This window comes from Opisthocomus hoazin, chromosome 4 (genome assembly GCF_030867145.1).
Source record: "Opisthocomus hoazin isolate bOpiHoa1 chromosome 4, bOpiHoa1.hap1, whole genome shotgun sequence".
Taxonomy (NCBI): Eukaryota; Metazoa; Chordata; class Aves; order Opisthocomiformes; family Opisthocomidae; genus Opisthocomus; species Opisthocomus hoazin.
Genome location: NC_134417.1, coordinates 89609720 through 89680426, shown reverse-complemented (window position 1 = coordinate 89680426; position 70707 = coordinate 89609720). Strand labels below are relative to the sequence as shown.

Below are 70707 nucleotides of genomic sequence, written 5' to 3'. Positions count from 1 at the left end.
CTGTGACCTGGCCAGGCTTGAAATCAGTGCCAGGCCCATTTGTGCTTAAACCAGTTTTTCACTTCAAGCTCTGATCAGATGAGCAAGGTGGATATGGAAGCAGCTACAGACACCGCAATTATTTTCATGGCAGCAGGACAGGAAACCAGGGGCTTGGGCTGCACAATGAAGCTGCAGAAGTGGGCCGAAAAAAGAAAAGCTTTCCTTCCTAATCAGATGCTTAAAAGTAATTAAAGAGAAGCAGGGGGGTGGAATAGCGTGGAAAATTACTTGTCGTTTAAACTATTTATTCTCCTTTATCACGTTTGCCTTACTGTGAGAGCTGTTTCCCAAATTAATAAAGAAAAGTCTATAGTGTAGCAAGGCAGCCAGGGGCTCTCTCAGCCTCAGCTGGTACGTATCGTGTTTGCGAATCTCGGGAACAGTCACGGATTCACCCGAACAAATAACTGGGCTTCCTGCTCCCGTATCTCTCCGTGATGCATTGTCCAGCTCTCCTGCATTGTGTGTACCCAGCACAACAAGCCACCTCACGCCCTCAAGCCTCCTGATGTGATTAACTGTGGCATCTTTAATAAAACCTGCTGCAATATTTCCTTCTAAAGCAGGGTGGAGATTTCATTTACCTCTCCTCCTTTATTTTTCCAAATTCCATTTTTATTTCATTGTATAAGTAATCAGGCACTGGGGTGTATGATATCTCAGCTTAAATTTAGTTCTCACTTCTCCTATGCAGCCTTGTCAGATACAATTGGCGAGTCAAACACAGAGTTGGATTTGCCTGAAAAAGCAACACAGAAGTAGTCAATCTGGATCAGACCTTTACTCCATCAAGTGTAACATCTTGTCTCCAATGACAACCAGCATCAGGCACTTCAGTGAGCGAGAGGTGCACCAGGTGCTGGAGGAGGACCCTACACCAAAACACGAGTTACCCAAAGGGGAAGAAGTTCCTAACCCTGGTGGTCCTCTGACCTGAGAGGGTGGCTGTGCCCAGCACATGAAGGTCATGCACACAGACACACACAGACACAGATATACACACACACATCCCTCCTGCAGCCGGCATAGCTGCTGAGCTTTGTGTTCACTCTGAGTCCCGGTGGGATAGTCCAATCTACTTGGACCTTGACCAACCAGGTGAAAAAAAGGTGTGTGCAGAGCCTGGAGGCTGCTCAAAGGCTTAGACCTTCCGAAAACGTCAGCAGGTAACATGGGACAGATTATCTTCTGCAAAGTGCAGATCTCCACGCACCAAAAGATAAAATGTGAGATCATTTCAGTCCTATGCTGACCCCTGCACCAGGGAAGTGCGGCTTAGAGCTTGCTGGTGTGCAGGACTGCAAGCTTTCTTTATTTTTTACCCTTTCCCCAAATAGGGATTCTTTCCTAGTACTGCAGTGTCTACAAGTTTCATTCATTTCACTTTACCCCTAAACACCAAACATATGCAATCCGGTTATCAGTACTACCGCACTAACTCACTTCTGCTCTGTGATCCCCTCCCCGGCTCCGTGCAGGTCTGTTCCTCCAGGTTATTAATACCATAGCTGAAGAAGATGAACCTGTGTCTTTCCTCTTGGTCACCTGATACGAGGAATCATGTCCCAGAGCAGGACAGGGCTTGGACATGCCATGCCAGCACCTGTGTGTTTCTTGGACCCGCTGCCCATGTCAGGACGTTGGGTCATGATGCAGTGGCTGGAGGATTTGGCAGGGGAAGGGTCTGGGGAGTTGGGGTGTTTGGTAGGAAGGAGGATGAGGAAACAAACTTGGGGGTGAGATCCTGGTTTGGGGACACACTGGGAAGAAGTTTTCATCTAAATAATGGCAAACAAAGGCAAATATGTGTACTTAAATATATATATTTGAGAAACACAAAGAAACAGAGATGAAGAGAGACCGAGAGGAGGTATACAAAATACATTCATACATATATTTATATATACTACTCAAAAGCAAGGAGGCCTTATTAGATCAAAAGTGACAGATTACGTCTTAAAAAAAAACAATAAAACAAATCAAACTGCCAAAACTGTGATATTTTGTAAGTGGGAGCAGGCCAGGAAGAGCTTTCACTGGCATCTAGTGGTACATTGTGGAGGCAGAGTCGCTGCAGCTGATGGCACAGCTTCACTTCCAAAGTGGGTTTCCCCGAGAAAGCAGAGACTCTGTTCAGACTGGGAGGTCACCACTTCCAAACTGGGCTTAGGAAGAGGCATTTTTGGACATAGCCTAACCCTGCCCTGGCAGCTTTGTCTATGAAGCTCTTTTGGGGATGAGCATGACGCACTCTGAGTCTATTTTTGACCACATGTGCAAAACTTTGGGGTCATATCAAGGCAGACTTGATCTCTGCTTTTGTTGGACTTCGTGGCTTTATGTTAGCCCAAGAGGACAGCAGGCAGGTTTGGTCCGCTTGAAGGAGAGAGTGAGCTGTGGGGGGACTCCCCTGGGAAAATGCAGATGTCAATGGAGAGAAACAGGAGCTGTGAGGACAGAAGTCATCTGCCCTACTAGAGGTGTTTCAGAATAAGGTGAATTTTGCTTCAGTGGATGACTGGACCCTGACACAGCTGAAACGTCGTGATCCTGGCCCCTTCCTCCAGATCTGTCCAGCAGCAAAGGAGTCACACAGATGGTCCCTCCAGCTGCTCCAGGTGACCCCCTCATCCTTGTCCCATCTCAACCCCTCTCTCTCCATGGTGCCACACACCAAGATGGGGCCGGTCAATGGAGCTGATGACTGGCACCATCCCAAGTCTTGGTAGGCAGAATTTGTGGGAAGGTATTATGGAAATAGAAAGGATGGAAAAGGGGTGGCATGTTGCCTAAAGAGTACCGCATATGAGGAATTTCACTTCAGCATACCTGGGGTCTACTGTGGCCTAACACCGTGGTCTCCCTTGTCTGCGCAGGACTTGCTGTGGCACTTTCATGCATCAAAGCAGAAGACTTTCAGTAGGGCAAACTGAATGAGGCTTGTGTATCTGCTGCTGTGCATGCACTGGTATAAAGATGTCAGATTTGTATGACTTTTTCCTCCACTGGACTGAGATACAAGCTGGAATGGAGGTACACCTTCATACTGGTGCTGCTGCCTCATACTGCTGGTTTGTTCTGGGGTAGAAAATACATCAGCAGACTTTATCCAAGGCACATACAGTGTCTAGACCAGATCTGAATTCAGGGACCCTGTAACCTTGAACTTCCCTGTGTGACCTGAGCCAGGCACCTCACTACCCCCTGCCTCAGTTTCCCTGAATCAAAGAGGAGGAGAATAGGATGTTTGCAGCCTTGTATAGTATTTAGGACAGGATTGGGGGTGCTGGTTTATGCAGGACTGAGTGTTATTTTCCAACCTCAGAGACATGTGACAAGCCCTAATCACTGCCCCAGGGAAGAGTCATGCCAAAGCAGCTTTTCATCATGCACACGCTCCGAAAACTCTCCCAGAGAAGCATCCTGGGCTAGAGCTTCCTGCTGAGTCTCTAAGCTTCTTTGTGCGGGGCAGATCCAGGAAGGTCCGGGCGCTGCCTGTGAGGTCCTGCTGAGGCTCAGCCTCTCCCTGGTGGTGCTCGTCATACTGCTAAATCAGGTCCATACGCCTCAATGTCCACCCGTGCCAAATATGCACATTCCCTTTATGCTTTCACTAAGCATTAAAAGGGATTTTTTGCTGGAAACTACGCACCAGCCTCCATTGCTGCCTCCCCACAGGGGGATTGCAGGCTGCTACAGACACGGAAATACTCCCTGAAATGCATCTTTCCTCTTCTGACCCTTCCTGGAGCATGTCCCAGACAATCAGCCTGGGAGGGAAAAAGGATGCTCGCAGCACTACAGGATGTTATCCCTCCCACAACAAAAAATAGCGAACACTGAGCTGGGGCAAGAGAGAAATGACCTGATCCTGACCCACCAGCTGCCTGGGCAGCGAGGGCAGGATGGGGGACCAGAGCTGCTGGGGAGAACTACAATTCCCAGAAGGCAGAGCAAGCCGGGGACCCTTCCAGCTTCCCACCAATATAGCGGTGCAGAAGAAAAGCATATCAGGGAGAAATTCCCCTCCTCTCCCTCCCTGAGCTCCAGCGAACGCCTTGGCGGTGGCGTGAAAATCCGTCCGGGTGGCACGAGCGGAGAGCATCGCCCCTGTCCTCCCCCTCCTCCTTCAACCTTTGCTCTTTGTCTTGGTTTCGCTTCACCCTTCCTCCGGTAGCTCTCACCGCACTGGCCACAGACTTCCTTTAGGTCAAACCAGCTGCGGCTGCAACACAACTTGCAGCCAAGTCGCAGACACCATTGTGCCACTGAGACTGCCCCAGAGGAGAGAAATGCCGGCCAGAGGGTGATGGCCCGCTCAGGTAAGGTGCTTTCAGCCAACCGCCCTTCGTTTGTCCGGGTAGCCCGAATAAAAGATGAAGCAGCTCCCTGGGATCTGGTTCTGCCCCTGATTCAAACCCTGAGCCCGAGGGGTCGCAGCGCTGGAAGTAAAGGCAGGATTTGGATCAGTAGGATCTGGATACTGGGGGGGAAAAAATAAAAAGGGAGAAAGTAGGCAGGAATTTCTTCATTTACTCTGATTTGAATTCAGGGATTTGTTGCTTTTTGCAAAAACCCAGAGGCGACTGGAACACTGCTGCCAGTGATTTGTTTCCCCTAAGGGACCGGCGGCGAGCATCCATGGTGATGAGAGAGGCCATGGGCACGGCAGCGAGCATGGCGCCCGCTCCACCAGTGACTACGGCCAAGCACGTCCCTGCAGCATCATCCAGACCCGTCAGGGGGTCACAGAATCACAGAATCACAGAATAGTAGGGGTTGGAAGGGACCTCTGTGGGTCATCTAGTCCAACCCGCCTGCCGAAGCAGGGTCACCTACAGCAGGCTCCACAGGACCTTGTCCAGGCGGGTCTTGAATATCTGCAGACAAGGAGACTCCACAACCTCCCTGGGCAGCCTGTTCCAGTGCTCCGTCACCCTCAGAGGGAAGAAGTTCTTCCTCATGTTCAGACAGAACTTCCTGTGCCTCAGTTTGTGTCCTTGGTGATGGGAGGCTAAACCGGCTACGCACTCAGGGGGTTAGTGACCTTCCTCAGTAAAAATACACTACTGGGCTTTGCTGAGTCCTCTTTCCAGCCTGGCTGCTGCTGAGGCTTTGTCTGCTGAGTTAAAACCTGTTGTAGGTGTCACATAGGGCTTCTGCACCTAGGGAGGGGGCCTGGCCCCCCTCGGAGTCTCCTCTCCACTAGCAAACACTAAACCCAGTATGTGCTCCAAGTGGGTATGTTTTCTCTCCTGGCTCAGTATAACTTTGCAGGTAGTTGTTATGGGTTTTATTTTTCTTGTTGTTTTTGTTTTCCTGTGGTTACTCTGTACAAGCATGGAGAATTCAGCTTGGCCAGAAGCACCGTTGGGCTTCGGTGGTAGCTCTTACCAGCATCGGTGGGGATCCAGATGGGTTAGCTGAAGGGGAATCATGAGTGGCACAACTAAATCTGAAGCAACTTTCCCCTTTATAACTCTCCCCTGAAATCTGAAATGGCTGCCCACTTTATTTGCCACTCTGGCCTCTCTCCTCTGAGGAGCGTGTGCTGCAAAATCCCCACCGCAGTTGTGCTTGGTTGTTTGTACTCCACATCTCCTATTGCTTGTCCCCTGATCCACGGTGTTCTCCCACTCCCCGGTCCCCTACACCTCAGTGACAGCCTCCCCAGGGACTCATCTTCTCAGCCACAGCCTTCCCAGCGACCCGGACCTCCAGGGACAGATTTCACCGACAGCCCGCGTCCTTGCTGGTTGCCTGCCCAGGTACTGCTGATTTTGGCAGCAGCACCTTCAGCCATCAGTACCATCAGCAAAAGCCTGCCCAGCCACTCATACTCTTGTTGACAGTCATCTCCAGCACCGCTGCCTTCCTCCCCTCGATCTTTCTGGCCGTTTTGCCTGCTGCAATTCACAGTCCTGACAGGAGACGTTGCTCACATCTCTGTTGGCCCTGATTATTTTTTCTTTCTGATGGACACACATAGGACCCTGCTGTCAGTTGAACCCTCTTGAGGAAGACGAAGTCACTTTAGGTTTCCATGTCTCACCTCTTCGGCTGCACACTGAGGACACCACTGATGTGTCTTCCCCCCGGCATGGCGGTCTGCCAGTCCGAAGTAGCACATTCCCGGTTTGCAGATGCTGCCCAGTTTGTTTTAATTCTAGGTTTGTGGGATTTTGATTGCTGCACAGTCAGTCCTCAAAAATGGGACTAATTACAACAACTACTTCAAAGTGCATTAATTAATTAACAGAATTACTTAGAAATCTTCTTGGTCAAAGGACAGAGGACTATGCTGAGAGTAGATCACTGGTGCTGTAGCAGTAGAGCTGAAACCTCAGTGTCATTGCAGCAGCGAGTGCGTCACGGATGCCCCGTCGCCAGGGGAAATTAGCCTGTTCCTGCTCTCTCTGCTGGAGTCCAGCTGAGCCTGTGGCTTCAAAGCTCTCAGGTTCAGTCTCCCATGGAGCAGCCAAGGTGCCACCCGTTGTGTTTACATAGCGAACACAGGAGGTGGAGAAGAAATAATGATTTAATAATTTTCCCTTTACTTTTTCAGGCCGGCAACCTGAATCTCCAGGAATGACAGGGAAGCCTCTCTAGGAGACCAAAGGAGGCAGGAGATGGAGTTACAGACATGGCATCTGCAAGCTGAGGTGGAAGAAGGCTGAGAAATGAGGAAGACCACACACTCCTTGTTGGCCTGGCGTACAGCAAGAGCACCCTTTCCCTCAGGAGGAATAAAGTACTTCCATTAAAGTACACTTTGATGTGTGTATCCCAATGGTTTCTGTATCCTTCTCGTAGCACCCTGGCTTTTTCGTACCTGCTGGCTGCTTGGCAGCCCCACCACGCACCGCTGGGCGCAGAGCACTGCTGCCATGAAGGACTTGATGAAGCACGTGGTGCTAAAGACCCACCCGTGCCAGGAGTGCGGCAAATCCTTCAGCAAGAACGGAACCCTGAGGAGACATCAGCGGATACACATGGCGGAGAAGCTCTTCACTTGCGGGGAGTGCAGGAGGTGCTTCACCACCCGGGGCCACCTCGCGACCCACCAGAGCATCCACACAGGAGAGAGGCCCTTCTGCTGTGGGGAGTGCGGGCGCTGCTTCCGCCTGGAGATGTGCCTGGCCTCCCACCAGAAGACACACGCCAAGGGTGGTCCCTACCTCTGCACCCGCTGCGGCAAGAGCCTGAGCACAAAGATCTACTTCAATATCCACATGCGGACACACACGGAGAAGAGGCCGTTTGCCTGCACCGAGTGTGGGAAGAGCTTTGTGAAGAAGGGGACCCTCACTGCCCACAGGGAGATCCACAAGCGGGAGAAGCCCTTCAAATGTCCCCACTGCAGCAGGTGCTTTGCGCAAAGTGTCACACTGCTGGCCCACCAGAAGATACATCTCCGCGGAGGGCCTTTCATTTGTTCAGAGTGTGGGAAGAGCTTGAGCACCAAGCGGTATTTCAATGTCCACCAGAGGAACCATGCTAAGCAAAAGCCACTTGACGGACACATCAATGATGTGTCTCTCCAGGTCATCCAGATTAAAGAGGAGCCTGATTTTGCTTTCAGATCAGAGGATAAGATGTTGGAGAGTATGTCCCGTGAAGGAGATGTAGCCCAGGGGTGTAGCATACCTAGAAAACCATCTAATCCAAAAAGCCCTCCTTTGAAAATCCAGATGAAGGAGGAACCAGAACCATCCACTGTCGACAAAGCAAATGTTACTGCAACAGCCTGCCAGAAACTTCACATCAAGGAAGAGCCACCAGAAAACCCAGACTATGGAAAGCTCTTTGATCCAAACATCCCACTGATGGTTTTACAGGGGAGACGGCTTAAAAAGGAAGAAGATGCTGGTGGGCAGCATGAATGGGAAGTCCCTATAGCCAGTAATAGGGTGCTCCATGTGAAGGAAGAACCACAGGAAAGCACTGAATTTTGGATGCATTATGGACAGAAGCGAAACCTCAGTGCTATCCAGAGGAGCCAAATTAAAGAGGAACCTGGTGGGGAGGCCAACCACCAGGAGAGCCAGAGCCCAAACAGGAAGCAGAAGAACTGCTATCAGCCCACCAAAGAGGGGATGCTGGAGAACCAGGAAAGATCCATGTCCAAGAAAGATCCCTCAGCAAAAGGAACTCCCAAGGGTGAACGGATATTTCCCTGTCCCGAGTGCGGGAAGAGTTTCAATCAGAAATCAAACCTGACCAGACACAGGAAGATCCACACAAGTGAGGGTCCATACAAGTGCAGTGAGTGCGGGGAGAGCTTCCGCATGAATCGCAAGCTGATCCGCCACCAGCGAGTCCACATGAGCGAGCCCTTCAAATGCACCGAGTGCGGGAAGAGCTTCACCCAGCGGTCGAATCTGGTTCGGCACCAGAGGATCCACACCAAGGAGGAGCCCTACCAGTGCCCTGAGTGTGAGAAGACCTTCAACCAGAAGGCCAACCTCTTCCGGCACCAAACAATCCACCTCCGCATGGGGCCTTGCAAGTGCACCAAGTGTGGAAAATGCTTCCCTCAGAAGCGCCATCTTATTAAACACCAGTTGCTCCATTCCCGAGGTGGGGCCTATAAGTGTGGGGTCTGTGGGAAGAGATATCGGCTGAAGAAGTACCTGAGGAGGCACCAGAAAATCCATTCACGGGAAGGAACTTCTTCCAGCGCAAAATGAGGGGAGGCCACAAGGGCCCGCGCTGGACACCACCACACTGAGCAGACACTCTGGCCCCCATGAAGCATGAAGAGGAGAGCTGAGCATGTCTGGTGCCCGTTCTTGGGGAAAAGTCCTTTGGGAAAGGGGTGGGATGGAGACAAACTCTGCCAGCCTTATGTGTGCAAAGTCCTGGGGTGGGGAGGTCAACCTGAGGGGACCGTGAGGTTGAGAGGGCCGAGCACTGCTGGAAACCAGTCCTCTCCTGCTATTTTAGCATCGAATTATACATCTCTGATGAGCAGGTGGCTTGACCACCACAAGTCTCAGAGGCATCAGTGACTTCACCAGCTTCAGCCGATGCCGGTGCTAGTTCTCAGTCACCTGCTTCCCTACCAGTTACTGTGAAGCTCTTGGTAGGATATTAACTTTATTGGGCATGATTTAGGGAATTCGAACCAAGGGGCAGGAATAGTTGAAACAATCTTTAGACTTCACAGACCAGAGAACTGGAAACTATTTCCCTGTTGGGATGTTTTCCCTTCCTCTCCCTGGTGTAAAGGAGATTGTGCAGCTATTCAGAAGTATGGGCAGTTCAGCAGTCTTTATTGCTCACTGCTGATGATTTTGTTTGAATGTTCCCTAGTCTGATGGATCTTTGTGTCTTGAAAGTCCCTGGTGAAGTGGAGATGTGGAGGGAGTACACAATCCCCAGAGCCACTCCTGAAGATTTCTCTGCAGCACTGCTACGTGACCACCTGGGCACTGCAGAGCAAAGGTTCATTGTGTTGCTGTAATATGTAGAGTCCAAGAGGCAAGTGGAAAAACATTCCATGTTGACATTATAGCTCTACCTCTCTGGTTTTGTGTAGGAAAAGGTACCCTTCCCAACCCACAAGGAACAAACTTCCTTCTCCCAGGATGCGGGTAGCATCCTCTCTGAGGCATCTGAAAGTCATGCGGCATGACTTTGGGCAACTACCTGCTATGATGCTCCAAATCCAGGCTGCTGGTTGTCTGCACTGCCTGCTCTGGAGCAGCTGCTCTCCAGACAGGGAAACTGAGGCATGGTGGGAAGGCAGAGAACAGGGAAAATTGTACTTCAGCTTTGCCTTCATTGGCTACTTGGACACCATTGGGTTGAGGTGTTTTGTTGTGATGACTCAAGCCCAACACTGAGTACAACTGCCAAACCCCAAAAGCACAGAGTGATTTTGGATTTCAGACTCCCTCAGCGTTTGGTATAGCCAGGCCCAGGATGTGATTTCAGACAACAGAGCAAGCTCTGACAGCATCTGAAGGATCCTGTCTCTGTCCCCATATATCCACACCCTCATGTATAACCCATCGACAAATGAGTTGATATGAAGCTTTCTCTCAAATCCCTCTGACCTCATGGAGAAGAAAAGGCAGATATATAGGGGAAAACCACAAGTTTCACATGTTCTGGGGAAGTCTAAGGGACAACCCTTTTAGAAAATTGAGTCTGGGCCATATGGTGGGTAGATGGTTCACTGTAGGACTGGGAAACTGTTCCTTGGGAAGAATATGGCTGAGTCAAACTAGCGAAACAGTCTCTGTTAGGCTTGCTGAGGGGCAGAGGTAGCGCAGAGCCCTTCAGCGGGGGGAAAGTAATCACCAGACGGCTGGCATTCATTTCCTTTTCTTTAGCCTAGCGTAGGGCTAGAGATTTTTACCTGGAAGAGGAACTGGTGTGAGGGGTTTGCCAACTGTATCACTGTGCACGTCGAGAGGGCAGTGAGTCAATGTCTGTAGCTTTCCTGGGTCTTCCACTGTTGACCATGGCCAGCACAGGTGGCCCAGCTTCTGGGGAAAATCGGGGCTGATAGTTTGTAATATCTCCTCAATAAAGTAACTATTTAAAGAAAAAAGGAAATAAAGTGAGCCTCTTTTCTGGTTGTTTTCTTTTTCATAAGCTATCAATGAGAGAACCACTCTGCATTCTACCCACAGTGCAGCAAGTGAACAATGCCAGAGCAAGATGCATACCAGTGGTAACCAAATACATGTTCTTGGTGAAGAGCCCTCCAGGCTCTGCTGACTGTGTTGACCAGCTCTCCACCAGCTATGCTGAGAGCTCAGACCTCCACATGTTGACCCCAGGGCTCCAGTCAGTGACCCATGCACAGGTCCCTTGGGAAGTATCCTAAGGTGTCTGCATAGGGTGAGAAGGACACAGGCCTTATGGGAGGCCTTGACCTTTCTGGATGAGCAACTGGAGGCCAGGAAGAGCATCTCAAATTTCACCAGACACCATGGTGTGAGAAACTGAAAAGATGCACTAAGTACGGGTGTTTTCATCTATGAGTTAAACTCCACCCTGAGTGTCCCACCTGTAGCTGTCCAAGTGTAAAGGGAGTCTTCTAAGTGCTTGGGTACCAATAAGATCTGCCTGGGACATTGCACTACAAGTTTTTCCAGGACACCTCCAAAAGATGCCTTACAGATAATTTGGGCTGCCAGCTCTGGTGTCTTCTGCGGACAGTTGTGCTGGGTTTGGATAAGCACCATGGAATAATCCCAGCTCCATGAGAAAAAAACAGATTTATCTGGGAATTGAACAAAGTCAAATCCTCACCCCCCCAGTAGCAAAACAGCCTTCATCTTTTTCTCCCTAAACCCATTACAAGGGCTCCCTGGTAATAATACAATGCTTAAAATCCAAATCGTTTCCCCACTCTGCACTACACAGATTTTATGCAGAAAACCACAGCTGTAAGCGTTCGCTGAGCAGTTTCAGTCACCAAATGAAAAGGATGCCCACAAGGTCTGATTTTGCCTGCAGGTCTATTCAGTAAATTCAGCATGGTCAAGCTGAAACCAATGGAGTTAGATCAAAGTAAAATTTATGTTAACGAAGTGAGATCCAAGCTCTGATGATATCTGCTGGTCCTGCACAGTGGGTCAGGTAGGGCTTGTCTTGGGACCACTGCTGTGCTGTCTGTAGCTATGCACATTGTTTCTGTGGTTTTCAGGAGGAATTTGGCTGTGGGATCATTTTTTTGATCACCTCGTTGACTCGTTGACTGTCTGTGTGTATCATCTCAGCATCTGTTCTGCCTCCAGCATTCAGCACAGCCTGCCTGGATGGGAGATGGAGACAGGCTGTGTTGCGTGACAGTGTATATTTCATGCTTCGATGGGACGTGTGGAGCTGATTGGTGCTCAGCAAGTTCTGGTATGGTGGGAACCAGAGGCTCTTCGAGGCCAGAGCAAATATCTGCTCGGACATAAGTGCCCTGGGATGTTTACTTACCATTTGGGAACATGATGGTTCCCATGAGAACTTCTTTGAGAATCCCAGGCTGCATGGAGCACGGTGTCACCACAGATGGGGAGTGAGGAGAGGAAAAAGACCAGGGTGAAAACTGGGTGAGCAACAGAACACTCTGTATTACATACTTCTACGCACACTTTATCTGTTCATTTTCGACTAAGAGCCTTCATGGGGAATGAGTATTTACTTACCACCACCTTAGCTACCTCTCATCCCATCCAGGGCCAAAGTGACACAGCTAGGTAGCACCACATGGGACCAGGCTATCAAGCTGAACCACCTGTAGCCAAGGAACCCTTGGAGCCACTGCCGCCACCTCCTGACCCAAAGCACAATCCCTCCCTTGAAAATGATTTCTTGTGCTGGAATAAAGCAAAGGTGAGAGATCTCCATCAAAGGATTGAAGTTTCTGACTAGTCCCCACCTGAAGATTTTCTGAATAACGTCATAGAAACATCTGTGCTCTCCTTTTCTAGTGTCAGTGTTAGCCTGCAAACAAGAGCAGCCCCTGGGATGGGGTGGGTGAGGTGGGCAGTGCTGGGCTGTGGCTCTCTGCTAATTGCACAGGAGGTGATTACAGCCCATTGCTATCCTTTGTAATAGGACTGATGCCCCACGGGGGACATTGCAGAGCCCCACTGCTCACTCTTTTTTTCCATCCCAAGCTGATTTCTGTCTCTTCTGCTGCTGTCTGGCCTCTTCCCTGAGGAGCTGCAGTTTCAAAGACACCAACCTCCTCCAAGTGCAGGCACAAGTAGGAAGCAGACACCTGGAGATCCTTCCCTACCAAGTCACAAGATTTTCTTCTTTTTCATCATCTGAAAAATAGGATAATGTGCTTTGCAAGTGGAATAGGTTACAGACTGTTCTCATTTTTCCATGTGTGTTGGCCTCTGAGGAACAAAACAGGCTGAACAGTGAGGGTCTGAATGTAGAGGACAGCTTCTACTAGGAGAGTAATGGGGTTTTGAAGTCGTGCGAGAGTAAGCCATCACTGTACCTGTGCTGAAGTTCGCTTGCCCTTAGACACGTCTGCAGAGCAGAAAGCCAGTCGCTGCGGGAGAGCTGCAAACAGCACTGATGGGAGCTCACTCTGGGGAGAAAGGACTCAAGAGAGGAAACTCATGACCTTGCAAACTACAGGCTAAGCTGCCCAGATGACCTGCAGTGCATCATGTGTAGTCAAGGGCACACGCTCATTCAGCCAGTATGGCAGGGCCCAAAACGTCCCCGTCAGAGTGGACAGGCAAAGAAGCAGAAAAAACCTTGTGACAAAGAACGCGTTGCTTCAGTTGAATTCACTTGCAATAACTTTAACAAGTCTGGGGCAGGCTGAAGAGCAGGGAGAGGAGGGGGGAATGTGAAGTATGGAAGAGGTGATGGTGAAGCCTCTGAGCAGATGGCAAAAATGAGTTGTGCATCAGATCTAACAACATGGAGAGACAGAGCCTGGGAAACGCCATGAAAACCTGGTGGGGAGGTGTTAGAGCCAGATCAAATTCTCCTTACAGCTGTGCCTGTTGGTATTAATTTATTATAAGTGACTTCAGGCTATATTAAAGCCCCTCGTAGGGTGTTACAGCTGATGACTCCATTTGATGCTCATAGCAGGGTGAGGGAGGAATGAGCTTGTGGGTGTTCCTGTGCCTTCCTGGGTTCTGGTTCCTCTCTTCAAAGCATCGCCTGCTATTGTTTTCCCAGGCTGAACATCAGGGTCCTGAGGGCACCAACAAGCCTTAATTATAGAATCACAGAACAGTTTGTGTTGAAAGGGACCTTAAAGATTATCTGGTTCCAATCCCCCTGCCATGGGCAGGGACACCTTCCACCAGACCAGGTTGCTCAAAGCCTCGTCCAACCTGGCCTTGAACACTGCCAGGGAGGGGGCAGCCACAGCTTCTCTGGGCAACCTGGGCCAGGGCCTCACCACCCTCATGGTAAAGAATTTCTTCCTTATATCTAATCTAAACTTCCTCTCTTTCAGCTTGAAGCCATTACCCCTTGTCCTATCACTCCATGCCCTTAAAAGTGTAATGGCCCCAACCAGTGCTGAATGGAGGTTCTGCCTGCTCTGCCCAGCCCCTGAGAGCCTGCACCCCACAAGCCCTGCCTGCACTAGGGTCCCCATGGCTCCCCACCCCTTGGGGAGCAGCCAGCCCTCACCACTCCCAGAGGCAGAGATAGGGTGTGTGGGGTTGTTAGGAGGGGCTGCAGGAGGGAGAGCAGCTGTGTGGGCATGCAGATACCAGGGTGTCCCCAGAAGCACCTGCAAGCCTCTCTGCCTTCTTCCGTCAGCAAGACCTGAAGTGCGTGAAGGAGCGATAAACCAGGAGAGCTCGTGTCCTGAGCATGAGCCCACGTGCGGTCGTTGCTACAAGCTGATCTCTAATTGCAAAACCCTCTGACCAGCTCCCTGCATGCCTGCCTCTGTCCCCAGCTAAGGGTTCAGGTGTGATCAGCAGCTAAGGAGCTTGTGATGAGTTTCCTTGGATGGACCACCCAAAATCAGGTAGCTCACACACACACAGACCCCAGCTCTGTAGATGTAATGGGAAAGATGGGGAAATGAGTCACAAATCAGCAGCCCTTTGCTCACTCTGCAGGGAGCAGCATCTCAGAGGCACAAGTGGGGCACAGCTGATCTTGCTGAGACGTTCCTCTTGTCTATAAAGTGATGTATGGTAGAAACCACCCCAGACCCTACAGGTGTTCCTTATTGTTTGTCTCTATTAAAGCCCAGGACGACAGAGCATGGGGAGCTTCTCTTCTGAGCAAGATCCGTAGAGGTTCATCCTGTGCTTTCCCAGCCCTGTCTTACAGTCCTGGGGAAGAGGGATGCTCTAAGGGACGACAGTCACACCTAGCCCAGATGGTCTGGGAGCCTGATTCCTGCAGCACTCTCTGCCTCTTTTTGAGTGCCTTTCTCTCCTCTTTTTCTGGGTAGTTTTTGCAAACCTTTGACACAGGCTTCCTGTGGCTCAGCACTTCAGTCCCATGGAGCATGGATAAAGTTGGGGAAGAAGCAGTCCTGGATGTCTGCTCTTCTGGAGAAGATGGACCTGGATTGCTTTCACTAAGAAGACTTTGTCTGCCTGAGAAACTCTCAACCAGCTAAACCTTAGTGAAGTTAAGGTAAATGGGGCTGGAGGGGGCTGTCCCCACAGCTGGGACATTCACTGTCTTGCTGTCCTCTGCTACACTGACACTGGGAGTCAGCAGCGAGGGAGAAAGGGGAGGGAGAGATTCTCTGATGCCTGGAAATATTTCTCATCTATAGGAGAACATATTTGCAGTAATATTTCCATGAGGGATTTCCTATCCTTACTGAATACTCCTTCAGTGTATTTGCTTTGCTTTTTATGCTAAGCACCACTCTGTTTCCTAGGGCTGAATTAACAAGGACACCCTGTGATTAGATGTCTGTCAGAATGAGAATTCTTTCACCACCTGAAAACATTCTTGTTAAATATAGGACAAAGTCTGTAGCAAAGAAAATAACAGTGTACTTTTCTTTTTAACATTTCCATCCAAATAATATGCGCAATCCAAATTTAGCTCAACATAAGGGGGCCCCTTTCTGCTCACCAAATTGCTTGCAGATGCCGGGGGCTCACAGCAGCTCAGCTGCTAATGCAAAGCTGAACATTGCTGAACTCCACTCCGCTTGTTTTTCACACACTGGTCGCCAAGACCCCATCACGGAAAGCGGCACAGAGCTGTGAAGGTCTGCGCTAGTATCGCATCCCAGCATGGTCAGCTGGATGCTGAGCTTGAGGACAGCAGGCATCCTGCTGCTCTCAGTAAGACAATTCACAGGGTTTAGCCCCAGTCTGCAGGGTAATTTTGGACAGCAGGCACGTAATTGTAGCATTAGACATCTGTGCAGTCCGAATACGCCCTCTACATCCACATACTTCAGTGTGTAGCTCTGCCAGTATGAATCGCTCACCCAGCAGTATAAAAGTATTTAATTCTGGTAAACATGCACCACCACAAAGAGTGGGTCAGGCTCCACCAGAGACACCATGCACGGCAGTACGGCGAAGGACCACCATCGAGCTCCGGCTGCGTAGGAGCATCATGGGCAGCCCAGCCCTGTGTGTCTTCCTGGCAACGGCTCCAGCTCCTCGGCAGTGTAAAGGCTTAGGCCATGGCGGGTTAAACTGGGGTTAAACCACTGGTCCCTCTGCTATGGTCTCCTCTATCCATCAGTATAATTTGGAGGCAGTTGAATTTAGGTGTTTAATTTAAGCATCTCAGCTCTGAGCTCAAAGGCCTGAATTCGCCCTGGTAGTCTCTTTGACCATAAGCTGGAAAGGCATCAGGAAGCATTTTAATGTAAAGGAGGAAAGGAATTTTCTGGTTCTCTGGAAGATTTTTCACTTTACTGCGAATTCGTGAATTCTCCAAGCTGACAGAAAAGCGGAAAATTAGGACAACTAATTGTAAAACCAGCAAAAACTTTTGAAAAATTTTCAATCTTATTACTTCAAAAATAAACGCAAGCTTTAAGTTTTGGTAGGTTGGAGGTGGTTTTCTTTCCCTTAGGAGGAGTCAATGTTTCATTATGGGCAGAAAGTAAAAGATATTCGAAGGATTGTTTACATTTGTGTTTGTTTTCTAGGAAAAAAGGTTGAAAAATAGTTTTTAACTTTATCTGGAACAAACTCTTGCCCTGACAGCAGGTCACATACTACCACATATTCATCCAAGTCTGCTTTAAATAAAGAGCTCTTGAGACTTCCTAAGTGCTTAAATTCAAATTGGTGAATGAATAAGGAGTATAAGTGCTTCTGATGGAAATAAGAACATGTGTGTGTCTAAGAGTGCAACAGCGAGAAAGGGTAGCGGCTGTGACCAAGGCTGTTGTATTCCCATGGTTGGCTACAACCACAGTAGTGGTCAGGAACGAAAGAGGGAGTAAAACAAGCACTCTTCCTTCCAGATAAAGTAAATATATAGGTAAAACTTGGAAATTAACTGAAGCAGAGGCAGGGGCAGAGGACATAACTCAATGTCAGGGCTCAGAGCTCAACACAGGAGTCCCAATATCAACCTCTGTTTGGCATTTTCTGCATCAAGCCCCAGTTTCTGCTCTTTGCTGTAGCTAGGGCAATTCAAGCACTTAGTTCATAAATGACAACTCTACATGTGCTTTTTCTCCATCTTTGACACTGAGGTGCAGTTTTTATTTCATGTCTTGCCCTGCAGATTTACAGTGCGGTGGTTTGAAGAAAGTAGAAGCATCATGAAAGGGGTGCTAAAAATAGGAACCAGAGCAGGAATCAAAATGAGCAAAGCAAAGTGAGAGCTTCTGCCCCCAAAAAATCTCAACTAAGTTGAATAAAGACAAGAATCACCATATGCTGGCTGGAAATACAGCAGATGTAAACATTCATTCCTTATCAGCAAAGCAGGTGGCTCTGCACATCAGCTCTTTCTTTTGGGGAAAGCTGGGAACCAAGAACATAGGCATGTAACCTCCAGCCCCTTCAGACACCTGCCCAGGTCTGTACACTCCACGTGGCAAAAACAAAGGCAAGGGTGCATGAAGGGCACTCCACCAGCAAAGCCAGTGGCGGCAAAACAAGGAGGAGAAAAAAATCCAAGTGTTGTGAAGAGGTGCCCTGTACCAAGCCCTGAAGACACACAAGTGTATCAGTCTGGTACATGTGGGAAGTGCTGCTTGAAGAAGTCCCATAGCCCACTGGAGGAAGGTCAAAATATGGTTGGACTTGGTGATCTTAGAGGTCTTTTCCAACCTATGATTCTATGAAAGTTGTCTACAGGGTTGGAAGGAGATGGACCAGGACCAAGCAGCATCCTTGCAAGGAGCAAAACAAGCAAGGCCAGGGATAAGCCTTATGAGACCTTAGCTGTGGTGTACCAGGTGGTGCAGGTCCCCAGATAAGTGTGGAGATATAGTGGGCTAGAATACCCACCATGAAAGGTGGCCTAGGCTGCTTGTCTCTGCAAGAGGCTGTGCTTTCTCTTCCTCACAGTCATGGTGTCTGGATGACCAGAGCAGGTTTGGGATGGCCAGGGTGAACTCAAATGTAAATGTCATGCAGGATCCCTGTTCATAGCCACTCTCCTGGGGTGATGGAAATCAGTGACGCTGATGAGACTTTGCTCCCCTTCAGACCTTGAACATGCATCCAGATTTCTTCATGTCTTCCACCTCCACCACATGTCAAAATAGGGAGAAAAGCTCTTTGAGAGGTGATTCAGGATATCTGACTAAGGTTTTTGTTCCTGAATCACCTTCCTGAGAAACTTGTCCCTCTCCATGGACCAGAAGGATCCAAAGCTCTCAGCCTGTGCTCCACAGCTTGGGTTGTCATCACCTCTGGTCTCTCCTACTCTATGGATGAGAGTAACAAAAAAATCCCGCACTTGTCCAGGACCCAGCACAACTGGAATCAATCCTATCTGTATTCTTACATTATATTTTGTTTTTCTTGTACTATAAACTAAGAGGACCTTGATCCATACCTTACTTTTGGTGATCATGGTTGCAAAGTCTGGAATGAAACTGTTCAGAGATCAATGGCGGCTGCAGTGTCCCCAGCCCTTGCGCCGTGTGTCTGTCTCCCCAGCTAGTTAGCTGTGTCCTTGCTGCCCAGTTTTGTGGCAGGTAGCCTTCAAATCACCCATTGCTCTTCCACCCCATTCCATGAGGTCTTTGCCTGGCCTAGATCCATGATATTTGCAAAAGAAATTAGAGAAGACCTGAAGAATTTGAGGTGGGAGAGATGGAAAAGAAGACTTAGCTGCCTGGAGCAATGGAAAACTTTTAAAGGCTATTTTCTTTTCTTTTTTTTTGTTGTGGTTTTTTTTTTTTTCAGGGCATTTTCCCAAGTCACCTAACTAAATTGACTCATCATGAACCTACAGTCCCAAGAGACCATGGGCACAGATGGCAGCAAGGAGCAGGACCCTGACTTTCAAAAGCTCCTTGCTGCTAATTGAGCATAACAGCAGCACAAAGGTGCTACTCCCTATCTACCTGCATTAGGGCAGAAGATGGCATGATCTTCACCAGCACAATTTGTCGACCAAGTCACCACATATCACCCCCACTGTGGACAAGAAAGGTATCTGGTGCAACAGCATAAGGTTGCATATATCAGAGGACTTCACTTCTCCTTTGCCTGGGGCTTGCCATCAACTAGCCAAGTATTTTAATCTGCCCGTGTCACCTCACTTCCTTAACGTACAAAAAAAAAAAACCCAAAGAAAACAAAAAAAGAACATTAAAACATCGACTTTTTTCTGGTTTTTGTCCCTCTTTTCTATTTCATAAGTGGGAAAAGAAAACCTAAGAGAATGTCAGTGTCACTCCTTTGTGTCATCACTTGTGAGCCAGGAGTGTGACATGGGGTGATTCCTACCCAAAAGGTCAAAGAAAACTGTTGCTTTTTTTTTTTCCAAGGTTTCAAGGATGGGACATAATAGATTTTTTTCCTGAGGATACTAAATTCCTGTAAAAGACAAAAATAATATTTACAGTATTTCAGCCCATTTTTAGAGATGGGGAAACTGAGGCAAAGCTTTGGATCTACACAAAATCCCACAAGGAACCTGCATCGGATGCACACCCTCATCCTTCTCCGGTTCTCCCATGTCATGCTTTGAAACAGTTGTGGACTCATTTTATCTGAATAACCATGTCAGGAGGCATTGGTTTGGCTTCTAAATGACACCAGGGACAACATATATGAAATCAGAAAACACAGGGAGCACAAAATATGCAATGACCAACACAGGCTGAACTTCTTTTTTACAGTACAATTATTTTCATTTTTTAAAAATTGCTATTTATTTTAAAAGTCCTAATTCTGAGAGTGTGTCTCCCCATCACTTCAATCTGTACTACCCAAGCTGCTGTCTGCAAGGTGCTGGGGATAAATAGCTAGGCAATGTGGTTGTGTCTGTATGATTAATTCAGCTCAGCCAAGGACACTTCTCCAGCACTGAGGACACCAAGCTGGCTTGCATCCATACAGCTAAACTCCGTACGGGATGGCATCATCCAGCTCTGCTCTGGGACTCATCCCTGGCTCTGACTCAGGCTAAAAGTTTCAGGTAAAGACAAGAGAGTTGAGAACATTGTACTCCGGTGCCCAGGAAAGTCACCATTTGTTTCAGAGACATGGTTTGGGTTTTCCGTGCCCCCAAATTAGCACATGTCCAGCAGCCACCAAACGCTCCAGGACCTGCTACTTGGCCCAGACTGGCAGCACCATGGATTTACTGTGGGTTTTTGCGGGTGTCAGTGCTGCTGGTTACAGCCACAGCCCAATCCAGGCAGCCTGCTAACTGCTACAGAGCACCCAAGAACAGGCAGTCCAGCTTTTCTGGGAGCTGGAGGCTCACAGATACATGGAAAAAACAATTTTCTTGGACTCGCTGAGTGGAGACCCCCTCCACTGCACTTAGCAGAGGATGCAGTCCTGGGCTCTGCCACAGTCTCACCAAACGTCCCCTTTCAAGTCACCTCACTGCATTTCCTATTTGCAAAGGGTTTTGAGATCCACCAACAAAAAGGTCATGGAAGAGGAGAGTAGGATTTCTTCCCTTGCTTGCACAACTCTAAGGGGACTCAGCCACACGAATAGACAGTGGAAGCATCCATGGTGAGGTCTCAGAGGTATGTAATGGGGACTTCTAATGCAAAGCAGTGCAGTTTAGCTGCCTAAAAGTAGCAATTAAAAAAGAGAACTAATAGAAATCAGAAGCTATTTCCAGCCTGCTGCAGCGTGGGCATTGCGTTTCCCTAAAACAGCCCGCAGCCACCCAGCGAAGGCATCCTCCGAAGCGAACGGGCGAGCAGCATCCCCGCTGAGGACCACAGCTCCCATAGCTGCAGCCCAGGCAGCGCCTGCGCGGGGACCAGGCGCGGGAAGCCAGGCAGGGGTACCAGCAGGGATCCTCCCACCCTCGCCCAAGAGGTTTTAGGGCTGCTGTTTCCTACCCTTGAGCCCCTTCCCTCCCTGACCCAGCTTCTCTGCCTCCGTCTCTCCTCCCCTGGTAGTTTTCACATCACTGACCCAGACTTCCTGTGAGTCAGCACCAGCAGACGTGAACGAAGTAGCTGGAAAATGGAGAAGAGCTCAAAGTGGGTAGAAATAAGAAAATTTGGCCAACAACGCTTGGATACTTCAAGACCTGCGTGCTGCTGAGGGAGATGGGAGACAGGTCAGTAAACGGCTGAGCTGGATGTCTGGGGTGAGGACAAGATGCTCAGGGCTGAACCCCTCCGTGGTGTCTGCATGTGTCCCGCAGCATCCTGGGGCAGCAGCAGGACATCTCTGGAAGTTGGGGTCACCGCTACAAAGCCAGAGTGTTTGTCACGGTTGGCTGTGGTGGAGCAAACTGCCCTGGCTGGGATAAATCACCTTGCTTGTCTTTCTCGGGCTGAATCCTGTCTGAGAGTTCTGGCTTACTCCTCTGGCTGGAGGTGACCGATGGGCTCAGAGGTGCAGCTGGTCCTGCTCGGTGTGGGACCAGGTGGCTTGGCCAACTGCAGCTAGCAGGAACAGCAGCCCACCATGAGAAGGGGTGTCCTTCCTTCAAAACCTGCCTAAAAACCATGCTTCTGGGGCATCTGGGTGACAAGCGCTTTCCGGAGCAATGGAGGCATGGGTGGGAATGAGTTAACAGGTCCAGCTGCTGCCTTGCAAGGAGGAGCTGTGCCTGGCCTATGTGTGCTGAGGTGGGGGGCTGTTCCCAGTGCAAGGAGCACAGCAACAGCTAAGGAGCTGCTCACCTTCATGCATTTCACAAGCAAAATTCAGGCAGCTGTGCTGACATGCAGCCATCTCTGGGAAAAACAGCCCAGTGCATGAATGAATCGGAGAGAAAAGTTTGCTGGGAGTCATCTCTGGGTTGGGAAAAGTTGGTTGCTACAGAGAGTAAAAGCAACCTCCATTTCTCTGCCCAATTGAAAGGTTCCCAGAGAACATCTCGTCCAGCACCCATCTTTCCTCTTGGTGAGAAAGGAGCAGAGGTGCTCCACACACCCTGGGTGCCTGCCGGGATGGCTGGATCAGGGCTCCCTTTGCCCAGCTGAGGGGTTGAGCAGGGGCTTCTCAGGATGCCTCAACACTTTGGGGCACTTGGGAGTCAAGGAGCAAAGGAGGAGAGTGTTTTGGCCGGCTGGACCACCACCAGGGACCGCTCCCCAGGAGCTGCTCCAGATAAGTTCCCAGGGCAGTTTGATGCCGGTTCTCCCAGGAAGAAAGTCTATGGAAAATGTGTTTCTTCTTCAGCCTGGACTTTTCATGCAGTTAGGTCAATAATAGTGGTGGTGTTGTGGCTGCACCCTTCATGGGTCAGGCGTGACAACCTGTAGATTGAAGATGTCACCAAGGCAAAGTGGGACCTTCAGTAGTCCAATCACAGGGCAAGGGGACAGGGGAAGGAACTGAGTCCCTGCTGTCCTCCCGGACACCAGGAGGACCTCTCTGTCCATTCAGACCTCTTCCTGACCACCAGCCCCAGCAGCCTTGCACAGGCTCTTGTGTCTGCCCTGGTGCTGCACAGGAAACTGAGGACATTGGTGTCAGTTTCACTTCTACCTCCAGCCTGTCTGGCTGCAGCTGTCACCCAGATGTCCCTGTCCCCTCACCGAGTTGGATGTGACACCAAACCTCTAGAGAAATAAATGGGGACCTGCCAAGGGAGTCCCACAGGGCTCACAGAGCCAGATGAGCCTCAGACAACTCTCGGGCAGTTCTGTTTCTCAGCTGTGAGCTTTGGGTGCTGTGTGGAGGCTGGGGAATGCAACGTGTGTCATCCTCAACATTTCCCCTTGCTGTCCCAGAAGACCCCTCTCTGCCAGTGCACCAAAGGAGATGCAGCTGATCTCAGTGACCGCTCTTCACATGGGACGTGTCTAGCCCTGGCCCCTGGTCTGGTCATGCTGGCTCAGAGCAGCGATCTCACCACCCCAGGGTAGTGGGCCCCTCCAGAAATGGGTGGGCCCTTCACCAAGGAGGATTTACTTCTGGAGGTGCTGATGACTGTGAGCTGGTCCCTGATGGTTATGACCACTGGCCTTTACTGCCCCTCTGAAGGAAAAGCAATGTTGGTTCCTGCTCAGAGATCAGCACAGCAGGAGCCCCCCAAATCATCCATTTCTTGTCATGAGTACCTGGAGATGTGGAGAAACTCCAGCCTGTGCCAGGCGGTTCCAGTAGCCCCCTTCAATCCCTTCCTAGATTTTACAGTCTCTTGGCCTTTGGTTTTACTAGAATTAACTAAGCTTGGCTGGGCTTTTATTTATGATTTTCTTTTCCACATGACACCTCACCACACTAAAAGTAGTTTTTTCCCTGTTGGCCTTGACAATAACACCTACGTTGATTTCTTCTCACGTTCAGCCCTTATGAAGGAAAACACAGGCTTTCATTTAAAGGAGAGTAATTCAAAGCAGAACTGGTGCTTTCCCATAGTCACCACCTCCCAGCAGCCCTGGCAGGCAGGCAAAGCTGGTGGTAATGGCCAAGAGGACTCCTAGCAACACCTTTGCTAGTGCGCAACACCCAGGCTCCCATCTCTGAAGAACTAGGTGATGGAACGGCCAGCCATGATACCACTGGACTTCTAGGTGGTAGAGAATTTTCTCAACTATGCTCAGGAGAAGTCATACACTTGCATGACTTGTGGGGACAGTTTTAAGAACAAGGGTGTCCTGGCGGCCCACCAGAAATCCGACAAGGAGAAGATGATACAGGCTGAAGGCTGTGAGGAGAAGGACGATGCTGAAGGCTGGAGAGCTGCAAGACCAAGAAGCCATCAGAGCAGGAGAGGAGGCCAGTGGGGAAGGCCATAGCAAGCACAGCACACAGAGGGATCCCAAGAGGAGGGAGAAGACCCATGCCTGCACTGAGTGCAGGAAGAGCTTCAGGATAAAGGTGGACCTCACCAAGCACCTCCGGACTCACACAGGTGAGAGACCGTTCACCTGCACCAACTGTGACAAGAGGTTCATCAACCAAATCACAACTCAAGGAGCACCATAAGATCCACACGGGTGAGCGGCCATAACAGTGCCTGGACTGCGGAAAGAACTTCACTCAGAAGTCGCAGCTCATCGTGTACGACTGGATCCACATGGGTGAGAAGCCCTACTAGTGTGGTAACTGCTTCATGGACAAGTCACAGCTAGTGGCCCACCACCAGATCCACACAGGTGACCATCTCTTCAAGTGCGGGGTGTGCGGCCATGGCTTCTGCCAGAAGATCACCCTTACCAAGCACCAACGGGTCCACAGTGCCAAGGGGGCCCAGCAGAATGCCTCCAGGGCCATCATGGGCGAATCCACTCTGGCAGGGGAGATCTTCCGCTGTGGCACCTGCAGGAAAGAGTTCAAGGAGAAGTCAGTGTTAGTGACCCACCACAGGATTCACATCAGGGAGGATCCCTACCCCTGCCCCATGTGTGGGCAGTGCTTCTGGCAGAAGATCCACCTCACTCGGCACCAGCAGACCCATGAGCGGACCAGTGTCCACATCTGCAGAGCCTGTGGGGACCACTTTGGCAGCAAGAGGGAGATGTTGCAGCATCACCGGGGTCACCATCCCTGGAAGGCCCCCCACACCTGCACTACCTGTGGAAAGCGCTTCAGCCAGAAGGTCAGCCTCATGACCCACTGTCGTATCAATGCATGGGAAAAGGAGACCTCCAGTGCTGCAGGAGGTGGGCAGCCCCCTACCACCCTTCATGGTAGCCATGCCTGTGGGTAGTATGGGAAGACATTCAGCAAGAAGGGAAACCTGGCCAACCACCAGTGCGCTCATGCCGAGGGTCAAGTTCACCACTGCAGGTCTTGTGGGAAGGGCTTTGCCAGGCTGGGGGAGCTGACCAAACACGAGCGGACCCACAGCAGGGAGAAGCCCTATGGGTTTGGGCAGTGCGGCACGTGCTTTGCCCAGCGCACCCAACTGGTCACCCACCAGTGCATCCACACTGGTGAGCAGCCCTACCCCTGTGGTGACTGTGGCAAGTGCTTTGGTGACAAGTCACACCTCACCATCCATCAGCACACCCACACCGGTGACCGGCCTTTCCCCTGCCTCACCTGTGGCACAGACTTCCGCCAGACGATTGCCTTGATCAAGCACCACCGCATCCATGAGTGTGGCAGGAATAAGGGAAGCAGCGAAGACATCAGTGTTGACATCAACGCCGATGTTGACATCAATGCCAATGGCAATAATGCCAACACCAACAGCAGTGCCAATGTCAAGACCAACGTCAATGCTGAGGTGTCTGGCAAAGATGAGGAGAGACCGGCTGTCCCCTGTTGGTGGGTCCCTGCTGGCAGGTGGCCCTTCTCCTGCAGTGAGCGTGGGAAGGGCTTTGCCCAGAAGGCCCAGCTGGCGGTCCACCACACTGGGGAACGCCCCTTCCCCTGCACCAACTGCTCCACAGCCTTCATCAACAAGTCCCGCATCATCGTCCACCGCTGCACCCACATCAGTGAACACCCCTTCCCCTGTGCTGCCTGTGGTCAAGCCTTCACCCAGAAGGTCACCCTCACCAACCACCAGCGGGTCCACATGTGGGAGCACCAGCCACTGCCAGCCCCAGTTCCCCTCGGGTACTCGGGTGAGGAGTGACCCTTCACCTGTGCCATCTGCGGGAGAGGTTTCCACAAGGAGATCGCCCTCACGACCCACCGCCGGGTCCACAACAGGTATGAGCCCAACCGCTGCAACAAGTGTGGGCAGGTCTTCCCTGACAGGGCCCAGCTCTGGCTCCACCAGCCCTCCCATGCCGAGGACTGGCCGTTCAAGTGTGCCACGTGTGGGAAGGACTTCAAGAGGAAAGAGATATTGATTACCCACCAGTGGGTCCACACAGGAGAGGCACCATTCCAGTTCCCTCAGTGCAGTAAAAGCTTCTCACAGAAGCCAACCTCATGAAGCACCAGCTCACATCTGCTGGGGCCCATTTATCTGCTCCGATTGCGGGCAAAGCTACCCCACCACTGGGCATTTCAAGAGGCATCAGAGGAACCACCTCAAGAAGTAAAGTCCTCCTGGCGAGGGAAAGGAGCCCCATCAGGACCCAATGACTGGCCATGTGGCACCGGAGCCAGTGAGTGGCCACAGCAGCCCCATCGTTGTGGTGAAGGCAGAGGCCGATGCTGATGACTATGAGGTCCTACAGGTCCTGTGATGGCAAGGATCAAGCACTCAGGGAAGGAAGGGCTGATGCCTGCTCTCTTGGGGATAGAGATGCTGTGTCTGCCACCAAGGTCCACGGTCCCGTGGGAGCTGCTTCCCTGGGAATATCTCACAGTATTTGGTGGGAGCTAGGAGTGGAAAACATGGGGAGATACGGACTTCAGGACACAGCAATCCCTCAATCAAACCTCAGACAAAATTGGCTGACACAATATGAGATCTGGGGGCAAGGGAGGGATACAAACACATATTTTGGCTTCCTTTTTATATCTTATATAAGAAACCTCATTTCAATAGGGCTTAGGGGTATTTTTTGCTAACAGGTAGGTGGACAAGCTTGTTTTTTTAAAGCAAGCAAATGAAGTCTGTGATTTCAGATATATTCACACCACTTCAAGAGCTGGAACTTTAAAAAAAAAGGGACCAAAAATCTCACCAAACGTTCTGAGGCTTGCCGTGACTGACTTCCCATCAGGAGTCAGAGCAGAGCACCGTTGGTCCATAGCTTTCCAGCAGGTGACACCGGCACTGGCAGTCCTGCAGACCCGTGGAGCAGCACAGGATCTGCTGCTGCTGAATCATTGCAGCCAGAGATAACAGAGGATGTCATGGCCAAAGGACTTGGGGATGGTGACCACGCTGGCACCTGGGGAAGGGCCACTGAGGGCAGCTACGCTCCTCGTGGAGAGCAAATACCCACCCACCCAGCCAGCCTGGTTTGCAGAACCAGAGTAAGAGCCCTGCCTGGGAACTAATGCAGGTTATATATGAAGACATCGTTTTTCCTAGTTTAAAATAACCTCATGCATGGGTTGATTATGCAGGATGATCCCTGGGCATATTTATTATGGATTTAAGGGCATTTGTTGCACAGCTGCAGTTTCAGAGCAGCTTCTGGGAGGTTGCCTACCTTCTTCTTGCACCATGTGCTCAGTTGCAATGCCGAGATGTGGCTCCTAAACCTGAAGACGGATGGTCTGTGCCATGTACAGCTGTGCTGAAGTAGGGAGAAACCCTCTACCACCGTCCTCTGTGTCACACATTTGCAGTCACGACCACAGTGTGGCACCAGCAAAAGGTGTGTTTAACTGTCCTGCCAAGAAAAGGAGGTGTTAGGTTGCTCCTGGAGACCCACCAGCCTAGGTGGAGTTGGGGCTTCCCACCATGGGTGTGGATGAGCCTCCCACATCTGGTATGGATGCTCTGGCCCTATGGGCTGCATGATCCCATAGGACCCCTCTGACCCAGCTCAGTGACACGGAGGCCACCTCCAAGCTGCACCTCCAAGGCCACCTAGCCAAGCCAAATCGCTGTTCAGAGTGCTTTTTGGGGAGAAGAAGGGTGGGCTTTGCTGGGCAGTCACTTCAAGCACCACTTCAGACTTGCCGAGGGGGGGCTGGCTGCTTCAGCATCCTGGACTTTACTGCCAGAGCTCGCTTCAGCAACAGCAAGAAGGGGGTTCACCGCCCCGTCCCCAGTGCTGGATGCTCCCCACGCCCAGCATAGCACCCTCTACCCTCCTGCTCCCTCTGTAGCCTCCGGGTTTTGCCTTTGAGGCTGCATGAAGATGGTGAGACACACCACCAAATCCATACAAAGCTGTCTTTCAGTACCTGCACGTTCCTTTGGAGCTCAAGCAGTAAAATGAGCCAGTGTGAGATGATCCCCTTCCCTCCGTGCCTCAAGCAGCGCTCATCGTCGCTGGATTCGGCGTGTGCCCTGTGCTCCATCCGCCAGTGCTGGTCTCCCTTCTGTCCATTAAATTATTATCCTGCCATTAACTACGGCAGAGAGCTCCGATGCCACGAAGCGGTGGCAGGAGCCGAAGGAAGGCTCCATACGCCACTCTTCTCTTGCCAAAACTGGGCCAGCCTGTCCTCAAACCCCGCGTGGTCACCAGACGAGCCAAATGGATAGTTATACAAAACTAAGGACCTTTTTCATTTTCTTCTTTTTTTCCTCCAGTAGATCTGTTTGATTTTGAGGATTTCCTTCAGCATTTCTGTTGTAACCAGCTTTTTTATTCCTGCCTTTGTTTCGCTGGCAGTAAATTCATCAGCCCTAATCAGTAGACTGGTAACAGACCATGATAACCGTGCACGAAACTACTACACGGAAAGCAGGGAATTAAATCATTCACTGGAAAACAGGCCATGGTGGAAGACTGCTGTTTCCTGAAAGCTTTGTAGCCTTTCAAGCTTGCTTTTTTTTTGTTTTTTTTTGTGCAAGATATTCTTGCTCCAGTAATCTTCGCGCAGCTCTGCCCTATTTCTGTAAGCTGAAGAGACAGCGGGCTGGCGTGTGGGCTGAGCCCTCGCTGACCACTTTGCCTTGTCCCTTGTTTGGGGATGTTTTCTCAGGAATTAAATGACAGCAAGGAATAAATTATCCAGCTCCCTTTTTCTAACTGATCCCGATTTCTGTAACTCACGTTATGTCTTGCTAATAATCCCCCTGCACATAAACAGACTCGAGCTGGGGATGACCGGAAAGCGGCTACGGACGTCGCATGGCAAAACTTCTGCCCTGATTAGGTGACCGCTTTTCCACCCAAGGGGATTACGAGTGATGAGCAGTCACAGACAATGTTACTGGAGCACGGACAGAAAAAGAAAAGGCTTTGCCTAAGCGTCTTTCAAATAAGACCCAGGAGGACAAATTGTAGAGCATGAGCACAGCCTTGTTGGACCCTCCTTTGGCAGGAGCAGCTTCGTGTTTATGAGCTGTGGTTGGGCAGTTTTCCACTGGGTTTCTAGAAAAGCTGGACCGCTGTGGGGTGAATGAGGATGAGTTCTTACTCTAGCAAAGTCTCTCACCTGCAAATCTTCCCAATGTCAAGTAAGAAAATATAACACATTGGGAATATCTCTATTTTTCCCTGTCTCACAGAATCACAGAATGTTTGGGGTTGGAAGGGACCTCCGTGGATCATCTAGTCCAACCCCTCCTGCCGAAGCAGGGTCACCTACAGCAGGCTGCACAGGACCTTGTCCAGGCGGGTCTTGAATATCTCCAGAGAAGGAGACTCCACAACCTCCCTGGGCAGCCTGGGCCAGTGCTCCGTCACCCTCAGAGGGAAGAAGTTCTTCCTCATGTTCAGACGGAACTTCCTGTGCTTCAGTTTGTCCCCATTGCCCCTTGTCCTGTCACTGGGCACCACTGAAAAGAGCCTGGCCCCATCCTCCTGACCCCCACCCTGCAGATATTTATTTACCAACTCGCTGGTGATGCCGCGCGGTGCTGCTGGAGCCCTGCCTGCAAACGGTCCCCGCTGCGCGCAGCTTCCCAAGAGAGCGAGCTGGCACAGACAGGGGTGTGGAAAGGCTGGTGTAATCCACACAGAGGGAAATTATTATTTCCCAGCTATATTTTTTATGACTTTGTTTTTATTTATCAGCAGGCAGAAGGGAGCCAGGCAGGAGACGGAGGAACTAGAAGGGGCTGTGGACACCCACTGAAATATTTACATATGATCCAAGGTTATTTGCTGTTCTTCTCTACATTGTTTTTTACACTGAAAAATAAATTACATTTTGCAATTGTCCTTCTTTTTAATATCACATACCAGCATACTTTTGCTGCATAGGCGATTCACCTCTTTCCCCTAGATTTTTTTCTGTTTCCTCTGATTTGTAGATGGTTTGCCTCTATTTTTCCAATAAAAAGCTGAACTAAAAAAAAAAGCTGTGTTTCACTGCTGTCAGATTCATGTCATCCCAAATGGGATGGAAGTGGGGAAGGTGAGAGATTGGGATGGAAGAATCCACCTGGGACCAGCATCTTCATCTCAATTCAACTCTTCATCCCATGGCGGGTCCAAATGGGGGATGGTGTGAGGCTGAGATTTCACTGTAGGAATCGTTGAGAAGGGATCTAACTTCCCAAGGCTCTCCATAAACATTTGGAAAAGCACATGCAAGATCCTGACTCATCTTGATGTAAATCAGCCAGCAAAAACCAGCCATAAACAGAGGCAAAATACAGGTGAAATCTGTGCCTGAGGAGAGATCTTGTCTCCAAGCGCCTGGTGCGCCCTGGTTGTCTCCTGCTCCGGGCGTTGCTGTTTGCTGGGGATCACGGTTTTGCTCACCGGAGCTCATCAGTGGGGAAGGAGCAGCAGGGCAGGGAACAAGAGCGGGGCCTTTCTTGTCCGTGTTCACACCTTGCATCACGAGCATCCTAAAACCGCTCTTCTCCACGCCAGCCCAGTGCCGTGCTTCCTGCGACACGAGAAGACTCTTTTTTAAGGAGCGGGAAGCAGACGTGGTGGAAGAGACACAAACCACTGCTGTTTGACAAATCCCCTGCTTTGTGCACTCAGCTAAGACGCTGCTCCCCAGGCCCTCCTGCTCCCTTCCCAGGGTTTTCCCCACACCTTCAGTTTGCTTTGTGGTTTGTGATGGCACCTGGGCTGCACATCTGGGGACCTCCCTGAGCCAGACGTGTGACACAGGCCTGTCGGTGACACAACAGGGTATTGCTTTCCAGGGTCCCTTCGCTATTTTCCGAGCAGCTCTCACTGACCAGGTGAATTGCCAGATCCTCCAGCCTCCATCAACCCCCATTTCTGTTTGCACCAAACAGCCGGTCCAGACCGCAGACTCGGCCCTTCCCTCCTATAGAGGGACATTGGTTGTTCAGGACAAAATATAATGTTGCTGTGTTATTTAATCAAGTCAAAATTCATAAGCAGCATCTGTACAGAAGATAAAATGTTTCGGGACAGTTTAGTCCTTTTCTTATCTGAGTGATTACGGTTATGTAAAGACTTTTCTTTCAAACACGGAGATGGAGTTTCATAAGCAGGGGACCAAAATAGTGCCAAGTAGCCAGCCCTCTCCCCTTGATCACACTGGATTGGTACAATTAATCTGTGGGTATTAGCGACCCACAGGGTTTTGCCTGGAGGATATAATATATATTTATTATTTCATATCTGATTTCCTCCAAGAGGCAGAAAAATCAATCGTGGGCTTTTCTTTTCATCGTTGTATTTTTTGCAAATGGGGTTGCAGGATTTGGAAAATTACCAAGGGGTTCCTGATCAGAAGGGACAGAGTTAGCAAAGGGGAGGGGACGAGACCTATGCTCATTTTTTATGTCTTTTGAGAGTGATGCAACTGGGAATTGCCTGCTGGATGAGTGCAAACTGGTGTGGGACCTCAGCAGGACCTGCTGGGGGTAGTGGGAGGGCAGCAAATAACCAGTATAACCAGCCCGAAAGGCACTTTCCAGACACTCCTGTTATTGCTGCTTGACACTGGAGGAAGCTAAAGCTCAGAAATATGGACTTATTTATCTGGGGCAATACCAGGAATCCTTATTCTTGGGCTCCTGCTTGGTTGCTGTAACAACACCTCTCATGCAAATCACAGAATGTTTGGGGTTGGAAGGGACCTCTGTGGGTCATGCAGTCCAACCCCCCTGCCGTAGCAGGGTCACCTACAGCAGGCTGCACAGGACCTTGTCCAGGCGGGTTTTGAGTATCCCCAGAGAAGGAGACTCCACAACCTCCCTGGGCAGCCTGTTCCAGTGCTCCGTCACCCTCAGAGCGAAGAAGTTCTTCCTCATGTTCAGACGGAACTTCCTGTGCTTCAGTTTGTGCCCGTTGCCCCTAGACAGTGATCTTTCCTCTGAGTAGCTATTTCCAAGCTGTCACGTGCTAATTTTATTGATTATTCACCACTCCTTGTATTAGAGGAGAAGATGAATCTTTATTTTCTACTCCTCTTCTTCATACGGTTCCTAAAAGTGGGGATGACCCTGAACACTGTCTGACTCCACAGCCTGAGTCCCGGCAGTGCAAGCTGAGCCATTACTTAGGAAAAACCAGCAGGCTTTGCCGGTGCTTTTCATTTTTCATAGCTTTATGAAATGAATGAGCGATGTTCTCCCACCCCCTTGCAGGGGAGAGAGATCGCCGCAGATTACAGCAGAAAGCGGAGTGTTACATGATCAGCTCGGATGGGAACATGGAAATGAGCGCGGCAGAGAGATGCGGAGTTAGATGGAGGTTCAGTAGCCCCCGCTTATAAATACTAAACCCTGCCTATCTGGTGCAGAAGGTGAACTGCAGGTCACAGTAAAGATAGGAAGCAACAAGGTTTAAGCTGAATTTCCAAAGGACGTCTGTCGGAGCTGTCTTTGCTAGGACGAGCCCGTCACCTGCAGCTGGTTGATTCTTAAGGGGGTTTTGCAGCGCGCAGGCAGGGCATGGCTCACGCCGCTGCCTTCAGGCGTTGGCCACGCTCCCCTCCCCAGCATCCCCCTCCTCCAGCCGAGCAAAACCGGTGGTTCTGTGGTGCCTGTTCACAAAGCCCACTGAAGACTTGAGATTTAAGTGCCCCAGACTCTGCTGATCATGGAGGCTGCCCCAGGCGCTCCAACCATCCACACCATAAATAATTGCATTTAATTAGATGGATCCCCCAAACTCCATCAGCTTATGGCAGGGGGGGATTCGAACTTCACTCTTGCACCCCAGCTGTGTGGTCCCCTGAAGTTGAACTACTATCGTCTACGTTTCTAAGACTTCTTTAGGTTTGTCGTCTCGCATTAAAATCCGGGCATCCACAGCATTTTCAGCCACTGAATTCACAAAAAGCTTTGGAGCAACGCAGCACTGCAGCAGAACTCTTGTTAAAAATAAAATACGCTGTTTCAGTGTCTAAACACCTTCCCTGTGCTTGCTATTTTCTGCCTGACAGCACCCTCTCCTGGGAAGCGGGTGCTGCTCGCTGAAGGGTGCACCCAGCCCAGCCCCTCAGCGCCCGAGCACCAGCCAGCGAAGGGCAGAGCCCTCCGGGTGGATGGAAGCAGGGTGCCATCAGACCGTCTCTCCTGAGCTATCCTTTGCAGTTCCCTTTGAAGGAGTTTGAAGCTGGCTGCACGATCGAGTGCTGGGCATAGGCACAGCACCCGGTTATTTGGTACCCGCTAGCTGACGGGTGCAGCTCCCAGCCGTCAGGAAGCAGCACAGACACCAGTAAAGCCTGGCAAATTGATGTGTGTGAGGACTGCCTTAAAAATTTTAATTATGTCCTCGGCCATGTCGCAGCTTTTTCATTTTGCTTGGTTGAAACAGGTGCACAAAGCAGTTTTTGCAAATGATGTGCGTAGGAGTCAGGACTAGAACACGCGTGTTCAGCTGGGTACATCTCACAGCAACACTGGCTGCAAGCTCAGAAGGCCACGAGCAGCTCGGGGACGCGGGGCAGGGCCGGGGCAGCCACCGTCAGCATCCATCTGGCTGGGCTCCAGATTGCACCTCCTCCAAAATCCACCTCATCCCTTGCCCTCCGCAGAATCACAGAATCACAGAATCCCAGAATGGTAGGGGTTGGAAGGGACCTCTGTGGGTCATCTAGTCCAACCCCCCTGCCAAAGCAGGGTCACCTACAGCAGGCTGCAGAGGACCTTGTCCAGGCGGGTCTTGAATATCTCCAGAGAAGGAGACTCCACAACCTCCCTGGGCAGCCTGTTCCAGTGCTCCGTCACCCTCAGAGGGAAGAAGTTCTTCCTCGTGTTCAGACAGAACTTCCTCTGCTTCAGTTTGTGCCCGTTGCCCCTTGTCCTGTCGCTGGGCACCACTGAAAAGAGTCTGGCCCCATCCTCCTGACACCCACCCTGCAGATATTTACAAGCATTTATAAGGTCCCCTCGCAGCCTTCTCTTCTCCAGGCTGAACAAGCCCAGCTCCCTCAGCCTTTCCTCGCAGGAGAGATGCTCCAGTCCCCTCATCATCCTTTTACCTCTCTGCTGGACTCTCTCCAGTAGTTCCTCATCTTTCTTGAACTGGGGAGCCCAGCACTGGACACAGTACTCCAGATGAGGCCTCACCAGGGCAGAGTAGAGGGGAAGGAGAACCTCCCTCGACCTGCTGGCCACACTCCTCTTAATGCACCCCAGGATCCCATTGGCCTTCTTGGCAGCCAGGGCACACTGCTGGCTCATGGTCAATCTGTTGTCCACCAGCACACCCAGGTCCCTCTCCACAGAGCTGCTCTCCAGCAGGTCCACCTCGAGCCTGTACTGGTGCATGGGGTTGGTCCTCCCCAGGTGCAGGACCCTGCATTTGCCTTTGTTGAACCTCATCAGGTTCCTCTCTGCCCAACTTTCCAGCCTGTCCAGGTCTCGCTGAATGGCAGCACAGCCATCTGGTGTATCCACCACTCCTCACAGTTTGGTGTCATCAGCAAACTTGCTGAGGGTACATTCTAACTCTTCATCCAGGTCATTGATGAAGAAGTTGAACAAGGCTGAGCCCAGTACGGACCACTGGGGAACACCACTAGTTACCAGCCTCCAACTGGACTCAGCGCTGCTGGTGACAACCCTCTGAGTTCTGCCATTCAGCCAGTTCTCAATCCATCTCACTGAGCGCTCATCCAGCCCATACTTCCTGAGCTTCCCTAGGAGGATGTTATAGGAGCAGCGGCAGGAGCGCCTGGCTGGCAGCTGGCGTTGGTCAGGTCTCCACTTGGATGGATTTAAGCCAGTTCCAAGGCTTGTTTGTCTTTTAAAAAGCAAGGTTTTTAACTACAAACCTCATGCAGGGTTTTTCTGCGTCCTGGGCTAACACTCCCGTTGGAAGGCCAAGCAGAGCCACAATTTGCTGATCAGTTCCGTGGTGATGGTCTCCCGCGCACAGCTGCAAACTTTTATCTGTTCTTACGTTAAAGAAATAGGGGGGTTGGACTAGATGACCCACAGAGGTCCCTTCCAACCCCTAACATTCTGTGATTCTGTGATTCTGTACTGCTGCATTTGCTGCCAGTGTGGAGGTGCTTAATTACCTTTTTCGAGCACGGAGAGCAGCAGGGAGATGGACAAAGAGGAGCTGACCTGAGTTTCCAGACGCTGCTCAACAGACAACGAGGGGCAGCAGGAGCGGCTGGGAGTGCCCGGGTCCGATGCCTGCTCGGAGGCAGAAGGTCCTTCGATCCAGCTCGAAACCCAGCTCACTGCAGGGTCCGCTCAGATCCTCCGAAGCGGGCACACCCCAAAGCACTGAGCGCTTTGGAAAGCCCTGCCTGCCCTGCCGTGCTCCTCTCCCTGCCCGCGGGCTGCCGGCTGGGTTCGTACAGCACCAGGCACGCAGGCACCTTGGCTCATCTAGTTCGCGTTACCCTCAAATTAATCACTGGGCTTCATTTATTACATTAGCTTTGTGCGTCTTGGAGCGTTTGCCGGAGATGACGACGCTCGCCTGCCCCTGTGTAACACACAGCTGCAGTCTGAGGAGGAACAGGGCGACCGAAAGCGGTGAGCGCATGCCTGCTCTCCCCACCAGGATGGATTCATGCACCCAAGCCCAGCAAAACCCAGTGAAACCAGCAGCACGGCGATCCACGGCCGCAGCGAAACCGCCATCCTCCCCACCTGCGCCTGCCCCTCCCTCTCCAACGCCCGCCGTCCACTCGCTTCTGCAGCCGTTTAGATGAAACTAAAGAAAAATACTGGGAAACGCTCACTAATTACTGTTTTCCTGCCGACCTGGCGCAGGTATCAGCCGCCAGCGCAGAGAAAGCAGATTCCAGTCACGCAAACCACGCGGCGTTTCCAAGCACCCTCTTCTGCTTTCCTTTTCTTAAAGCCTTCGCCTGCTGAGTACCAGTCCTGCTTATGCAAGGCTCTAACGCAGCTACAGCTTCTTACGAGGGGCTTACACCCCCACAGCTGATTTATTTCATATCTAATACTCTGTGATTCTGAAGAATTTATTATTATTTTGGCTAAAATCCCCTGGTCATCATTTGATTTCCCAGAGCAGTGTTGTCTGCAGTCACAATTTAAAAAGCTCTTGCCAATGTGCGAAAGACTCAGCCAGGACGGCGCTTTCCAGCTCGCCGGGACGCGGCGGTGGCCGAAACAGAAACCGAGCCCTGCAGGAGCCACTCCTGGGAGCCAGGCGCAGGGAGAGGTCGCAGCCGAGAGCCATGCCTGCCCCAGGGCTCCTCAAAGCTGCACCAGGCTGCCTCCACCAGCCCAGGGCATCATCTCTCTCCAGTCAGCCACGTCCAGCTTGGTGCTGGAGTTCACGTTTTCTAACCTGTCTTTAACTGAGTGTTTTAAACCCAAGGAAAAGCTCGGAGGAGGATGCTTCCCCACCCTCTGAAGCAGAGATTTCTAGCCCAGGGATGGAAATCCCTTCGATGGCAGTAGCAGAGCCCTCTCCAAGGCCTGAGGACATCTGAGCAGGCTGAGATGGAATGACGTGGAAGGAGACAAGATCTTGCCTCCCTGCTTTTCAGGGGGATGAGAGCTTGAAACGCAAGTAGTCATCTCTTGGAAGGTGTCTCCACCCAGGACAGGGGGGTTGGAACGAGATGATCTAGAAGGTCCCTTCCAACCCAACCCATTCTAAGCAGGCGTGAGGCCTCGTCACTGATCTGGGTCGGGCAGGGCGTAGCGCTCCCCGACACCGAGGTGCCATCCCCACCTCTGGCTGCAGCAGGACACTGTCAGCACGTGGCTTTGAGTTTCTCCTGTGCCCGGGGAAGTCAGCAGGCACCTGGCTCTTCCCCCTGCTTAGTGCAGCCTCTGATTTCAGTCCTTGCTGCCAGAAGACCTTTAATGAAAAAGCGACCCTGCCAGCACTCCTACTCGCCACGCTGCTCCTTCCCTCAGCCAAGCAAACCAACCGTGCCAAGCACGAGGAAGAACTGGAACAGGATTTTTCCACTCCCTCTCTGTTCTCCTGCATGCAAACGCTCCCACTTCTGCAGAAACAGGTATTAAACACCTGCAGCCAAAAGCACGGAAGCATCTCTGCAGGCAGCAGCTTGAAGCACTGCGCGATGGTGAAAGCAGGACCGACACCTCGGTCAGCCCTTGGTAACCACCAGGCCAAGCAACCAGTGCCCTCTTGCACAAGAGTCCAAGGTGATCTGAGCCCCGATTGAAGCGTGTAGGGTCCCTGCCTTCTCGAGGGGCTGCAGTAAACCTGGAACACGCACGGCCATAAGCAGGAGGGGAGAAAAAAAAAAAAAAAAAAAAGACATTTCTGAAGAAAGCACAAGGCTGCACGACCAGAGAGAAGCAGGCATATATAACGGCGTTTTTATTCGTAACACCTTTAACTTGGACTGCAATTATTTCAGTTATTAAAGTTAAATTTGGGCAGTAATTGAGGAAAAAACCAAATAGTCCCTGTGTGCACAAACAATGCGGCTTTGAATAATACATGATAAGTTTATTTCATATTAACATCGACAGTAAAAAGTGGACATTTGACAGGATTTTACTTCAGGTCCTTTATTCCTCTATTGTGTCCCTTTTGCCAGTCTCTTGTCCCTCAAATTGTGGATACTTGGCCTCAAGGTCAGCCCAAGTTAGGTAACCGTTCGCCAGGTCACGGACGATGGCAGGAAGTTCAGAGATCTGCAGGCAAAGCCACAAAGACATGTGAAACACAAAGTCACCAGAATCCAGTTGCTCTGTCGGATACTTGGGGAACATCAGTAATTTTTACATCAGCAACAGAGCAGATGCAAGACAACTTCCTGCAGGATCATTTTTGGGGGAGGAAAACCAATTAACTAGGACATCTTAAATCCCAGCCTGGCATCTCAGCAAAGACTGCTCAGTTATTCAGGGTGAGCCATGAAGGAAATGTAGCTGTCACCATGGTGGCCCGCAGCATCCCTGGTAGTGTTATGTTTCAGTTTTGGAAAGGAAATAAAATAATACACACATCCAAAAGACGCTGTAAGCCCAGATTTAGCCAGGCCCTACTTACTGCAGGACCAGCACAAAAGAAGCTGCCAGTTGCCTTTTCCCTACTCCTCACAGCACACTGTCACGCTGGAAAGGACTGGCTAGAGCAACTAGAAAATTTGCAGAAAGCGAGGGATAACAATGTCTCATCTCTGCTACTCGGCAGCGAGAGGTCAGCCGGGCAATAGTCGGGTGCCTGGCAGAGCTGGCAGTGCCTGCTCCACGGCAGCAGCACAGAGCGGAGCTACAACAACTCAGCCTCGCAGGCCGGCACCAGCTCCTGCTCCTACAGGAGCCGGACTGTGGTGAGGGCCAGGGAGGGGAGGGCACGACAGAGACGCCGAGACTGCACATGCACGGCCCCGAGCTGTTTTTGCTCGCAGGCGGCGAGACCACCACGGGGAGGTTGGCTATTCCAGTCTCTCCGTTACGGCCGTACCAGCAGAGCGTGCTTAGGACAGGCACGGCTTTGGGGCGACGGTTCACCGGCTTCTCCGGTGCTGCGCAGGCAACGCCGGCGAGAAGCACGCTTTGAGGAGCTGTGTCTGCGCCGTGCTCTGCCAGCCAGCCTGTGTAGCAGGCAAAAATCTCCTGCCTTTTGGTGCCTGAGGATTCAGAGGAGCCCTACCTTTGAAAGCCAGACACAACCCAGCAAATCCATTTCCTCAGCAGCCTTCACTTGGAGAGAGAGGCACTCTGCAGGGCAGTGCAATCAGCACAAGGCACGGCTTTCAAAGAAGATCAACACCTCTGCATCCCAGGAAAACAAAAACCTCTCCTCCCTTCAGCAGCAGGGCCAGCGTCTTCTGTTCGACCGGTATCTCTTCCCTGGGTATTTCTAAGCATAGCTACATTGCCTCTGAGAGCTGGAGGCAGCTCCCGCACAGACCAGAGTCACTGCTGGGTGAAACAGCAGCAAATGCTCTCCCCGAGCCCGTAAGGAACGGCCGTGGCTCTGTCAGCAGCCAAACCCCTCTGCCTGCCCTTTACCTCGGCTCGGATCTGGCGCATTGAGTCGCGGTCCCTCAGGGTGGCGGTGTGAGGCGTCCGGTTAACGGTGTCGAAGTCGATGGTGATGCCGAAGGCCACGCCAATCTCGTCAGTCCTGGCGTAGCGCCGGCCGATGGATCCAGAGGAATCATCCACCTTGTGAGAGATGCCGTTCCTGGTGAGTGCTTCAGCTGCAAGAAGCGGCGAAGACGGGGTCACCAGGACTCGCGACACACTCAGCAGGCAACAAGATGCTAGCAGTGACCTCCCACACCCTCATGGCACTGCCTGAAGGGAGGCACCACGAGTCCTGGTTTCCAGCAGCACCACACATCCTCACTTTTATTTTGACAGAAGATCCAAGGTTCCAGTCCCTGCCAAGACTACAAGCTCAAACCCACCCCAGAGGTGCACCACTGCTCACGTTGCATCACTCGACTCTCACCCAAAGAGTGAAGCACCTGACTCCTTCAACCTGTCGCCACAGCCCCACAGCTCTGCTTTAACACAAACCCACGCCGGCCTTCTATCTGTGCAGGGGCGTCTCCAGCACGGGGAGGCGAGGTCCTGAGCAGAACTGCTGCCGACAGCAAGAGGCACCATCTTACACTTAGCCTATGCTCCTGTCCTTTCAGTACTCCCTTTTAGATGGTACCAGCGGGCTTTCTGACAGAATGCTTGGAGGCTCAGCAGCTCTGGGACCGACTCAATAAATCAGCTGGCCAACAAGAGCAAAGAAAAGAAAAAAAAAAACAACCCACCGCTCCTGACCGCTTCTCCTAAGCAGTGGGAAACACTTCTTTTTGACACAGAAGGAAATGTCTTTTACACTGCAAATCAGCACAGGGAGGGGCAGGGAGCTGGATTTTTTGAGGCTAAACTGGAGAGTTTGATAGATACCCAAAGCTGATCGATGCCAACCAACTCAGCTGTTTTAGTTTGATGGCTCTCCCTTCGCACGTGCAAGAGCCACATGATCCCAATGCTATCTTCTCCCTGTAGCACTGAGGAAGAAACCTCTCTTCCCCATGCACACCCCCAGTGGACCCAGAGCGCTTAATACACTTACATAATTCCTTGACAAAAGGCATGAATTCCTGATTCTGGCTCAGAGGAAGAACGGAGCACTTGAACGGTGCTACAACAGCTGGGAAGCTGAAGAACTACAGGGAAAAAGAAAAAGCACAGATAAATACAAGTTTAATAGATTCTTCAGAGGTGAGAACAAGCTCTGACTGAGGTTGGAGGCAGGATGAGTGTTCCAGGGGAGTAGCTGGCCTTCTGTAAGACATAAGCAATCAGGGCTCCAGCAGTAACACCTCACACCCCTGGAGCAAGGCTGATTTTCTCCAGCTGTCCTCCACTCCCACTTCCCTCCCGACAGCCAAACATTACCTCCCACCAAAAGAGGTCTACCAGAGCCCTCCCTGAAGAAAGGAACCTCGTTCGAACTACAGAAAAATGAAGGGTAGAGGGTTCTTTGCCGGAGATTTAGCCTTATGTGCAGTCTAAAGGGAAGAGTTCTCAGAATCATCTCACGCTCTGTCTGATTCTGACATGGAGTATATGCATGTTTTCAGAATCTGCCACAGACATCCTCAGAAAAGAAAAATGTGCCCAAAGGGGAAGGGAGGGGGGGGATCTTTCCTGGCAACCAGCAAGGCCTGTAAGGGTACAGAAGCAATGCAATTGAGGCATAACACAATACAGAGCAGCCCAGGCAACACAGAAAGTAAATGGGCACTAGAAGGATGGTAAGTCCAGTATTTCCGTCTTCATGAGCAGTTTGTGATTGGAAGTCAGCTGTGTCCTGACTCTGGGCTCCTGAATCCTGTTCCCCCCACTCATAACTGTACCATATCCCGTGGCAACCAGAGACACTAAGGAGCGCTGTTATTTTTCTTTTCTATAAACACAGTCTAGCAACCAGAAACAACAAACAGGAACCAGCATCAAGTTGACAGCCAGCTTCCCATAGGCCACCAGCAAAGCTGCAGAGCATCACAGCTTGGGCACTGGCTGGAACAGGCTGGTGGTCTGTAGGTAACACACACTTCCCTCCTGCCCCCTGCTACAGCTAAGTTTCGGGCCAAGATTTTAGGGATGCCCATAATCAGAGAAGGTTAAATTTCATGGGGACTGAGAAAACAGTTAATCTATTGTCCGTCTTGCCGCGCAGGACTATGATTCCAGGAAAAGCAGCAAAGAGACAGGAAATAAAACACTGAGAGATGCCTTTCTCTGAGTGATGGGACATTGCCAAGTGTGAATCCAGGAGAAGGAAATTCTCACCCTCTTGCCAGGAATACAGCGAGAGCCTCATGCACACAGAGCCCCAGAATGCTCTCAGTGCGCATGTGTAAGTGACATTTACGCTGGCAAAACCAGCAATCCAGCAGCGCACCTGGGTTTTCCTATCTCTGCTGTGTATTGTGCAGTCTTATTTTAGCCCTTCCCCTGGGCGTCAGGAAAAGGCAGATGCTTGCAGCTTGGTTTAAGCTGAGGCCCGGCCACAGGAAAGCTCACCGTTCTCTGCTCGTCTCCTTGCCGGATGTGGAACGTGTGTTCAAACACTGTGTACATAATCCTCCCAATACCAAATGAGGGTTCAATTACATTGGGGATGATTTCTTCCACTGGAACACAAAAGAACTCACGTCATCATTAAAAAAGAATTTATACACAAAAAGAGATGTGTTTACTGAAGCTGCCTTTCTGCCCAAAAATGTTCACTACATGTAGCTGAGCACATGGAAATAAAAGGTTAAACATTTCTGGCAAATACAAATACCTGAAGTAGAGAATTGGACTCAGTCAATGTACAGAATGGATACAGGCTGTAAATAAGGAATCAGGGCCCCTCCTCTGGCTCTGAGAGCAAACAGCACAGCACAACTTGCACCCACGCAAATAAACCCTCTTCCACTTCACAACAGCGAAGCCTCATCCAAACTGCTTGCTGGAAACACTGCCTGCTCCACACCAAGCCACAAACTATGAACAGGCATTGTCTGGGAGAGTGCTGTTTGGCACAGACCAAAACTCTTCCAGGGAATACACTAACAATTAAACAGCCTGGATGATGGCAGGGTAATGCTCAATCCCCGCCCACCTCGATTCAAAGTACAGACACAGCCTCAGTATCCACCGGTCTGAGCAGAGAAGCGCAGAGCTTCAGATCAAACTCCAATTCCAGCAAAGGCTCCCTCTGTATTTTTGAGTCGTTCAGCTGCCTGCTTCCATGCTGCCGCCCTCCCTATTCTCCATCCCCCCGCAATGTATCACAAAAATGAGAAAAAACAAGGATCAACTAGTTAGTGTTTGCAAAAATTCTCAGATGTGATGTGCTATGTTACTGTAGACTCATCATTCTCTCCAATCCTTGCCACACATCTGTTAAAGAGGCTTCTTCCTCCTCCTCCCCTCCGTGCACGGAAGCTCCTCAGTGGACAGCTGCCCTGCTCAGACAGTGCAGCTTGTCAGAAAAAGCCCAAAGAGCAACTGGAGAAGAAACAACAATTACAGGCATCAGCTGCTTTTGAAAAATCCCACTGCTGTGTGAAAGCCTTCCAATTCTTGTAAATTGTCAAATTTCAAGAAAATAAGATTTGGCATTTTTCCTATGCCATGATACAACACTAACAGGAGAACGCAACTGGTAAAGTTCACATTCAGAGTGTATCCTGATCTGCCTCTTATTTTTGATGACCAAATAACAAAGATAAAGATTTACCATGTAATGTTTTCTGAAATCTCTTCACAGTAACCATGTCCTCTGTTAATTTAAAAGTTTTCCCTTCAGTTTCAACAGTGAATTCCCTGCAAACGAAAAATAAGTCACTTAAAAGCCACTGCAATAAATATACAAGTTCTATTTCCTTAGTTGTGTCGGTTGGTTGACTTTAAGAGCGGGACGACAGAAGCCAGGGCAAACCCCAGAGATCAAAGAAACGTGGCATACCCATTAAAAGAAATTTACGTTAATAATAAAATTACTACATGTACATTAAAAGAAACCATTTTCATAATCACAGTGAACCTAGTTGTGGTTAACAGCCTGAAGCAAACTGACTTAGGAAATGGAAGAATCTCAGGACGAAGCATATACACCAAAAGAAAAAAAGGGAGGCACACAAAACGGGCGCTTGCTGCAGACTGCACCACCTGCCAAATGCACGGACACCTCATGAAAACCGAGTTGTGTCAGAAGGTACCCTGCACTTTCACAGACACCGGACAAAGGGGAGGACACGGCACAGTTATTTTATTGCTTACTTCTAAAGCTTTTGATACTATGGTCTTCTAATGGCTTTCTCTCGCTCCTTGCCAGCTCACAACTAGCACACACTCCTTGCTGAGGAGAATTTAGGCTGTACTGACCTATCCCACTTGCAGGAAGCACATGTCTTTATTATTACTCATCCTAACAGAAAATTCTTGTAAACCCGAGTGTTTCACATCATAGATTTATAAAAACATGGCTGTACGAAAGGCAGGTCTAACATACTGACACTGTCAACCTGCACTCAGCAACGGTACCCTCCTGGCTGAAGCATTCAGACTGGCGTAACACAAAAACATGACTAAGCAAAGCATGTGCTAATCAGCTGCACTCGGACCTGGTATCAAATGGGCTGAAGTTTACAAAGGCTTTACTCTGAACGCAGCTACAACTGAATGCTGAATTTAAACACAGTCATGACTTGCAGTCCATTATCAGTTCAAACCCTGGGTACTGATTAAAATTCATCTACTGAATCACTTCTGTGGAATTTGGGATGAATTAAGTTCACTTTCTTCTGGTTTTGATGTGTGTACACATCACCATATCCTGTGATAGTTTTTCTCCCCATTTTGAATGCTACTGTTTTTTCTACACTTTCACACTCATAGAAATGTAAAAAAAATAAATCTCATTTCAGTGGGGGAAATAAAAAAAAGCTGTAAATGTTACCACTCTAGAATGTATTCATTGAGCCTACACCTTATACCATTCCAAGCAGGAAATGAAGTGGGTTTTTTTATTTTTGCACTGTTAGCCTTCTCGTAACATATACAGCTGTGGCTCTGCTTCAGCCAAATTTGACGACTGTGGAGATCTCATACATTCTCAATTCCTGCATTGCTAGGCAGACAGGTCGAGGAAAAACATACAAATTGCTGCCCCAATAAGTCAACGGCTGTTAACAGGACCCTGAGTATATCACTAAATACTGGAGGATACTCCTGCAAGTTTTGGTTCTCATTTATAAATAACTATTTTGTTCCATCACTCACAGAATTATGTGATCCATTTTAAAATTAAGTCAAAACCATCAGCCAGCCCTGGTTAACTGTCAAACCAGAGCAGGGAAGCTGGTAAACACTTCCCATTTCGCTGAGGTGTCTTCTCTTATGGGATGATCCTACCAAAGCCAGAAGCTCATTCCCACGCAGATAAACAAGTATCTGAGTACCATGGTTACACATTTCTGTGCATACATCAAGAGATACGTTGATGGATGACCAGCAATGACTTGGTGGAAGGGGCAGCACTAAGACATTTGAGGTGATCCACTCAGCCTGCTCTCAGGAGGAAGCTGGTTTCAGGTGGCTCGAATGAACCCAGCAGCATTTTGGGAACCCTCATCAGAGGTGTCAGAGCAGGGTACCACGCACACGCAGCCAGCTCACCCTTTCTCATTGAGCACCTGCTCCATCTCAGTGATGTAACACTCATCACACACAGAAAGGTATTCCATCACAACCTTTGCGTCCTTCTTATAAGCTTTGCCAATGGCTCCCTTATTTGCCTCAAACTGAACAACGCTGACTGTCCTGTACAAGGCAGTTAAGGAGTTTGAGATGACAGAAAGCAGGGCCTGCGTCTTTTGTTACGTCAAAGCTAACTGATACACAACACAAAGAAATCTCATCTACTACTATGTTAAGGAACTTCCCCCCAAGAGAGGAAAGGAACAATAAAAAGTACTGAAGGGCAGAAGGTCACAAATTTTGAAAGAACACAAATTTTTTTTACAAGTACTGCTAGCAGCAGAACCTTGGAATGTCGTGGAGTAACCTGGGATAGTAACCCCACATTGGCATTTAAACCATGCTTCACAGTCAGAACAGTGTCTAGCATTAAGCTAGAAAAAACCAAGCACAATAGTGAATCGCCTTTGCCCCCCAGAGTAAAGTCATCCACACACTCAGTTCTTTGCAGGTTACTTCCCAAAGTCATGCTGGTCTGTAGGTCTAGGTTTCCCTGTTAAATTTACAGATGTAACTTACATCAGAGCTGCACAGCTATCCAAGACATCTCACTGTCAAATCACTTTTCACTTCAAGAGAATCTGGTTTATTCTGAAAGGATATAGGTTCTTTGAGAGGCTTCTCAGCTACAAGAGGAACTTTGGTGGCGCGGGCATGGCAGGAGAGGTCATAGCAGGAACGATCAGCACAACCAACAATCTCAATCCAGCCCTGAAAAAACAGAAGAGGAAGCTTTCACCAACTCACTTTTTTGTCCACTTAACCATCAAATATGTTTATCCACCCTAAGCTCTCCCTGCTCACATGACTGCTTTTTTCTACATAATTAGCTCTGTTACAACAAGCAGCCCTCACTCACCAGTTGCTCCTTCATTTGAATGATTCCATTTATTTCCAGAGGAAACGATCAGTTATCTCACCAGTGCCTGTGCTGAGGGCCCAGTTTTCCACATGGCTTGGCAGAACACAGCACTGTGCCAACAGCTTGGGGCTGGGACCAGAGCACGCAGTCCTATCACTCACATGCTACACGCACACGAGGCATCATGCCTTTGTGGCTTTACAGCTCCCCAAATACAGAGCAGAGAGCAGGCAACCAGTCACATTAGAATGGCCAAAAGCCCGGCTTACGAGCTAGCAAGACACAGATCACACACACGGGCAGCTCTTCTTTCAACACTTCAGCATGTATGGCAAAGAGGAATCTCAAAACACCGTTCATGCACACGGAACTGATGAAACCTTCTAACACTTAAAACAAATACAACCACCATCTGGATTTTCTAAAAGACAATCCCATATAAGAAAAGGCACATCAGCTGCTTTCCATTCCCTCTGTCGCATCAGCATGGACATACAGGCAGCCAGATGCTGTGTGGTTTTCCAGACTGCATTGATACAGCTGGGTGTCAGGAAAGGTATGCGAATACCTTGAGGAAGAACTTCACTCTGAGGGTGACAGAGCACTGGAGCAGACTGCCCAGGGAGGCTGCGGATTCTCCTTCTCTGGAGATATTCAAGACCCGCATGGACAAGGTCCTGTGCAGCCTGCTCTAGGTGGCCCCGCTTCGGCAGGGGGGTTGGACCAGATGATCCACAGAGGTCCCTTCCAACCCCTACTGTTCTGTGATTCTGTGAATAAAAGCAATTCCTGTGCTTGAAAAATCATGGTGTTCCAGAACATCCTGCGGAATTTTTTTTACACAAATCAAACCATTAGGGGACTACAGCTACTTCTCAGAAAACACAAAAGATAGGTTAATGTAATAACTTAGTAGAACAGATTTTAAGCCATTCAGAGCAGTTAACTTCTTACTACTGAGTCTTGGTATAAACATTCTTGGTCAGAGTTAAGTGACAAACCAAAGTGTGAGTCTGGCTCAAAAGATGGTTTTGTCACACACCTGGGATTGCTGTCTTTACCTCTGGGTTAGGCTGTTGGACAACACTGCTCTGCAAGTGCTGCACTGATCCATGACAAGGCTTGTAAAGTTTATTAATCTCATCTACAGGGTGTGACCCACACACATTCAGCCTGTTTTGGGCTGTCTGGGAAGAGAAGCAATGAACATATAGAATTCAGCTACCCATATGGAGAGGAAGCCATTCCTTCAGTCATTTCTACAGGGCTTTCCTCTATGAGGACAACTCACTCAACCAAGCTGCAGGAATTTTTTTTTCTTCTCTTAAGTTTAGTGGAATTTTACTGGCTGCTATTCACACAGAATCACAGAATTGTAGGGGTTGGAAGGGACCTCTGTGGGTCATCTAGTCCAACCCCCCTGCCGAAGCAGGGTCACCTACAGCAGGCTGCACAGGACCTTGTCCAGGCGGGTTTTGAGTATCTCCAGAGAAGGAGACTCCACAACCTCCCTGGGCAGTCTGCTCCAGTGCTCTGTCACCCTCAGAGTGAAGAAGTTCTTCCTCATGTTCAGATGGAACTGCCTCTGCTTCAGTTTGTGCCCGTTGCCCCTTGTCCTGTCGCTGGGCACCACTGAAAAGAGTCTGGCCCCATCCTCCTGACACCCACCCTTAAGACATTTATAAGCATTTCTAAGGTCCCCTCTCAGCCTTCTCTTCTTCAGGCTGAACAAGCCCAGCTCCCTCAGCCTCTCCTCACAGGAGAGATGCTCCGGTCCCCTCATCATCCACTGGACTCTCTCCAGTAGTTTCTCGTGTTTCTTGAACTGAGGAGCTCAGCACTGGACACAGTACTCCAGATGGGGCCTCACCAGGGCAGAGTACAGGGGGAGGAGAACCTCCCTCGACCTGCTGGCCACACTCTTCTTAATGCACCCCAGGAGACCATCGGCCTTCTTGGCAACCAGGGCACACTGCTGGCTCATGGTCAACTTGCTGTCCACCAGGACACCCAGGTCCCTCTCCACAGAGCTGCTTTCCAGCAGGACAGCCCCAGCCTGTACAGGTGCACAGGGTTATTCCTCCCCAGGTGCAGGACCCTGCACTTGCCCTTGCTGAACTTCACCAGGTTCCTATCCTATTCCTCTAACTATGTGTAATGAAACATCACTACTGATAAGCCTGTTTCAGTGCCTTCAAAGAAAGAAAAAAAACCCATAAACAAAAAACACTCCACACACCCCTAGGTTGTAAGAGATTCTTCCTGCCCATAAATCAGGCTGTCTGAGCCATCTGAAGCCTTGACCTGTTCCCTGTGTGGACACCTTTGGGCTGAGCACGGTATCAGCCTGGTCAAGATCGTGGATGGGGACTACACATAGAAGGGTCACTGCAATGTCACAGGCTAACCCCACAGACCTCAGCAAAATCCCTTCAATCTTTCGACGCTTTATTGAAAGTCGACCACACGGAGTTCTCTAGATATTTTCAGGAATCTGCATGTACCCTGGACTCCTTGGAAAGGCTAACCAGGCAGAAGAACATGTGCTTCACTACTCACGAGGGAAAAATAGCAAAATAACTTTTTCTATTTTTTCTTTCAAACTCACATTTGACCTAAAAAGTAAAGTCTGTACCCTTAAAGAGGGTAACGACTTCATAATCAGTACAGTGAGGTCACTATGCCTTCTAATATATTTCTTTTGAAACTATCATTCCAACTGGTATACTTGGCTGAGACTTACTGAAGAGGCTGAAAGCTCTCCAAAAGAATTTAAAATGAGTCTAAGAGCTTTGCCCCTAACCACCTACTGCTGGTTTACCTGCAAGGAAAAACAAAGACGTTTTTCAAAATCCAGCCAACCATATAAGAAAAAAACAAAGCACCCAACAAGGCCTGAACTGAAAAGCTCTTAGTGACTCAGCAGTAAGACAAAAACTCCTTGGGAAATTTTACTCCCAGCACCAGCTATCTGAACTGGCAGGAGCGAACTCTCATTTCTCACAGCTTGGGAGTGGGAAAGGAAGAGCAAGCATTGCAGCAGGAAGGAATTTGCCATGGAATAATACCTCCAGCAAAACAAATCCTTCCCCACTGGTGCTACAGGAGTTATAGTCTTTAGTTTCCTTTAATTCCAGATGAAATTTGATCAGCGCGAAGTCCACAGGAGTCTGAAGCATGGACCCACAAACAAGCATGAGGAGTTCACAAACTTTGTGCAAGCCCACTGCAGGGAGCCGACCTGGCCCCTTCGCCCTGGATTCACAAGATCTCCACTACAGTGTGTTCATACCAGTGTGGGGCTGGACAGAAACATTAGACTGGCAGGCTTTGTTTTAAAAACCAAGAAATAAAACAGAGCCCCTTCCCACACTACCAACAGATCTGACAGGGAGTGCCGCTTGCCGTTTCGCTTTCCAACTTACATACGATGTTTTGGACTCTGCATCCCAGCAGTCACAGGCATAATGAGCCATCTCATTCTCCATATGCTGTCGGAACCGCAGCTTCTCTGGGGATACACCGACCTTTGTAAGGAAGAGGTAGATTCTGCCAATGAAGTAACCAAGAACGGAGTTATTGATCACACCCTGGAAAGGGAAAAAGCAGGAAGAAAAAAAAACAAACACATAGACATTAATTCCTAAGGAAGCAAAGTCATGGTTTGTTGTACTTCTGCAGAGAACCTGACGCATTACAGACAGAACTTCTTGCAGCTGCCTGTGATGAAGTACTATGTCTCCCCTGAAACTATTCCATCTTTTCAAATTCACCAAGTGCCACTGACAGTATCTCCCTCTGAAAAAACAAGTTGTTATTACTCTAGGACTCATCATTAACTGTACCTGAAGATCACCTACCTGAAAATACCCTGCTGTATCCAACAGTGCAGTCACTGGTATTAAAACAGTGCATGGGAATTTCAGTTACAGCTCAGGACCCCACAACAGCTGTACCCTACAGTTCAGCTGCAATACAATAAGGTGGTGTTGGGGTTTTGGTTATTGGTTTGGCAGGTGGGGGTTGGTTGTTTTTGTTTGGGTTTGGGGGGTGGTGGTTTGGTTTTTTTTATTGGCAGGTTGTTGGGGTATTTTTTAATAAGCCCACTCATTCATCATTTGCACATATGGAGAAGCAGGTAGTGAAATCCCAACATGCAAGTCGTATACTGATAGGGGCCAGCAGCTGAGTATTAGATTCGCAGTCACTGCTGAGATTTTGGCAGATATTAGTATTCCTCACTGTTCCTCTCCCATCAGTTAAGTGTGAAGCTCAACCTCTAACCCCTATCACAGCACCACCTGCAGACTGTCATTGCTGACAACAAAGGCCAAGCTTGGATCCCAGTCGCACTGATTCACTTAGGAGGACTGCCTCTTAAATCTGCGAGCAAAACCCAGCTGGTACCAACCCAACAGCTGGTAATTCAGCCTCGAGAGCAATATCCAAAAGAGCAAGCTCCTTGTGCTTGCAAGAGGAACGTTACCTGTTGGACAGCATCTCCCAGCCGCATTATGTGGGCGGACTGCCCGCTGACCTGGGCCTTGGAAGAGTATAGGCGGATGTTGAGATCTGCCACATTCTGAAACTTGGGGTGATTTTTATCACTGGGGTCCACAAAGTGCTCAATTTCTGCCATGGTGAATTCCCTAACAGAAACACAAACAATCATGTGTATTAAATATTTTATGTGTTAGCCACAGCCCCTCTAATCAATGATTACGCTTTAGCCCCCCACAAGCAAGTCAGTAGTTTAAAAACATATGCAAACCCAAGGCCAAGACAATGTACAGACTGGAACATAAACCAGATCTGACACTGGATTTATTTTCATCTTCAAATTCCTAATAAAACTTTCTACAAATTCATCTAGAGATATCCAGGCTATGGTTACCACCCGTGTGATTAAGAGCAGAGAATGCCACCTTTGGAAATACTTCCAGAAGTTTTCTGGAGTTTTTCCACACTGCTCTAATGTCCATGTCAGAAGCATCCCTTTCCTACAGGGTCAATGAAGAGTAATCCACTAATTAATTCAATAGCCTTAACTCGTATCAGAGGTGCCCAAAATAGCCAGGTGAGGTGATAATTTCTTGAATTATACAGCTACATTCAGCAACGGTGCACATTCTGTTTCAAGAACTTGTCTTTACTACATCTATAGTTATGCATTGATTCTTAGCCTTCTTGCTTGAAATCACTTTACATTGAATTAGCTTGTTATCAAGAACCTTTAGAAAAGCTCTAGGTAATCATTAACATTAAATCACAGCATCAGGATGTAATTTGCTGTGATAGCATAATAACACAGTCTCCCATAAATGTGTAACAAGCGTATAATTTATATTTGACTGAAAATGCATTTCAATGTGAAAATTTCTCATTTCCAGATGTGCAAGAGAGAACAGGAGGACTGAGAAAATTCCAAAGCGTTCCCTCAGTGCTAACGATGCCACTGCCTCTCAGTGACATTTATGGCACCGTATTAACCAATTACCAAGTTTACAAAACATACTGCCGGTGTGTACGACAGAACCACACTGACTGTGCATCGGAGCTCTTGCTCCAAATTGGATGGAAAAGACTTCTGTTGGGATAGTTCAGTTAAAATACAGATATCGTTAATGAAATACAATAATCACTTTTCTCCTGAGACAGAAAGCTTTGAAAGTAATTCTCAATAACCATGAGCTTTCCTGCTGGATTGGTCTTGGGATATAAACACGTCCTGAGTCAGGTTACCTCCAAACTTCCTCTCTGTAGTAAGCTGGAGAACTGCAGACTCTGCAGAACTGAGACAAGGAAATACTGCTCCAAGGTCAGTCACGTTATGATGTCAGTTTTAGAGTAAACCGCATGAACATATTTAAACAAGGAAAGCTGTATGTCCTGTAGAAAATACAGCTACCTTTAAGATGATTCACTTAGACTATGATGTAAGCCAAACTTTGTTGGTAAAGCTGCGTTTAATCTAGGTGTTTCTAATACAACAGCTATTTCAGAGATCCTACTTCTCATCAGCCTGGTTCAGATAGAATTCTGTAGTTAAAACCTTAACTAAACGAGTTCTTTGGCCGTGAACCCTGAGACTTGCAAGGCACGTTACCAGGAATCCTCTGGAAGAAAGCACGAACATGAAACAATGATGTACAAACACTGGAATAAAAGGGAGGTGCTACCTGCTCCCAGGTACCCTCTTGCTGAAAGAGGAAATTTGTAGTACCTCACTCTGATAAGGCCGGAGCGAGGTGAGATTTCATTTCTGAAGGAATTTCCAATCTGGGCAGCAGCAAAAGGCAGTTTGCCTTGGTTAAACTCCAGAAGACGTTTGAAGTTGAGAAATATTCCCTGTGCAGTTTCTGGCCTCAGATAGCTAAAAAGAGACAGGGGAGAGGAAAATTCAGAAAGATAAAACGGTGGGGAAAGCAGTGAGAAAAGAAAAACAGGGTTACTACAGAACTTCAAGGTGGTGCTTTCTCTCTTGAGCCTTTTAACTTCAGACACAAAACAATGCAGCAATAGACTGAGGGGAAGAAAAAACAAAAAAACATCAGCTGCAGCCCACACACAGCACTCCGCAGTTACTCCCAGAAGTAAGCTGGATGACTTGGCTGCTTTTGAGATGCAAGCATTGAACAGAAAAGAGATGTTTGAATGAAATACAGTGGCCAGTTACACCTCAAAGGTCAGAGGGAATGTACCCTCTTTGCTTTTCCAATGTGGGCCTGAGCTGCAGCAAGCTACTTACAAATGCGATTTTGCAGGCAAACCGTGACTGCAGCTCTGCTGATACACGAACTGTGAAGCAGCTTTAGCGTAAGGCCCCTGCAGTGATTTGAGACTTCCTCAGAGAATACCACCTACACAGACTATTTCACATACTGCACTGGAGAACACGTATGACGCATCTCCGCTCCCACCCCAGAGCATATGCAAGTATCATATTCTACACTTTTCAGAAGCAGGGGGTCAGTTTTAGTTACGGAGACCCCAGCTCAAGACAACAGCCTCTACATTCTCACATGCTAACTACAAGTGCCTAGTAAATGATGCTATCACTGGATCAGCCTGCTAAGTAACATCATCCTGACACAGGTACACCGAAGCAGGTTCTCTATTGCCATGAAGTCACGGACAACTGGGGACCGAACATTAACTGGTTTTACAAAAACAACTCCAACCTGTAAGGGCATTTCTGTGATCCACATAGTCTGCTGTTTCCAGTATTTTCGTGATTCTGCAACACCACCTTGTTTCTCCTACCCTTCACCAAGAGCACAAGGAATGCTGACCTGCCAGAGAAGACTGGGACTGAAAGGCAGGGGAAGGCATCTCAAGAAGAGATTGCACATTTCAACCATATTGAGACTTCATTTTTGTTCCAAGTGACCTATAAAGATGGAAGAGTGCGAGCAGAATGAAATTAGCACCTACCCAGGCATGTTTCCTCCAGGCCCAATGGAGGTCCTGAACATCAGATTGAAAGAAACAGGAGGGGACAGGTCGTTTCCAGTGATAGGTGATTTTACGTTGTAGTTCACAAAGAGGTCTGCAAGTTCTTGCTGGCCATAATTGTCCAACTAATATCAAAACACAGGAGAATCACTTTAATTACTAGACAAGGTAACAGGAATTAATTATGTCCTTTTCATCTTTTATTGAGCATGATCCACAGCTCTGCATCACCTGCTCAAAATATTCCCTTTTAACCTAAATTTTCAAGCAAGCTAAAGCTTGAATCGATGATAGAAAACACTGCACATCTGAAAACTCTTTTAGTAACATACGTCCACGACTCAGTCATACCACAGAAAGTCTGAAGCCTAGATAGAAATGCAAGCACTGAGCATAAGAGTGGGCGTAAAGCAGAAGAAAAGTCATTGGGACTGCATCACCACCCACCAGTAGCTTCTTTTGAACAGTTTCAGCTAGCACATGCGGAGCAGTGTGTTGGGGAATGAAAAAAAAATGCAGCAATGAGAGAGAAGACAGCTAAAATTTCTGCAGGGCTTTGTCTACATTCATTTCTCTTTTCTGCTGCATGAAAACACAATAATCAAGCTATGCATTAGATGCTCTCTTTTAAAGCTGTTCTGCGTTTTAGTTAAACAGAGCAAATCTGCAACACAGGGCTTCTTGGTGAAAGGTTTTCCATTTGCTCTGAAAACAATTCGGTAGTAACTGGATGCTTTCACAAGTGGGATAATGTCAGCCCCTTCCAGGCCTCAACCTTCCCCTTTCGCTGGAGGATGAGAATTAAGCAGTAGTAGAGCCACAGATCTAACTGCAACCTAACTGCACAGAAGCAGCAATTTCTAGCACTGTTTTGTGCATTTGCATACTAGCCTTTTGCATATGTACTTTTAAATATGTCATTTAAACTTAGGTATTATAAAGGTCCTATACTGAACAATAGAGCAGTGATTTAACACTCAAGTTTACAATCACATTGGCTACTTCTAGCATTAATTGCCATGATCCTTCACATAGCCGAGAAAACTGAACACAGAAGATTAAAAAGAGTTTATTAATAGAGGGATTCCCCCAGAGGACAGTCAAGAGTTCAGTGTTGCAGTGCAGAAAAGCCAATGACAGCTGCTTAGGGATGAAATACATTAAAAAAAAGTTGCTCTTTCTGGAAGGAAACGTTCATTCTACTCATGGCTCTGGAAGCATTTATCCTAGAGGTCATGAGAACAAACATTAAAAACAAAGAAAAACAAATAAAAAAAAAAAAGGCAAATGTCTGTGCAGCTGCTCAGGAAAGTCAGCTGGAGCACCAACTATTCTCATGGTAAACACAGGAAAAATCTGCGGGGTGCTAGAGGCAGAGGAACAGATCTCCAGTGCTTCAAAGCCAAGACAACTTTAAAACATACCAATTCAGCGCTAAGGTGATTCAGAAAAACCCTGACAAAACTTCTCATCCACCTCTGTTCCTTTGTATCATAATCCCACAGTGAAGGATTTACAAAGGTAAAGGGAGGAATTCAGAAGAAATAGGCTTTTTGCCAGGGTGTGAAGCGGCACAGACCGGCTCCAAGGACAGAGCTTCTGCCCTACCAATCCAACAGTCAAGAGACTGATTTAACAGCAATAGCTCTCCAAAAGAGCAGGAGGAGGGAGAGGCAATTAAACAGCAACTCTGCAGTATTTGTTAACAAGTAAGCTTTCTGTACTTAGAAGCATGTGCAACCTACATGTATCTCTGAACTAAAGACTTGTGAGCATCTTTAGAGACACGGAAGGGACACTGCCTCTGGACTTGGTGCATCGCATTTCCTTGGTTCCACACACATCCCTGCAGCATCCACCTCCCCGTGCAGGCACCTACCTGTGTTAGAACATTTTCCATTTCTGCCTTTTTCTCTGCTGTGCACTTCTTGTCAGACATAAGCTTCTGCAGGTGAGCTGCGAGCAAGGAAAGTACATGGTGAGTTTATACTGCAACCCCATCGCTGACCCCAATCGAAAGCTTGACAAATCAGGAGGATCCTCCAGCACGAGCGTATGTGTACGTTCACCAGCTGTCTTGCTATGTGTCTGCCAGGGTAATTCCACTCACGTCGTCAGGGCAATGCTGATCTACAGCCGAGAAGCTGCACCAGTTCGCTGAACTGGTGTGCCACAGGGAAAATAACAGATCCTTATCTGGTTTCTTTCTCATACTCACTCCTCCAAACCCAAGCAATAGCTTTGTAGTCCCTTTCTCCTTATTTTCTTTCTATACACGCTGGAAATTAAAGGCAACATCTGATCCTGAGCCAGCAAGGCTAATTTTATCCAAATGCACCGAGAGGCACATTCTAAGTTGGTACAGCAGTTAGACTGCATTCCACCTTAAAGCCCAACATCCTCCAAGAGACACAAAGGCAGACAGCGATGCCAGGACTTCCCACTCTCATTTGAAAACAAGCCATCTGACTTTTCAGTGGCAGTAACAGCAGGTGGCTGCTCACCAGTGATGGGCTGCAGAAGAGACAGGGACGATCTTGTTTATGAACCTGTTCAGTGTGTAAAGTGGGCAGAGGCTAGATGGGCTTCTTTGGGGTTTATTTAATAAAACAAAAATCCTAACTCAATGTTAAGAAAACAGCTTTAATACCAATATAGATCATTCAACATACTTCCGAGGAACAGGCTAGAAAACTAGTGAGCACAACCCACTTAAACCTAAAGAGGAACAATCCTTTCACAATGGAGCTGCATGTGAAAACATTTTCAAACAGTTTTCTTCTTCCTAAGATTCCTTCATGTGATTTTTTTGGTTGTTGCTTTTTAAACAAATTTTAATCAATGACCAGAAAGAAGCGTGAGGACTTTGCAAACCTAAGAAATGCCTGAAGTCTATTCAGCGTTCCCAAAAGCCAGCTGAGCTCTAAGGTATATGAAAGGCAGCAGCTGCTGTGTAATTGACCTTTGCATACGGAAAGCAGGCTCTGTCCCCTTACATAGTCATTAAATCATTTCTCAGCTCCGAACAAAAAGCAACTGAAACTCAAGAAAACTAAGAACAGAACATGGTAGAGAACAGGAACCTTGCTATATAGGGAGTCCTCAGCTTAGACAACACAGTAATCTTTATGGCATGATGACACAGGATTTTATAGGAAGGGACCCAACTATATTTTTACTAGAGATCCTGTACCTCTTAAGACATCAACACAACATTTGGGTGAAACTGAGAACTTAAGGGATCTTTGGTATGGTATGATTAATGAACTACGAACACAAGTATGAAAAACCGGCTACACCAATGGGCCTTCCTTGAGCAAGATAGTCTTTTCCCATGTTTGTACCCCTGCAAGAAATCCCCAAGCCCATCTAGCCTTGGAACAAACCCAAACCTTTTAAGAGATGATCAGCACGGAAACATTCCCCATTTTTGACATCTTTCACCATGAAGTCAGCAAACTTGTCTACGTGGCCAGAAGTCCTAGAAAAGATGATATAGATCACTGTAGATTACAGATTCACACTAAGCAGTACCATCCCTCAGAAAATCCCATCTGTGAGAAGGTATCAATTCATCTAAATCTTAAAACGTGTCACGAAGATGACACCGAGTGCCTTTAGGAACCGCGTCGTGATCGAAGCAAGACAGAGATGCAGTTGTGAGGAGTAACCAGGAGTTCAGGTGGCCAGACTCCACTGTTTTATACCAGTGATCCATAAAGGCTTCTGCCCGTTGTCCCGTGACCCATACAAAGTAAAGCAGTTGACACAGCTCAGGCTGTCAGTCCAGAAGCTCCTGACATAATCAGCAAACCTGCTGGTAGTCTTAGCAGAGATACGTGGAGGTAAAAGGGTCCAGAGTCTGAACTACGCTCTCACCCTGGAAGACGATCCCCCTACCTGGCCTGTGGATAAAAAGAGGGCTTCAATCCCCAGGGCTAGAGAAGCATCATTTGCACTCAGAGCTCAATTAACACATTGCATATTGCCAACCCTCCACAGAGAAGGGAAGGATGGTCAAGTGACCTGGACACTGTCCTAAACTATGACCCAGGGGCGTCCCAGACTCAGGCAAGTCACCTAATCCTTTTTCTTGTCGTCTTGATCTTTTAGAAAAAGGGATAACAGCAACTTCTTCCTGAATGGGACTGCTAGGAAACATTAGGACATTAGACTCTGACACAAGTCCCACTGCTCTCCCTGTTTTCTGGAACAACAGCTTCTCACACTAACCTGTGCACTGATACCTAATTATTTTGCACTGCAATGGGGTACGAAATTGGGTGACCCAGTCTCAAGATCCCTGTGGGTAATTTTACAGAAGACTGTAAAAAGCCAACTATGACCAGAAATGACACGCTGTAGAAAAAAAGACCCATACTTACTTCAGAACAGGCTCTGGCGTGAGCATGGTACAGTCGATCTCCAGGATTTGCTCTTCCTGAATAAAGTGCTGTCTCCATGCCTGGATGATGTTGTTTTTCAAAGCACACCCGACAGGCCCGAAGTCATACAGACCACTGACACCTGCAAAGACAAAAAGGTAAAAAAACATGCTAAGTGCGAGACTGTATGAACCTGCATTGCTTGGAGGAAATGTCCTCACTTCTCAGTGTTTTCATCAGTTGGTTTAAGCCTGAGGTCATTTTCTGAGCATGAAGCACCAGCTTCTCTGCGCTAAACAGAATATGGAACGTGGCTCACTGTAGAGAGCTTTTTACATAAAGATCCGTGGCATAAAGGCTGAAAGCAAACTCCACGAAGCACCCAGACAGACACTGCCCTACACCAACCAGTACAGTTCAGTTGCAGCGTGCGCTGGGGCATCAGGTAGCAGTAGAAGCTGAAACTGATAAATACTTGCAATCAATAACTGTAAAAGCCACACTCCCTCCACTAATGGGTTACACTTTGTGGGAGTAATCTGTCTGAAGGAGGAATCTGAACACAGAAGAAGTGATAATGCACGTGCCAAAGCAATATGTTACTGCCAGCAAAAAAAACGTATCTTCTAATCACTAGTTTAAGCACCAAGACAAAAAAAAAAGAAAAAAACAATAAAACAACCCAGAGTGTTTATTTTAGTATCTTAGGTGAAAGAGCAGTAACCGTACAGGCACTGTGCTGCCCCTGCCCCCCTCAAGCTGCCTCAGATCAGCTATCTGAAGAGGTTTAACAGCCACATCTGTTCACCTGTTCAGTAAAGATCATTGACAAAGTTCATTAAGGCAACAGGTTCTAAAGATCACAGTAATTTTGTGCATTATCTGGCCAAAGAAAGCTCAGATAGACATGAATGGTTACGAGGAAATAGGCTGATCACTCCCTTAAACGCCAAAACACCCTACCCCTCTGCAAAGAAACCATCTTCTACAACGTACTGCTCACAATATGCATCCTAAAGTCTGCTCACTTACATTCAGAAAACAAAAGACAAACTTTGAGACCCCACTCCACCCAAAGACTTTGGGAAGGGGGAACTTCTGAAAAGCTTACAGACTCAAGGGGGAAAGCTTTAAAAAAAAATCTTTTATGTTGCATTAATATAACATTACAAGACTACAGCATTTCACACAGCTAGAAAGACCAGAACACTAGCCTGAAGAGATTAACATGTAAATTTCTTCAAATCCGTACCTCCATAAATAGAAAAGGCTTGATCATAGAAAAACCTCCTTTTGAGGGTGTCTTCCATTTTAACTCTGTCCACGATGTCATCTTTGGGCTGCAAGGCCAGCTCCTGTAATTCAATCAAACCGAAAACAGTTAATAGCTCCTGCTTCTGGCAGGAGAAGAAATCCTCTCCATCCACCACTATGAGTCAAAAGTCTGTAAAGACCATTTTGAAGCAAAGGTATCCTGCCAACACACTCATTTTCCAAAGAGCAATGGTCACACTGAGATTCAAGCGCTCAATGACAAACGTGATTGTCTGAATGCAGCTTTTTACACGCTCCAGGCAGACTCATCTGCCCTAACTTTCAGACAACGAAGTCTGAGCTAGTTGTCCTCAGCAATCTTCACAATCAGTGGAGAGAAATGGCTATCTCTAAAGCAATTCTTCTGACCCATTTCCCTCTCCCGACTACAAAAACAGCTTAAAGTGACTAGCTCAGACGAAAAACATCTAACTCTCGGTATATATGAAGTTTTCAATAAAGTGTTCCTCACATGAAAGAATTTCTACCATGAAGACTACAAACACCATCATCACCGTGCTCTGCCAAAGGTGTGTATTTGGCTACTTGCACAAAGAATATCTACTTGCAAAATGTAGGCTTTCACAAGTATGACCCCGTGTATTCAGAAAATTTAGTTACACAGTGCCTAAATGCCCTGATAGATTACGTGAAAACGTTTCATAGAAAACTCACCCTTTCATCTGAAAACCTATGATTTTCGCAACCAATTTCATTAGCGAAGTCAACAGTCTTGAAAAATTTTCTTCAATAAAGACGTTTTGGTCATTAAAGCAGAGTTAAGCCAAGAAGCGCAACAACTTAATTCAGAACCTCCTAAGGGGCTAACACTATCATTTTGAGCAGCCTTTTGGTAACAAAAAGTATTGTATGACCAATAATTTCAAACTTCTCTTTTTTTAGCATCTATAAAGACAAATAAACGTACTCTAATTTTAAAAGCACTGTACCTCTGCTGCTCCCATGAATTAGAATAAGCCAAGGAGTAACTTTGCATGAGAGACAGAAAGCGTCAAAGATAGACAGAGAGCACACATGAGAACAAGCACCAGAATAGTACTTTAAATTCACAGAAAGGGAATGCATTTGGCACTCTCTGCCTAAAAACATAGAATTGCATTTCACAATGACCAGAGTTTCTTAAGAGAAAGGACGGCTTTTGCTCAGAGAGGGACAAGAGGAGAGTGACGCAGCCCATTTCTGAGCTGGCAGGGAGAAACGGCCAGCAGCACAGGAGTAACTAGAGTAGGTACAGAACTCTGTAGAGCTTCTTGTCTACTACCTAAAGAGAACAGTTAAAGAGGACTGGTGCAGAAGTCAAAGAAACAGTGTCTTCTATCCGGCATGCATACATTCATAAACATAAATACATTCATAAATAGAAGGCAGAGAAGTGCCTGTGTTAGACTTCAAGGGGAAGAAAGACCCTGTACAGAGGCAGAATCATCTACTGATTGATACCAAAGAAATGATTTGAGGACATAAAGCCAAGGAATTTTAAAGACCCGACTGCTCTGCCCTGTTCAAAGCTTCAAATTCAGAGTCACTCTGCTGTCTTTTAAGTAGGAGCCACTGCATTCAAAGATTGCACCAGCAGCTCCTAAAGCTAACAAGCATTCGCACTGCTGCCTTCCGCAAAAGTTGCACACGACCGCGATGCATTGCTGGAAACGCTGTCAAGACAGAAAGACTGCATTGGAGTGCTGCACTCACAAGGGCAGACGCTGCGTTGGCAAGGTCATTCTTGCACTGCCAGGGATACAGCCCACAGAAATTGTGTAACTGGCAAGCACGCCTCTGCATCACAGGCACTCTTCCAAGAGAAAGGTGGGGCTCGTGGGGATACCAAGACTCCTAACCTGCCTTGCTACGCCTCTCTACGTCAAGCTTCCGAGGGCTGGGGAACAGAATTGGGAAACCATTTAGAAACTATTTACTCCAGGATAACCTGCCTATCAACCCAGGGTTCACGCAATGGCTTCAGAGCACGGTTCTATGCTGAATACTAAGTAAAAATGGTATCTATTTACTTGGGTTAATTGTATGCAAACAGGTAGCCAAAACGCCAGACCTGACAGAGAGCACTAACTGTTCGCCTCATACAACTCCGTACGACAAATAGGGTGAAATGGTTTCAATTCAGGTATACTCGCATCCTCACAATAAGCTGCAAGCAGTGGTGTGTTTATTCATTTATTTTTAAGAGTACCACCTAACAGCTACGATCAATACAAACTAAAAAGAACCCCGCAGTTTCCTGGGTGAATCTGCACACCTGACTGTTTTTATGCTTCAGGAGTTTCTTGTTGTTGTTTCAGTCTGACAGTAGAGAGAAGGAGAGGGAAGCCTGCAGGATAAGGAAGTGTACTTTTACTAGTTTATTGATCTAGAGACAAAACAAACTTGAAGCTCCATCATTTCATTTACATAAAGACTTTTCAGAGCACAACTGCATTTAAAAAAGGTGTACAACTTCAATATACACCCCTCTCTGAGGCTGATGAAAACCATAGGCTATCAGAAACATCTTCAAAAACTTTGTTTAAACTGTAGCAAAGAGAATGATTTCTGAATAAACACGTTCAATGCCAGCCTGGGAGTTTAAATGCTGCACAAAGAATCTGCAGATCAAATTTACTACAAAAAACAGGGTGTCCTCTCATTCTGCACAGAAAAGATCTACACAGTAAACAAAGATTAGCGACACACATACTGAATTTCAGCTTCGACTATGAACAACCTGAATTCATTCGTTCACACTCTGTGATTTAATGCTAACAGATATTAGCGTAACAGATAAAGAACTAAATTGCCACTAGTCGGAAACTCGCAATTTCAGAAGTGATTCAAACGGTCCACCCTGCTATGACTGTTCACCCAAATCAATAATGTAAAAAAACATTAAGTACAGATTTCAAGGCTCTTCAGACAAAACCATGGAACGCAAATTTGATTTCCAGACTCACCTTTGCTTCTAGGACCCTCTTCCGAGCTTTGAGCTCTGCTACAGCTTTGTCTATATCCACCTGGGGAGCTTTCTCTTCCTTCAGCTTCCTTACCAGTTCTCCCTAGAAGAAGGGGACAAAACACAAGATATAGATTCTTTCTCTGAATGCCATAGACAAGAACTCTCCTCCTCTCAGCCCCCCGACAATCCAAAAGGAGGGTTTTGTCCTGCCTCCCCACTCTCCACGCGGGTCTCAGGAGGCTGCTTCAATTGGTAGAAGTGAGAAACACTTTGAGAGTCAAAAGAAGTAGACATCATTACAGAAATTCAACACCCTCCCACCACCGTTAAATCCCAGACCTGTTATCAAATCTCAGTGTGCAAATACACTCCTGTATGCACCACTTCACAGCAGACTGCCACAAATCCTAGCTTTTTGTCTTTGAGGATGAACTATGTGGATTCTTAGATTATTAACAGTGGCTTTGTGCTCTCTTTCTAGGTAACAAAGCTTCTGTTCCTACTATCCTTTGCCTTTTCTTCAAAATTAATGACCATTTTAGGCTTTTCTTCTGTCAGATCTGTTCAAAACTGACCAGCAAGTACACAAAGGTCTCACAGAAGACATACATTTTCAGCCTATTGTCTAAGCAAAGAAGGCATTGCATTATCTGTAAAAACTGTTCTTGTTTTTAAAACTTGTCCAGTAACTTTGGGAAACAATAGAGTAAAAAGAAATATTACAAAACCAACCAACCAACCAAAACCATTAACACTCATCCCACCCCCACCCCCCAGCCTAAATATTTCAGACAGCAAAACCTTGCAGTGAGCTTAAACCAAGGTCTTGACCAGAGTCAAACCACCACCGCCTTGTTACAGTTCCACAAAGGTGTCCCTGCTCTGTGGGGACGTTTCTCCCCTTTCGTCCCAGGGAAGTGCTCAATCCCTGAACAGCCAACAACGTGCTTTTCTGAACATGATCCTCAGCAGTCATGCCCAGCTTGCTCGTGGAGATAAATTAATTAAGAGCCTTCCTTTCAGTCCACTCTTCTTCAGTCAAAACCAAGATCTATCTTGAATTACTGAGAAGGACAAAGGAGCTGACCCAGGAGGAAAAAGCACAGAGATGTCGAAGTGGGATGTTCTAAGAATGGGATGCTCAAAGTTCAGCATTGTTCTTGCACCTTGCGCTTTGCCGTTAAACAAAAAGAAAAAAAAAAACCCAATCCAAAGAGATTACAACATATGTACCACATCAGCTTTTTCATAAATTCTGAGATTTTCTGACAATATTACAGGCAACTAAGAAACCACAGAGAAGAGAATACACAGATTGCCATTCAGTAATCAGATTAGAAAAGCTAAAAGTGCTTCAGAGACCAAGGGGTTCAAAGGCTAATTTTATTAACAAAAGGAGAAAGACTCAAAAAACTGCATTAAAACAAACACACACAACAAAAAAAAAAAATCAGAATCCTGTCGGGCTTCCTAACCCCGCCGGCTACATGAACAAATCTGCTGTTTCCTTCCTGTTAACTAGTTATACCAAAACGTGAAAGTTTCACTCTAGGGCTAAGGACTCCAACTGCCATTCCCGGGTAACGTGGCAGAGGGAGGGATCTGACCTTTTTTTTTTTTTTTTTTCATTTAAAGTAGTAAGTCCAAATTGCCTTTGTTGAGCTAGGGGGGGTCAGCAGTGGAAAAACATCAAGGCAGCAGCAAAGCAGCTACTGCTGACTCAACAGAGCTGTCACCCTGCTCGATGCTGAGCATCTAGAAGCAGCATACAGCAACTCTTCGTCCTGATCTATAAGTGAAAGAGTACTCAGACATATGCAGGGAGGAAAAAAAAATAAAACCCACAACCGAAGCAAATAATTATGTTTGCTGACAGGACTCAATCTAATTAAAGCTACGATCTTGAGCCCAGCCCAGAGGAGGAGTGCACAGCAGCACTCGATGTGGCAAATTTTGCTGCAGCTTTGTCCCATAGCCCAGAGAGGGATCCACCCCTGGATCACGACAGCTTATTGCATCAGGCACTGCTGCAGGGAATACGCTGCTCACGTTCCTCTCCATAGGTTACGAGTCCCTTAGGTTTAATTAAACCGCTTCTCCACAAGCTGACAGACAGGGTCCCCTGCATCGTAAGCTATCAACTACCCCAGTCTTCGTTACTCCCCCCCTTTCCTCTTGTGCAAACATCTCGGTGAATTACTACTGTCAGCTGTACGACACGACTATCCATGGTCCCAGCAATACAGATCTCCCCACCAGCCTTTCCTTGGCACCCCACACTCCTGTTTCAATCCCAGAGGCAGTCAGAAAGAAGGGGTGCATGGATGCTTTAAAGGAAAATAACCGCATCCAAGATGCAGGATTTTTAAATAAATAAATTGGCTAGTTCTAGAGATCATCATTTTATTTGCAAGCAGCTCTCCTGCCAAGGCATTATGCTGTACAATGATTCATAATAAAAACTCATTGAAGTGCTGGCGCTGGTATAATTAGAGGGCCATAAATCCTCTCATTTAATGGGAAAACACATCCACGAATCTACAAATACACGGGACACACACGTAGCTATGTGTGCAGCTAAGCAGAAGACTACGGATTCAGCCACTTCAAGGCAGCACGCGAGGAACCCACACGCACAGGTCTGGCTGCTGAAGCAGGGAGGAAGGGGAACGCTTCCATGTGCTGCGAGCGGGCTCCGCTGCCATTAACGTACACAGCGGGGGAACCGAGATCAAGAGTCACGTAGGAAATACAAAGACAAGCAAATCCTTCTCAGGTCAGGAGGAAGGTGACAGCTTCACCTGCGAAGGAGGTGGGAAGAGAACGCCATGCGGACCCAGCTAATAGGAGGCAGCTGCCTATCTAGGCAAATAAGAATGATGAAACGGAAAATGTGCGGAGAAATTCATCTCCCTTACCGCACCAGGCAGACGTGCAACTCCACAGAACACAGTTCACCTCCCAAACCCCCTCACAAACTCAGCTCCAGAGGGAAGTCGCCGTGTGACCTTACGGGATGGGGAAAGCTTAGCGGGGCTGGTTTTATGCGGAAAACGTGAAGAGCCAGAGCCACCCCGAAAGGCTGACAAAGTCACGGGCAAGCGAGGCCCGGGGCCCACGCACAGACCCGGGTCCCCAGCTCGCTCTCACACCCACGGCCGCGGCGGGGAGCGGGCCCTCTGCGGGAAACCCACCCCCGCCAGCCTGGGGCAGAGCAGGGCCCACCCGCAGACCCCGCACCCGGGGGGGGAACCGACGCCGGCCAGGGAGCCGCGGGAACCCCACGGCAGGGGAGGGGCTGAGGGGAAAACGCCGCGCTCGGTGCGCGGGGAGGGGGCAAACCCACGCCCCACGCCGGGCTCCGGGTGGGGAGGGGACAGCTCCCCGCAGAGCCGAGGCACCGGCTGCGGGCGGCTCTGCCGCACCCCCCCCTCAGGCGGCTCCTCCCCGGACCCCCCTCAGCGGGGCTCCCCTCAGCGGGGCCGCCTTACCTGGTGCCGCACCGCCTGCCGCAGCGGCGCGAGCAGCGCCTCGGCCTGGGGGCCGTCCATGGGGGTCGCGGCGGGCGGCGGGCGGGCGAGGCGGCGCAGGCGGCGCAGGAGGGCGGGCAGGGCGCTACGGGGCACCAGCGGCATGGAGAGGCGCGGCGCGCGGCCCCGCCCCGCCCCGCATGATGAAATCCCCGCGCCGGGGTAAAGCCGCCCCGCGCTCCCGCCGCCGCACTTTCCGCGCGCGCCCCGCCGCAGATTCGGCACGGGGGGGGGGGCGGGGGGGGCGGGCCGGGCCGCTAGGGGGCGCGCGGGAGCGCCCGCTCCTCCGCCGAGACGGGGGGAGAGAGCGCCCGCGGCGCGCCTGCGCGGGCTGAGCGTCAGCACCGCCCCCGCGGCGCGCGGGCGCTAGGGAGGCTGCTGCTGCCCCCTGGCGGCTGGGCGGGGCGGGCAGTGGCTACGGCTGCCCCCTGGCGGCTGGGCGGGGGCGCAGCGCGCGGGCTGCCCCCTTGTCCCTACGTCCCGCCGGGTGTCTCTGTCCGTCCGCCCACCCGCGTGTTGTTTTTTCCACTCAGCCGCGGCAGTTGCTCTCCAAAGGCTTTGTAGGTTTTGGGCCCGGCGGTGTTTTTCTTGCCGCTGATCCCCGGGCTTTGCCCGCCCGCCGGCCGCCGGACCCCTGGGGCTGGGTTTGGGGGCAGCCGGGCGGGAGGGCAAACCCCGCGCTCCCCCTGCAGACGCGGGGGTCTTCCTCGGGAGGAAGGAAACCCCCCCCTCCGCGAGGAAGAGGAGCCGTGGTGCCACAGGAGAACCTCCCATCCCTTGGCATTAAACCCCTCCGCGAAGGAGAATCCAAACACGTAAAACAATAATTAAGACCAATTAACAAAAACCCCCGCGCTTTGCCCCCATCCTCCTCCTCCTCTCCCCTTCGCCGCCAGCCTCGGCGCTGCTGTGCTGGCGTCATGGCGCATTCGGGCCCCTGCTTTGTACCCGCCCGTATATTCGAGAGGCAGCCCCGGCCTCCTAACGAACGCGCCTGAATATTTATCTGCCCGCTCTGAATGGCGGATTTGGGTTTCAAATGCTTAATTGTTATTTTTATTTAGCTGCAAATTGCTGTTTTTATTTCGCTGGCGTACCTACTTGGAAACCGCTCTAGCGCGAGGTTAACGCTGAGCTTTTCCCTGATTTTTTTTTTAATTAATCCAGCGCTGATAAAAGCGTCCAGATGCCACAAACCCCTTCTAGCTTGTGGCTGTGAAGGGAGCGGAACCACCCCGAGAAGCAACTGGCTTGTGTGGAGGAACTGGGAGAGGGCAAAGTGGCGGCTAGGATGGTGGAGAACCCGTGGGCAGGACCCGGGGAGACGGGAAAGGAAACCCCAGTGACCGGGAGCAGCTCAGTTCACCTGAGCTGAACCTGGAGGACCAGGTAGCAGCGCTCCTCCACAGTGCCCTTCCTCCCCCTCCTGCCCCGAAGTTTTCCTCCCTCGCTCCACAGCGGAGCAGGCTTGGTCCCCAGGGCAGCACCGAGGATGGAGACGGGCCAGGCTGGTGCCTCGAGCCTTCCTCCCTTGATAAAGTCCTCCCTCACAGACGCTGCTGGCCCCAGCCATGTCTCCTTGCAGATGATTCACAGAATCACAGAATGTTCGGGGTTGGAAGGGACCTCTGTGGGTCATCTAGTTCAACCCCCCTGCCGAAGCAGGGTCACCCAGAGCAGGCTGCACAGAACCTCATCCAGGCGGGTCTTGAATATCTCCAGAGAAGGAGAATCCACAACCCCTTTGGGCATCCTGTGACAGGGCTCCGTCACCCTCAGAGAGAAGAAGTTCTTCCTCATGTTCAGATGGAACTTCCTGTGCTTCAATTTGTGCCTGTTGCCCCTTGTCCTGTCGCTGGGCACCACTGAAAAGAGTCTGGCCCCGTCCTCCTGACATCCAGCCTTAAGATATTTATAAGCATTTCTAAGGTCCCCTCTCAGCCTTCTCTTCTCCAGGCTGAACAAGCCCAGCTCGCTCAGCCTCTCCTCGTAGGAGAGATGCTCCAGGCCCCTCATCATCCTCGTAGCCCTCCGCTGGGCTCTCTCCAGTAGTAGGATGCCCATGTTGGGTCTCTGCTTTGCAGCCCCCCAAAAAGGACCCCACAGGGCTGCGGGGCAGGATGTTACTCCATCCTCTTCTGGGGTGGCCTTTGCAAAGCCATCTCCATGTCCTTCCCTGGGTAGGAGGCTGTGCTGGGGGGAGAAAACGTGATATGTCACCCCTGTGCTTCGTTGTTTTGTTTTTTAATCCCACTGTGATGTGGAACCAAGGAAACAGGAAAGCTGCAAATGCAATATTATTATTTACCCATAACTGTATTCTCCTTATTGTGGAAAACTACCAGGTGTTTAATCCGGCACAATTTCAGGCATTCTTTTCTATTTTTTTTTGAATGCATTAAATTTAAGTGGGTTTTTTTATGGATACCCTCTTCTCTTATAAGTGATGCTGTAGGGCTGAGCAACGAACACTGCATCTGGTACTTCATAATTCTGTCATTATTTACACGTCTTTCACTTATCATTTCTTCTTCAGCATTGCCATCAGAAGTTCAGAACTCTTGTGTATCTATGGCACAGGGGACCCCCCCTCAGCACAACGGGGGGGGGGGGATTTACTGCATGACGGGATTTGCAGGAAGAGGGGGTTCAGCCACCCCCCCCCTTCAGCTTGCAACCTCCTGGGTGCAGAAACAGAGAGGGGTCAGCACCCCTGAAAGGTCGGTGGGGGGAGGGGGGGTGTTCAGGGAACCGAAGGGGGAACAGAAACGTGGCTGTGTCCCCCCCCCGCTCCCCCTCTCCGGGTCCCCACCGGGGCCAGCAGCAGGGTGGGAGCGGAGAGGCCACGAAATGGGAGGGATGGGGAGGAGGGGAGGGCTCTGCTCCGGCCGCGGGGGATTTTTTCTTTTTAAGGGAGGGGAAATGAGGGGAGAAAAAAAAAAAACATCTTCCTCGGAGGTGTAAGGAGGGGGGAAAGGAGCCTTGCGGGGGGAGGAGAAGCACACGCAGGAGTACATGGCTGGCTCTCCAGTCTGCAAATAGGTTTGTGCTCCGCCGCACTTACGTCTCGGTGTATTTTCCTGGCAGATGCACAAGCCCCCGCTGGCAGAGCCCCCCCCTCGCTCCCCCTGCGTGCAGGGTGTCGGGGGGGGGGGGGCCTCGGGGGGCTTTGCTTCGGGGTGTTTCTCCCTGCCGGGGCTGCGAGGGAGGGGTCCCCGGGCCCGGTGCCGCTAGATGGCAGGCCGCCCCGCACCCCGCGCCCCGCATCCCGCATCCCGCACCCTCCACGGGGCCTCCCAGCTTTCCAGCGTTCCCGCTGGGTTTCTGGGAGGCTCGGCGCTGGCCAGAGTTTCCGTGCCGGTATGATTTGGAAAACCGAGGGGCACCCCGAACCCCGCACCAAAGTCTTTCGCAATGCGGGGCGGCGGGCGAGGGCGGTCTGCCGAGGCTCTGACGCCTCCGGGCTGCCTTTCCCCGAGACAAAAATCCTCCCTTTTCCTTCCCTCCCGCCCCCGCTTTTGGTTTCTTTCTGTTTTTCTTTTCTGTTATTTCTTTTTTTTTCCCCTTCCCCTCTCCGAAAGGCCGCCTGCTTTTTCCCTAGCTCGTTCCAAGCACCGAGGTAGCAAAAATCAGACCTCTGCATCCCTCTGAACACAAGCTGAGCCGCAGCGGTGTGCGTACGAGGTTCAGAATGATTTCCCAGCACCGACGGATTTTTAGGCTGGCAGTTCGCTAAGCAGGGCCCGAGGCGTGCGCATAAATGGCTTCACCTGGCTCTCATCTATAGGGCTGCATTTTTTCCAGCCTCCAAAACAGGGTGGCTGCATCCAGCCTGCTGCTAGGGTACAGCCCCCCAGCTCCTGGTTTCCCCAAAGCGTGTCTGAGGGCTGTCTAAGGAGAGAAATATCTGGCCCCATCCAAACCCGCGGCACAGAGCATGCAAATAACCATGGGATAGATCTGTCCCTGGGCCCTGTTTTCATCCCTGGGTGCAAAGGTAGCTGCAGCAACCACCTCCGCTCCTTTCAGTGCGTGCCTCCTCCTATGAACCGTTCAAAGCGTGGTGCTGCTCTGCCCCTGGGCTGCTGACTGGAGTGAAGGATGCTCCGAGGGTGCATCTGTGTTGCGGGGCTTCCAGGTGCTTTACTTCCATCACCCCCAATCTGGAGACAAAGCACTGGGCTGTCTGGTGGGAGGGGAGGCACGCTGGATGTTACTGAAACTCACCCCCTCCTGGGACAGGGCTGTTTTTAGACAGAGATAGGAAGCGCAAACCTCACCCTGAGCTTCCTCTAGGGTTTGGTTCTTCCTAGAGATTTCTCCGTGCCGGAAATTTGTTTTCTGCACCCCTGGCCCGGATCCAGCCAAATGCTTAAGCACACGCTTAGCTTCAAACCACCTAGCCCCCTGCGCTCCCACAAGTGCCTGCATCCCTTGTCCCTTCTTGCCTTGGGAAAGCTCGGGCCTCTCCACGCTCCCGCTGTGAGATGATGGGTCTCCTCATCTTGCTGCCGGTAGTGGGAGGCAGGAGTATCAGCTTGCTTTGCTGTGCACCGGCCACAAAACTAGCCCCGTACCCATGCAGGGAGAGAGTTACCAGATCTACGGCATATGCTGTGAGGGCATGTGGATGCTGCACTTGAAGATCTGGAGTCCCCTGGCATGAGTACCTGCAGCCCTGAGAGCTACCATCTAAGGCTCAGCCCATCCTCCTCCTCTCTGCTCTTCTCACCAAGGGATGGTCAGGTAATGCTTAAATTGCCAATAAATAGCGCCTGTGAATACTTACAGAACCGCAGAATCGTAGAATGGTTTGGGTTGGAAGGGACCTTTAGAGGTCATCTAGCCCAACACCGCTACAATGAGCAGGGACATCTTCAGCTAGACCAGGTTTCTCAGAGCGCCATCCAACCTGGCCTTGAACACTGCCAGGGATGGGGTCTCCAGTGCCTCTCTGGGCAACCTGTGCCAGGGTTTTTCCATCCTCACTGTAAAAAATTCCTTCCTTATATCCAGTCTAAATCTACCCTCCCTTAGTTTAAAGCCATCGCTCCTTGTCCTGTCACAACAGGCCTTGCTAAAAATATTTTCCCTGTCTTTCCTATAGGCTTCCTTCAGGTACTGAAAGGTTGCTCTAAGGTCTCCCTGCAGCCTTCTCTTCTCCTTCTCTCTGCTTGATACTGATTGAGATGGCCAAGCAAAATCCTGATCGCTATCACCGACAGGGACTCAAAAACTTGCCTCCACATCAATGATGTGCCCCAACACTGGTTCTCCAGGGACCAGTTGGTTTTGGCACAGGCCACCAAAAACGTCCCAACAGCTTGGACCCAGGCGGTCTCCGAGGTCTGGCTGGGCAAGAGCTCTGACAGAAATGCGGGTTGGTTTCCTGACCCGTCCTCTGCTGTGATTTTAAATTCTGCAAGCACTAATGCAAGGAATTGAAGTGCATATTGATTAAGGCCCTTTTATGGACGCCTTGCAGAGCATATTAAAAATAATTTAAAACTTGCATGCCAGTAT

The 70707-nt window shown here is 49.3% G+C and overlaps 2 protein-coding genes across 3 annotated transcripts; one reads left to right on the top strand and one right to left on the bottom strand.

The window, feature by feature from the left end:
* The first annotated feature begins 4080 nt into the window (after window positions 1-4080).
* On the top strand, window positions 4081-10573 carry LOC104337103 (uncharacterized). Its single transcript, XM_009942988.2, has 2 exons — window positions 4081-4364; window positions 6608-10573. Exon 2 carries the CDS (start codon window positions 6930-6932, stop codon window positions 8730-8732), a length of 1803 nt encoding a protein of 600 aa, XP_009941290.2. The 5' UTR covers window positions 4081-4364; window positions 6608-6929; the 3' UTR covers window positions 8733-10573.
* Window positions 10574-37255: 26682 nt separating this feature from the next.
* Window positions 37256-65261, bottom strand: GARS1 (glycyl-tRNA synthetase 1). Of its 2 annotated transcripts, none has more exons than XM_075419850.1 (17): window positions 65146-65261; window positions 61653-61754; window positions 58625-58727; window positions 57373-57514; window positions 56380-56468; window positions 54867-54943; window positions 52967-53112; window positions 51756-51905; window positions 50019-50181; window positions 48958-49122; window positions 45270-45381; window positions 44590-44731; window positions 42650-42735; window positions 41443-41552; window positions 39986-40079; window positions 38917-39107; window positions 37256-37590 (listed from the first exon to the last, which is right to left on the bottom strand). In XM_075419850.1, the coding sequence occupies exons 1-17, from the start codon at window positions 65203-65205 to the stop codon at window positions 37465-37467; spliced, it is 2058 nt and encodes a 685-aa protein (XP_075275965.1). In that variant the 5' UTR covers window positions 65206-65261; the 3' UTR covers window positions 37256-37464. The 2 variants fall into 2 exon arrangements, with proteins under 2 accessions (XP_075275965.1, XP_075275964.1); XM_075419849.1 differs by having other exon boundaries at window positions 44590-44735; window positions 45274-45381.
* Window positions 65262-70707: the final 5446 nt, after the last annotated feature.

What these genes read in the sequence shown, in the direction of transcription:
- LOC104337103 (XM_009942988.2), top strand. Translation starts at nt 6,930, where the DNA reads ATGAAGGACTTGATGAAGCACGTGGTGCTAAAGACCCACCCGTGCCAG.
- GARS1 (XM_075419850.1), bottom strand. Translation starts at nt 65,205, where the DNA reads ATGGACGGCCCCCAGGCCGAGGCGCTGCTCGCGCCGCTGCGGCAGGCG. An exon ending in GCCTCTCAAAGAACCTATAT is followed by an intron (nt 44,732 to 45,269) that starts CCTTTCAGAATA and finishes CCTTGTACAGGA; the next exon opens with CAGTCAGCGTTGTTCAGTTT. An exon ending in CAGGTGCTCAATGAGAAAGG is followed by an intron (nt 42,736 to 44,589) that starts GTGAGCTGGCTG and finishes TTTCGTTTGCAG; the next exon opens with GGAATTCACTGTTGAAACTG.